The sequence below is a fragment of the Bubalus kerabau genome, chromosome 2 (genome assembly GCF_029407905.1).
Source record: "Bubalus kerabau isolate K-KA32 ecotype Philippines breed swamp buffalo chromosome 2, PCC_UOA_SB_1v2, whole genome shotgun sequence".
NCBI classification, from domain to species: domain Eukaryota; kingdom Metazoa; phylum Chordata; class Mammalia; order Artiodactyla; family Bovidae; genus Bubalus; species Bubalus kerabau.
Window position 1 is genome coordinate 39330839 of NC_073625.1, and position 63729 is coordinate 39394567.

Sequence of the window (63729 nt, forward strand, 5' to 3'; positions counted from 1 at the left end):
TTCACTCAGACTCACGTCCATTGAGTCAGTGATGCCATCCAGCCTCCTCATCCTCTGTAGTCCCCTTCACCTCTTGCCCTCAATCCCTCCCATCATCAGAGTCTTTTCCAATGAGTCAACTCTTCACATGAGGTGACCAAAGTACTGGAGTTTCAGCTTTAGCATTATTCCTTCCAAAGAAATCCCAGGGCTGATCTCCTTCAGAGTGGACTGGTTGGATCTTCTTGCAGTCCAAGGGACTCTCAAGAGTCTTCTCCAACACCACAGTTCAAAAGCATCCATTCTTCGGCACTCAGCCTTCTTCACAGTCCAACTCTCACATCCATACATGACCACAGGAAAAACCATAGCCTTGACTAGACAAACCTTTGTTGGCAAAGTAATGTCTCTGCTTTTGAATATGCTGTCTACGTTGGTCATAACTTTCCTTCCAAGGAGTAAGCGTCTTTTAATTTCATGGCTGCAATCACCATCTGCAGTGATTTTGGAGCCCAAAAAAATAAAGTCTGACACTGTTTCCCCATCTATTTCCCATGAAGTGATGGGACCGGATGCCATGATCTTCGTTTTCTGAATGTTGAGCTTTAAGCCAACTTTTTCACTCTCCACTTTCACTTTCACCAAAAGACTTTTTAGTTCCTCTTCACTTTCTGCCATAAGGGTGGTGTCATCTGTATATCTGAGGTTATTGATATTTCTCCCAGCAATCTTGATTCCAGCTTGTGCTTCTTCCAGCCCAGTGTTTCTCATGATGTGCTCTGCATGTAAGTTAAATAAGCAGGGTGACAATATACAGCCTTGACAAAATCCTTTTCCTATTTGGAACCAGTCTGTTGTTCCATGTCCAGTTCTAACTGTTGCTTCCTGACCTACATACAGAGTTCTCAAGAGGCAGGTCAGGTGGTCTGGTAGTCCCATCTCTTTCAGAATTTTCCACAGTTTTTGTGATCCACACAGTCAAAGGCTTTGGCAGTCAATAAAGCAGAAATAGATGTTTTTATGGAACTCTCTTGCTTTTTCCATGATCCAGCGGATGTTGGCAATTTGATCTCTGGTTCCTCTGCCTTTTCTAAAACCAGCTTGAATATCAGGAAGTTCACGGTTCACGTATTGCTGAAGCCTGCCTTGAAGAATTTTGAGCATTACTTTACTAGTGTGTGAAATGAGTGCAATTGTGCGGTAGTTTGAGCATTCTTTGGCATTGCCTTTCTTTGGGATTGGAATGAAAACTGACCTTTTCCAAACAAATACAAATAAACAAAATCAAACAGAAAAAGACAGATACAGAATACAAACTAGTGGTTGCCATTTAGGAGGGGGAGGTGAGGGGGGCAAGATAGGGGTTGGGAATTAAGAAGAACAAACCTACATGTATAAAATAAATAAGCTACCAGTATATATTGTGGGTGTGAGAGATGGACCTTAAAGAAGGCTGAGTGCTGAAGAAATTAGGCTTTTGAATTGTGGGGCTAGAGAAGACTCTTGAGAGTCCCTTGGACAGCAAGGAGATCAAACCAGTCAAATATACAGGAACTCAAAACTGAATATTCATTGGAAGGACTGAAGCTGAAGCTCCAGTACTTTGGCCACCAATGCAAAAAGCTGACTCACTGGAAAAGACCCTGATGCTTTTCCAATTGAGGAAAAGATTGAGAGCAGGAGAAGGGGACAACAGAGGGTGAGATGGTTAGATAGCATCACTGACTCAATGGACATGAATTTGAGCAAATTTTGGAAGATAGTGGAGGACAGAGGAGCCTGCATGCTACAGTCTATAGGGTCTCAAAGAGTTGGACATGACTTAGCAACTCAACAACAACAACAACATATTGCAAAACATGAGGAATACAGATGATATTTTACAATAACTTTAGTGGAGCATAATCTATAAAATACTGTATCAATGTTCTACATCTGAAGCAAATAAAATATTGTACATCAACTATATTTTAAAAAACTAGACGAAAAGAGAGTGCACATGTTTTAAATCATAACATATATTCTGATGTGCCAGGAGAGAATAGGAAAAAAAACAAATAAATTCCTGAGCTGAGATGAATGTAATTCCTTCCCTGCTATGTAGGAGATGGCATAAGTAATGAATGACCCTACAGGAGTTCTTTAAATCTTGTGGTGGAAAGTGCCTATATCCAAAATGATCTGTTTCATTTAGGAAATAGTTTACACATAATCTGATGAATTTAAGGGAAAAGGATGATTCCATGGAGATTGAATGATAATGATGAAAGTTCAAAATACTCTTTTTTCAAAATTGAAGTATAGTAGATTTAACTTAATACACTAGTTTCAGGCAAACTACTCTTTAATAAATATGGAAGATGGAACTGAAATGCATGAGACAATAAGATCACCAGGCATTGTATGAGGTATAAGCAAAATGTCCTGAGAAACAATGAAATACTCACTGTGTCCTCTGGTTAAATTTTTTCCATTTGGGAACCAGGAATTTTAAGCTTAAAGAGCCATCAGCACACCCATAAGATTTCCACTCAAATATTTAAATCAACTGTACACGACACATGGAGGTGAAATAATTGACAATAGTTCACTATGTAGGAACATTTGTGTTCATTTCCCCACTAATTAACATTGGAGTGTAAAACTCTTCTCATTTTCTTTGCACAGTTAATAGATTCTTAACATGTTCCTGAAAGTACTGTGTAGCCAGTGCTTTAAGAGTCAGGCTCAGCAGACCAGCAATAGATCTTGTGTTGTCACTCAATCACTTATATTTCAAATGTTCATAGTTCTTCATCTTGCATTTTATTTTTAATTCCATGTTTCTCCCAGAGAGTCCCAGCTTCATTTCCCCAGAATCCCAGGGTGTCTGATGCCCTGTTATTTGAAGACATTGAATGGTTCTCAGTACAGCACCATATTGTGATCTCCAATACTCATCAGAAGTATTTATGGATGAAGAAGGAAATGATGGATCTTCTCAATGTCCTTACGTCTTTGCTCTTCAACACTGGGTGTGGGTTATAACTTCAAATTAGTTTAGAAAATCCAATCAAATTGAACAGGGTGTGGCTCATAGACTGCAACCCTATTAAGCTCAAGATCCGATAGGGTGGATCGTAGCCCAGATTGTGTTATAAACTGCTATTCAGGTATAAAAGAAAGTCAGACAGAGGGATCCATTTGTTCAGAGAAGAAGCTGGACTGTTTGGGACCTTGAAGAAAGAGAAATCAGCTGCTTGCTGTGGAGTCCTCAGAATCCACTTGGCTTCACCGGCTCCTCCAATTTGGGGTTTTGGTGAGTCCTCCAAACTGAGATAGGAGTGTTTCATTCCCTTAAATGTTGTAAGTCTTATCTCTTTCTAGACACTGGAGTCAAAGCAGCCTCTTATGGTCTCTGAATCATACTGTGTCAACATTTTCCTTGCCACTCTCATTTCCAAACTTTGACTGTTCATGATTTTTTTCAACTCCAACATTCTTGTCTTGAATCTATTTTATATACCTAAACTAAGATTTTGTGATCTCCAGTACAGTAATGCAGTTAAATTAATGCAGTTAAACAGCTAAACTTCACATCCTTGGTAGTGCCAGCCAGATTTCAGGTATTCTGTGTGTGGCCCTTTCTGTTCACACAATACAGATACAGAGCATGTCCTTCATCTTGAAAGGTTCTGCTGACCATTGATCTACAACTATGCTTTTACGAATTTGTTTTTATTTTTATTTTTTTTTAATTTTATTTTATTTTTAAACTTTACATAACTGTATTAGATTTGCCAAATATCAAAATGAATCCGCCACAGGTATACATGTGTTCCCCATCCTGAACCCTCCTCCCTCCTCCCTCCCCATTCCATCCCTCTGGGTCATCCCAGTGCACCAGCCCCAAGCATCCAGTTTCGTGCATCGAACCTGGACTGGCAACTCATTTCATACATGATATTTTACATGTTTCAATGCCATTCTCCCAAATCTTCCCACCCTCTCCCTCTCCCACAGACTGCATAAGACTGTTCTATACATCAGTGTCTCTTTTGCTGTCTCGTACACAGGGTTATTGTTACCATCTTTCTAAATTCCATATATATGCGTTAGTATACTGTATTGGTGTTTTTCTTTCTGGCTTACTTCACTCTGTATAATAGGCTCCAGTTTCATCCACCTCATTAGAACTGATTCAAATGTATTCTTTTTAATGGCTGAATAATACTCCATTGTGTATATGTACCACAGCTTTCTTATCCATTCATCTGCTGATGGACATCTAGGTTGCTTCCATGTCCTGGCTATTATAAACAGTGCTGCGATGAACATTGGGGTACACGTGTCTCTTTCCCTTCTGGTTTTCTCAGTGTGTATGCCCAGCAGTGGGATTGCTGGATCATAAGGCATGTCTATTTCCAGTTTTTTAAGGAATCTCCACACTGTTCTCCATAGTGGCTGTACTAGTTTGCATTCCCACCAACAGTGTAAGAGGGTTCCCTTTTCTCCACACCCTCTCCAGCATTTATTACTTGTAGACTTTTGGATCGCAGCCATTCTGACTGGTGTGAAATGGTACCTCATAGTGGTTTTGATTTGCATTTCTCTGATAATGAGTGATGTTGAGCATCTTTTCATGTGTTTGTTAGCCATCTGTATGTCTTCTTTGGAGAAATGTCTATTTAGTTCTTTGGCCCATTTTTTGATTGGGTCATTTATTTTTCTGGAGTTGAGCTGTAGGAGTTGCTTGTATATTCGCGAGATTAGTTGTTTGTCAGTTGCTTCATTTGCTATTATCTTCTCCCATTCTGAAGGCTGTCTTTTCACCTTGCTAATAGTTTCCTTTGATGTGCAGAAGCTTTTAAGGTTAATTAGGTCCCATTTGTTTATTTTTGCTTTTATTTCCAATATTCTGGGAGGTGGGTCATAGAGGATCCTGCTGTGATGTATGTCAGAGAGTGTTTTGCCTATGTTCTCCTCTAGGAGTTTTATAGTTTCTGGTCTTACGTTTAGATCTTTAATCCATTTTGAGTTTATTTTTGTGTATGGTGTTAGAAAGTGTTCTAGTTTCATTCTTTTACAAGTGGTTGACCAGAGTTCCCAGCACCACTTGTTAAAGAGATTGTCTTTAATCCATTGTATATTCTTGCCTCCTTTGTCGAAGATAAGGTGTCCATATGTGCGTGGATTTATCTCTGGGCTTTCTATTTTGTTCCATTGATCTATATTTCTGTCTTTGTGCCAGTACCATACTGTCTTGATAACTGTGGCTTTGTAGTAGAGCCTGAAGTCAGGTAGGTTGATTCCTCCAGTTCCATTCTTCTTTCTCAAGATCGCTTTGGCTATTCGAGGTTTTTTGTTTTTCCATACAAATTGTGAAATTATTTGTTCTAGCTCTGTGAAGAATGCTGTTGGTAGCTTGATAGGGATTGCATTGAATCTATAGATTGCTTTGGGTAGTATACTCATTTTCACTACATTGATTCTTCCAATCCATGAACATGGTATATTTCTCCATCTGTTAGTGTCCTCTTTGATTTCTTTCACTAGTGTTTTATAGTTTTCTATATATAGGTTTTTAGATTCTTTAGGTAGATATATTCCTAAGTATTTTATTCTTTCCATTGCAATGGTGAATGGAATTGTTTCCTTAATTTCTTTTTCTGTTTGCTCATTATTAGTGTATAGGAATGCAAGGGATTTCTGTGTGTTGATTTTATATCCTGCAACTTTACTATAGTCATTGATTAGTTCTAGTAATTTTCTGGTGGAGTCTTTAGGGTTTTCTATGTAGAGGATCATGTCATCTGCAAACAGTGAGAGCTTTACTTCTTCTTTTCCAATTTGGATTCCTTTTATTTCTTTTTCTGTTCTGATTGCTGTGGCCAAAACTTCCAAAACTATGTTGAATAGTAATGGTGAAAGTGGGCACCCTTGTCTTGTTCCTGACTTTAGAGGAAATGCTTTCAATTTTTCACCATTGAGGATAATGTTTGCTGTGGGTTTGTCATATATAGCTTTTATTATGTTGAGGTATGTTCCTTCTATTCCTGCTTTCTGGAGAGTTTTTATCATAAATGGATGTTGAATTTTGTCAAAGGTTTTCTCTGCATCTATTGAGATAATCATATGGTTTTTATTTTTCAATTTGTTAATGTGGTGTATTACATTGATTGATTTGCGGATATTGAAGAATCCTTACATCCCTGGGATAAAGCCCACTTGGTCATGGTGTATGATCTTTTTAATGTGTTGTTGGATTCTGATTGCTAGAATTTTGTTAAGGATTTTTGCATCTATGTTCATCAGTGATATTGGCCTGTAGTTTTCTTTTTTTGTGGGATCTTTGTCAGGTTTTGGTATTAGGGTGATGGTGGCCTCATAGAATGAGTTTGGAAGTTTACCATCCTCTGCAATTTTCTGGAAGAGTTTGAGCAGGATAGGTGTTAGCTCTTCTCTAAATTTTTGGTAGAATTCAGCTGTGAAGCCGTCTGGACCTGGGCTTTTGTTTGCTGGAAGATTTTTTATTACAGTTTCAATCTCCGTGCTTGTGATGGGTCTGTTAAGCTTTTCTATTTCTTCCTGATCGAGTTTTGGAAAGTTGTACTTTTCTAAGAATTTGTCCATTTCTTCCTCGTTGTCCATTTTATTGGCATATAATTGTTGATAGTACTCTCTTATGATCCTTTGTATTTCTGTGTTGTCTGTTGTGATCTCTCCATTTTCATTTCTAATTTTATTGATTTGATTTTTCTCCCTTTGTTTCTTGATGAGTCTGGCTAATGGTTTGTCAATTTTATTTATCCTTTCAAAGAACCAGCTTTTGGTTTTGTTGATTTTTGCTATGGTCTCTTTTATTTCTTTTGCATTTATTTCTGCTCTAATTTTTAAGATTTCTTTCCTTCTACTAACCCTGGGGTTCTTCATTTCTTCCTTTTCTAGTTGCTTTAGGTGTAGAGTTAGGTTATTTATTTGACTTTTTTCTTGTTTCTTGAAGTGTGCCTGTATTGCTATGAACTTTCCCCTTAGGACTGCTTTTACCGTGTCCCACAGGTTTTGGGTTGTTGTGTTTTCATTTTCATTTGTTTCTATGCAAATTTTGATTTCTTTTTTGATTTCTTCTGTGATTTGTTGGTTATTCAGCAGCGTGTTGTTCAGCCTCCATATGTTGGACTTTTTAATAGTTTTTCTCCTGTAATTGAGATCTAATCTTACTGCATTGTGGTCAGAAAAGATGCTTGGAATGATTTCTATTTTTTTGAATTTACCAAGGCTAGCTTTATGGCCCAGGATGTGATCTATCCTGGAGAAGGTTCCATGTGCGCTTAAGAAGAAGGTGAAATTCATTGTTTTGGGATGAAATGTCCTATAGATATCAATTAGGTCTAACTGGTCTATTGTATCATTTAAAGTTTGTGTTTCCTTGTTAATTTTCTGTTTAGTTGATCTATCCATAGGTGTGAGTGGGGTATTAAAGTCTCCCACTATTATTGTGTTATTGTTAATTTCTTCTTTCATACTTGTTAGCATTTGTCTTACATACTGCGGTGCTCCCGTGTTGGGTGCATATATATTTATAATTGTTATATCTTCTTCTTGGATTGATCCTTTGATCATTATGTAGTGACCATCTTTGTCTCTTTTCACAGTCTTTGTTTTAAAGTCTATTTTATCTGATATGAGTATTGCTACTCCTGCTTTCTTTTGGTCCCTATTTGTATGGAAAATCTTTTTCCAGCCCTTCACTTTCAGTCTGTATGTGTCCCCTGTTTTGAGGTGGGTCTCTTGTAGACAACATATGCAGGGGTCTTGTTTTTGTATCCATTCAGCCAGTCTTTGTCTTTTGGTTGGGGCATTCAACCCATTTACGTTTAAGGTAATTACTGATAAGTATGACCCCGTTGTCATTTACTTTATTGTTTTGGGTTCGAATTTATACACCATTTTTGTGTTTCCTGTCTAGAGAATATCCTTTAGTATCTGTTGGAGAGCTGGTTTGGTGGTGCAGAATTCTCTCAGCTTTTGCTTGTCTGAAAAGCTTTTGATTTCTCCTTCATACTTGAATGAGATCCTTGCTGGGTACAATAATCTGGGCTGTAGGTTATTTTCTTTCATCATTTTAAGTATGTCTTGCCATTCCCTCCTGGCTTGAAGAGTTTCTATTGAAAGATCAGCTGTTATCCTTATGGGAATTCCCTTGTGTGTTATTTGTTGTTTTTCCCTTGCTGCTTTTAATATTTGTTCTTTGTGTTTGATCTTTGTTAATTTGATTACTATGTGTCTTGGGGTGTTTCGCCTTGGGTTTATCCTGTTTGGGACTCTCTGGGTTTCTTGGACTTGGGTGATTATTTCCTTCCCCATTTTAGGGAAGTTTTCAACTATTATCTCCTCAAGTATTTTCTCATGGTCTTTCTTTTTGTCTTCTTCTTCTGGGATCCCTATGATTCGAATGTTGTAGCGTTTAATATTGTCCTGGAGGTCTCTGAGATTGTCCTCATTTCTTTTAATTCGTTTTTCTTTTATCCTCTCTGATTCATTTATTTCTACCATTCTATCTTCTAATTCACTAATCCTATCTTCTGCCTCTGTTATTCTACTATTTGTTGCCTCCAGAGTGTTTTTAATTTCACTTATTGCATTATTCATTATATATTGACTCTTTTTTATTTCTTCTAAGTCCTTGTTAAACCTTTCTTGCATCTTCTCAATCCTTGCCTCCAGGCTATTTATCTGTGATTCCATTTTAATTTCAAGATTTTGGATCAATTTCACTATCATTATTCGGAATTCTTTATCAGGTAGATTCCCTATCTCTTCCTCTTTTGTTTGGTTTGGTGGGCATTTATCCCGTTCCTTTATCTGCTGGGTATTCCTCTGTCTCTTCATCTTGTTTAAATTGCTGAGTTTGGGGTGTCCTTTCTGTATTCTGGCAGTTTGTGGAGTTCTCTTTATTGTGGCGTTTCCTCGCTGTGTGTGGGTTTGTACAGGTGGCTTGTCAAGGTTTCCTGGTTAGGGAAGCTTGTGTCGATGTTCTGGTGGATGGAGCTGTATTTCTTCTCTCTGGAGTGTAATGAAATGTCCAGTAATGAGTTATGAGATGTCTATGGTTTTGGGGTGACTTTGGGCAGCCTGTATCTTGAAGCTCAGGGCTGTGTTCCTTTGTTGCTGGAGAATTTGCTTGGTATGTCTTGCCCTGGAACTTTTTGGCCCTTGTGTGGTGCTTGGTTTCAGTGTCGGTATGGAGGCGTTTGATGAGCTCCTGTCAATTAATGTTCCTTGGAGTCAGGAGTTCCCTGGAGTCAGGGTTTGGACTTAAGCCTCCTACTTCCAGTTATCGGCCTTAATTTTACAGTAGTTTCAAAACTTCTCCTTCTATACAGCACCACTGATAAAACATCTACGTTAAAGATGAAAAGTTTCTCTACTGTGAGGGTCACTCAGAGAGGTTCACAGCGTTATATGGAGAAGAGAAGAGGGAGGAGGGAGTTAGAGGTGACCCAAATGAGATGAGGTGGAATCAATAGTGGAGAGAGTGGGCTAGCCAGTAGTCACTTCCTTATGTGCACTCCACAACTGGACCGCTCAGAGATGTTCACGGAGTTATACAGGGAAGAGAAGAAGGAGGCAGGAGACAGAGGTGGCCAGAAGGATAAAAGGGGGAAATGAAAAGGAGGGAGACAGATCCAGCCAGTAATCAGTTCCTTAAGTGTTCTCCACTGTCTGGAACACACAGAAATTCACAGAGTTGGGTAGAGTAGAGAGGGGTTAGGGAGGAGATACAGGTGACCTGGTGGAGAAAATGGAGAGTCCAAAGGGAGAGAGAGCAGTCAAGCCAGTAATCTCGTACACTAGTGAAAAATGGGTCCTGAAGATTGGGTTCTTAAAGGTACAAAATTGGTAACAAATACATAAAAACAAAAATTAGAAATCTAGAGTAGAGTTTGGAATTTCAAAAATGCGATGTTAATGAAAAGAAGGAGGAAAAGAAAGAGAGAAAAAACTAACAAAGAAAAACAAACAAGGTCGTGAAAGTAATAAAGAAACTACAGGTACAAAGTTGATAACTAATACCAAAAAGCAAAAATTAAAAATCTAGAGTAGAGTTTGGAATTTCAAAAATACAACGTTAAAAAAAAAAAAAAAGGAAGAAGAAGAAGAAGAAAAATAAAGAGAGAAAACAAACAAACCAACAAAAACAATGTCGCAAAAATTATAAAGAAAATACAGGTACAAAATTGATATCAAATACCAAAAAGCATAAATTAAAAATCTTGAGTAGAGTTTGGAATTGCAGATATACGATGTTATATAAAAGAAGAAGAGAAAGAAACAGAGGAAAAAAAAGTCACAGAAATTATGAAAAAAACTATAGGTACAAAATTGATAACATATATCAAAAGGCTAAAATTAAAAATCTAGAGTAGAGTTTGGAATTTCAAAAATACAATGTTAAAGAAAAGAAGAAAAAGAAAAAAGAAAAAACAAAAAAACCACGGTCAAAAAATTATAAAATATATATATGAAGTTTGCTGAAGAAGAAAAAAAAAAATAGGGTCTTTTTTTTTTTTTTTTGCAAAGTAATAGTTATAAAAGTGAAAATTAAAGGACAATAGAGGACTTAAAAAAAATTTTTTTTAATTAAAAAAAAAAGAAAGAAATATTGATCGTAAAAATAGTAAAAATATATCTAGGTCTTTCTCTGGTTTTGTTGTGAGTATTGTGGGTTCAGTTCATTTTTGGCAGTTCCTTAGTCCGACTTATATTTCTCAAGATCTATAGGCCCCTTCCTATGTAATCCGTAGTAACCACAGGGTTTTAATCTATGGCTTGTAGCTTCCAAGGCATTTCCCTCTGTTATAGTTTCTTCTGTTTGCTGGTCTCTTCAGTGTCTGGTTCCCGCCCTGACACAAAGGGGATGGTTGAGGACACTATTTTTTTTTTTTTTTTTTTAAATTTAGGCTCACTTGTTCAGCCGCGCTGTGGGGAGGGAGGGAGGGATGCTGCAAACAGATAACACTGGCGTGCGCTCGCAGTGCCTCAGCCACACTGGGTCTGCCCCCGCTCAGGGCGCGTGTAGCCTCCCTGCCCACACTGCTCGGGCTCTAGGTTGTTCCGCCGGGAACAATCAGAGGCCGGCCCTGGGCTGAGCTCCCAGGTCCAAGCCGCTCAGGTTCAGGCACTCGGGTAGTCCTCAGAGGCGCAGACTCGGTTGGGCCTGCGTTTTGTGTTCTTCCCAGATCCGAGCAGCTCAGGTGATGAGGTGTTTGGCGGGCGCCAATGCTGCGACTTATCGCCTCCCCGCCACTTGGTTATCTGGGTGTAAAACCGGCGCACCTTCTCAGGCAGATGTTGACCATCCAGACCCTCAAGAAGTTTTAGTTAGCAAAGAAGCCTGCTTACAGCTTTATAGATAGTGTCTCTCTGGGGCTGCGATTGCCCCCTTCCGGCTCTGGCTGCTTGTCACCGGAGGGGGAAGGTCTGCAGCCGGCTATCTCTGTTCAGTCCTTTGTTCTGTGCGCGGGCCTGGCGGTGTCTTAGGTTAGGGCTGGCTTTTCGCGTGGTAGATATCCCACAGTCTGGTTTGCTAGCCCAAATTATTTCGCTCAGATCGCGCTCAGGACATTCGGCCCGATTCTTACTCTAAGGGACACAGCCCGCGTCGCACTTCCCTGCCCAGCCCCCGCTTGCTAATGCCGTGTGCAGGCGTCTGCGCTGCTTCTCTGCTGGGGGAGTTCCCGTAGGGCTCACAATCCGCGATTTTTAATTGTTTATTTTTTTTTCCCCTCCCTTTTATGTTGCCCTCTGTGCTTCCAAAGCTCGGCACAGATTCGGCAGTGAGAGGGTTTCCTGGTGTTTGGAAACTTCTCTCTTTTTAAGACTCCCTTCCCGGGACGGAACTCCGTCCCTCCCTCTTTTGTCTCTTTTTTTGTCTTTTATATTTTTTCCTACCTCCTTTCGAAGAGTTGGGCTGCTTTTCTGGGTGCCTGATGTCCTCTGCCAGCATTCAGAAGTTGTTTTGTGGAATTTACTCGACGTTTAAATGCTCTTTTGATGAATTTGTGGGGGAGAAAGTGTTCTCCCCGTCCTACTCCTCCGCCATCTTGGCTCCTCCTCACGAATTTGTTTTTAAATGCTTCATTTTCTGCCTCACTGAAGTTTCTTTTATGGATTTCATCAAGTGATTGTCTTCGTTTTATTTCTTATGTGTCTTGAGATGGATTTTTGTGTGAAAATAATTATCTCAATATAAAATAAATATTTTCAAATATTTATTTTAATTCTTCCAAATATTTAATATTAACCTCCTTTGATTCCTATGACCTCTAAGCAGGACATCGCCAGGGTTGCTGAGGTTCTGTCTTCTTTCTATAGTAGGAATGCCCTTTCGCATATGCCTGGGGTTTCCCTGGATATCATAGGAATTTACATATTCCTATTATCAATAGAAGAAGAAGTTTAAGAATAAAAAAGAGCATTTCACTTCACGCAGAAATTGAAGTCTAAACCAAAGGCAATCTATGCCCAGTCTTGATTGGTTTTCCTGGACAATCCCTCCCAACTTGGGTTTCACCAGTTTCAGATAATCTAATCACTAATCCAATCACTTTTTCTTGAGTGGATTTTGGGGTTTGTTTATTGTCCTGGGCACTTGATTCCTCTCCACAGTAAGCAGAGGCATGGATCCAGGACTTCATTTCTGATAGGAAATGATGCTTAGGTTTTCACTTTGATGGTGAAAGGAGAACTGGAGAGCAGAAACCGGAGAGCAAATATATTCAGGAAGGTTTCTGTTTCAAGATAAATGAGATGTGATGAGGGGATCGACTGGATATACAGAGAGGTTCCCCCCAGACTGGGCAATAATCATGAAGAGACACGTAACAAGGAGCTGCTTCTGATTGTTAATGTTAGAGTCTGTATTACAGGTAAAATCTGGGTGATCTTTGTTACCCTAAAGGTGTTTAGGGTAACACAAGACACAGACTGAGCAAAATTAAATGACAGCTGCTCCTTCCTCTAGTGTAACCCTGTCACATACTAAAGATTTTGGAACCTCTGGGTGTCCATTGTAAATTGGTAAGTGAAGCAATTTCCTTCTAAACCTCCATATTTCTGACCATCCTCGAGCAGGAGGATTGAGACAGTCTGACAGTAACACTGTGACTCCTGGACTCCTGCTACTTTCTGGTGTGGGGACGTTAAGGACGGGCTGGCAGGGTAGGTGCTGTGATTCCTCCAAATGGAAGAAGTCCTCAGTCTAACTCCATCCTAAAAGAGGTCCTAGGGTAATCGATATCCACATCCATGGAGGACAGAACTAACCTCAAGGCTGAGGGGAGCTGGAAGGCAGTGTGTTTCCAGAGGACTGCCAGGACTCTTCGGAGAAGACAATAGCACCCTACTCCAGTACTCTTGCCTGGAAAATCCAATGGACGGAGGAGCCTTGTACGCTCCAGTCCATGGGGTCGCTAAGAGTTGGGCACGACTGAGTGACTTCACTTTCACTTTTCACTTTCATGCATTGAAGAAGGAAATGGCAACCCACTCCAGTATTCTTGCCTGGAGAGTCCCAGGGACAGAGGAGCCTAGTGGGCTGCTGTCTATGGGGTCGCACAGAGTCGGACTCAACTGAAGCGACTTAGCAGCAGCAGCAGCAGCAGCCAGGGCTGTTGGAGAAGCACTGTGGGCGCATAAGGCAGGAGATGATCTGGGGGCTTCCAGAGTGTTTACCTACAGCAGTAAACCACCATCCACTCTGGCAAGAGTCAGGGTCCCCGAGGGCTGGAATCAGGGAGGACACTGAGTAATTCTGGGTGTGACGGGCTGATGAACACAAAGTCAACGCTTAGCACATTCTTATTTGCAGACTCTCTGAACTTTGACTTTGTGTGTTAGCTACCACAGCTCTAGCTCCTTACATGGGATCTGGGAGAGAAGCTGCACAGTATTCCCTGGATGCACCACTGGTTTCCAAGTGCTGGTCTGGGGCTCCACCCAGGTGAAGGTTGGGGGCTTGAAGTCAGGTGGGTCTGGAAGCACAGGAGTAATTTCTCATGGCTTCTTCTCCATCCTCAGGTTGGCCTGCCTAGTGCTTGATCGGCTGTGAGTGAGATCCCGAGAAAGGCTCCCAGTGACTGGGCTTAAGGATGGAGCCCCTGGTGAGTAGTGACGCTTTCTCCTGAAGCTGCACCCAGTCCCCATCCTTCCTCAGCTCAGCTGCCCACTCTGGACAGTGGTAGGGTTGTTCTGTCTAAACCAGAATATCCCTGACGTTTTAGGAACTGGTGATGTTTGAAGATGTAGCCGTCAACTTCACCCAGGAAGAGTGGAGCCTGCTAGACAAGTCCCAGAAAAACCTGTTTAGAAATGTGATGCTGGAAACTGTCTCCCACCTGGTCTCTGTAGGTGAGTCTGTCAACAGGGATGTGCCTGCACCTGTGTCCATTCTGTTCATTCACTCACTGAACAAGCATTTAGAACAGCTTCCCTGTGTCCCACTCCAGCTGCTTCCTGATTCTCTGATAGCCCTCATAATTACTTAAAGGAAGACATTCCTTTTCATGGCACTTTTCATTACCACACTGAAAGGTCACCTTGGCCAGGTTTCATATCTTTATTGATACTTAGTCTCAACGTTCAGAACAGGACTGGGGATTCAATGGACATTTTAATGCATAAATAAAAGGATCAAATATTTTAAACTAATTCTTCTGTTCCAATCACTCCATGAAGGCTGAGAGCAAAGTCCTGTATATGACATAATTTCAATTCTTCCTATAAGGTGAATCACTACTGGATCCTGTTTGACAGAAATATTCAGCCCACTGTAGAATCTTTTAATCTTTCCCATTTGGAAAAGAATGAGGATTCTGTGGCCTCTCTCTGAACTGGTGCATGGGCATCAGTCCCTAGACAGCTTCACTGTTCTTGCTGCAGCTCTGGGTTTCCTCCTGGTCTGATGAAGGACCTTCACTGTTCTGCCTGTTCAGGATGTTGTTACCTGCACTGACCTTCAGTTGTCTCTTTTATTTTCCCCAGTGCCTTACTCCTGTTTTGAGCACAGCAAAGACTGATTAGCCAGACTCAAAACCCACATCTTTCTTTTTTTTAATCAAACAGGCTATCAGATCAGCGAATCAGAGGTGATTTCCCAGCTGGAACAAGGAAAAGAGCTGTGGACTGAAGCAGCAGGAGGCCTCCAAGGTCAGAGTCCAGGTGAGCGTCAAGGGCCTGGGCTTCGGGGCAAAACAGTTTCAGCTGGTGTGTTAAGTCCTTGGAGACACCAGATGAAAGTCTGATAAAGGCAGGGATATATTCCAAAGTGGAAGTGAGGACACTGGGGCATATTCCTCGAGTTGTTATCATTCTGGGCCCCTATCATCACAATTCATATTCCTGATATTTTCTCTCCTTTAGGGAAAAAGGTGCTTGTGGACTATACCACACTTCAGCTTTCGCATAGTGATTCCTGTCCTCATCCTGCCACTTAAAGTTTTGTCTACCATTTTCTGACCCAATATCTCTTCACCGTATTATGTTTTTATATTTTAAGCCTGGGCTTTTTTCTAATAGATATGACTTTTAAAGTATTTCTACTACATTGAGTATTTCTTTGTTATATACACAGTTTCTCCAAGTACCAATTTTTGAAATATACTCACAGGGACCTTTGTGTTTGTCTACATTTTATTTCCCTATTGCCACTCTAAAATCTATACTTTTCACATTTCTTTAGGCAGCGAAAGACCCCTTAGACAACAAGAAATGATGTTCATGCAAAGTGTCTACAGGAAGCACACATCCCCTACCATGGCAATGGTGAGTTTCAGGGGTGGGAACCCCAGTCATCCAAATGAAAGACCTGCAGTGAGATAAGTTGGTAATTGAGCTCAATTGCCTGTAAGTTGAGACTGAGCTCTTCCTGAGCAAATTTTTGGATACCCTGAAATTGGTTAAGAAGTTAACATGAGCTCAAAACCATAATGTAAGGGAGAAAAAGATAAGTTGCACAAACATTTTTCATCTCCTAGTCTCTAGAACACACTGAAATCTTCAAAATTAATCTGGTATCTTGGATTGGGAACCTATAAAAGAGAATGTTCGTGCTTGCAGGGGAATAACACAACATGTGTTTGCAACTAACACTGGAGACCTTTTAACCAGAGACTATTATGAGCTGATGTTCTAGGGTGAACATGTAGACAAATGAGTGTCTGCCTGGACATGGGCAAACGAGTAACAGCCTCATATCTCCTTTATCCAAACAGGTTTCTCACCCGCAAGGGGATTCTGCTGGATGCACGGATTTGAGAGATGAAGTTCCTTCTAGATATTCCCCTCAACATTCATCAATTCACTTAAGAAGGAAACGTAATGTCAGCAAACAGTGTGGAAAATCACTTAGTCAAGGGTCATCCCTTAACGCACAGGGTCACATTCACAGTAGAGGCAAGTTGTGTGAATGTCCTCTGTGTAGGAAAGTATTTAGCAATTGCTTTAGCCTCAAACAACACAAGACGATTCACACTGGAGAGAAACCATACAAATGCGGTCTCTGTGGAAGTGGCTTTTTTCAAAGTTCTGACCTTAGAAACCACAATCGGGTCCACGCTGGAGAGAAACCATTTAAATGTCATGTGTGTGGCAAACTGTTTAGTCAAAGGTCCTACCTGAAACAACACGAGAAAACTCACACAGGAGAGAAGCCCTACAAATGTCGTCTGTGTGAGAAAAATTTTAATCAAATCTCTTACCTTAGAAAACACGAGAAAATCCACCCCAAAGAAAAGCAGTATGAATGTCACCAGTGTGGGAAAACATTTAGCCAAAACTCTGGCCTTAGTCAGCACAAGAGAATCCACACTGGAGAGAAACCTCACGTGTGTCTTGTGTGTGGGAAGGCCTTCAGTCAGAGTTCTGAATTGACTCGGCACAAAAGGACCCACACAGGAGAGAAACCCTATAAATGTCAGCGGTGTGGGAATGCCTTCAGTCAATATGCAAACCTGAGAAGGCATGAGAGAACACACACGGGTGAGCAACCCTACGAGTGTCAGCTCTGTGGGAAATGCTTTAGTCACTGCTCTTCCCTTAGACGACACGAGGGAACCCAGCACCAGAGAGCAAAGCAGGAAGGCCCTCAGTAGACTTTCTCACCTGAGGTGACACGCTGTTCCTTCCACATTCCACACATGAGGAATGTGAGAGGAACAGCAGCCATAGCATTAACATTTAAACTCACCAAGTTCACACTCACTAAAGTAACTGTCTATAATCAATATGGAGGCTCCTTCAGGCATCACACTCCCCGGTCCAGACAGGAATCACCTGTGGACTTAGGTCCACATGTGCGCGATCTCTGTGGCAAAGCCTTTAGTCACTGGCCTGACCTCAGGTAACTTAGCAGAACTCCCTCTAAATATAATATGGGTGTTTTCAGCAACAGTTCCCAACTCTGAAGCCCCTGAGTACCTAGAGGTCATGAGCAGAGGACAAGCAACCCCTAGTTCTTTCATAATTAATTGTTCAACATGAGCCAACTCCATGAAGGAAAACAGTAGGATTGTAATCACTGTTAACATTCAGCGGAGCCCCAGGCTTGATGTGCTCAAGAAACTCAATGAAAAAAATAAACACTAAAACAAGAGCAAAGATGAAGACTCTTGAGAAATACTAAAGTATGTTGAGCAATACCAGGGCATACTTCTAAATAATTTATCCTAGCAAAGTGATTTCATGGAAGGTTCTGAGAAATTCTTTCTCCATAGATCAACCACTCTGCTCCACACATGCTCAGTCTGTATGACACGCCCTCGGTGTTGTGAAGGAAGAAGGGAAGTCTTTGGGGACTTACTTCTCAGTCAACACAAGATTATCACACTAAGGATGCAGCAATCCTAAAGTCACAGTGGAGCTACAGATAGATTTCATATCAGCAAAAATGACCCTGTGTAGGAAGGGGAGCCTGCAAAAGAAACCTGTAACACACAATCAGGCCTCCCAGGTGGCCGAGTGGTGAAGAATCCACCTGCAGTGCAAGAGATGGATTCAATCCCTGGTCTGGAAGGTTCCCCTGGAGAAAGAAATGGCAACCCACTCCAGTATTCTTGCCTAGAGAACCCCATGGACAAAAAAACCTGGGGGCCTATGATCCATGAGTTCACAACTTAGCGACTAGACCACAACAACCATAACAACAAACACACAATCAGGCAGATTATGATTCAGGGAAATACCTTTCCATGAAAATGTGGCATAAAATGGAGAATGAGGAGACCTAGCAACGTGGAATGTAGAGTTTTGTAAGAAATTAAAATGTGTGTATAGAATAATAGTTGTTAATATTCAAGCAATAAAGTCCATGGCTACAGGAGCTCAGTGTTGCTGTCTGGTTTCTTTGGGCCCCTGTAAACACAGGGACGCAGGTCTGCACTCTGGAAAAGTGGGCAGAGACACACCCCCGCTCACTGAGTCTCCCCTTTCTCCACTGCTCTTTCCTCACAACTCAGCTCCACTCATTCCAACGGCCCCCAACTCCATCCACCCCTTCAGGCCCTGGGGGTGACACAGCCCTGATCTTCAGCTCCACTGGCCAGGTTTCCAAAATGCCATGATCCTGCTCAGGCAAGGTCCTGGGGGGAGTCTCAGAGACATCTGGTCCTACATTATTTGAGCCGCTCAACCTATGTCTGCAGGCAGGTGGCGCTAGTGGTAAAGAACCTGACTGCCAATGCAGGAGACATAAGAGACTCAGGTTCCATCCCTGGGTCGGGAAGATCCCCTGGAGGAGGGCATGGCAACCCATTTCAGTATTCTTGTCTGGAAAATCCCACAAACAAAGGAACCTAGCGTGCTACAGTCCATGGGGTCATAAAGAGTCGGAGACAACTTAAGCGACTTAGCACACTGGCACGCACAACCTGTCTGCAGATGGAAACCACCTGGGGCTCAAGAGACAGACAGCTCTGCCCTTCCAGACCTCAGAAATCTCTTTGTTATTTTGTCCCAAAACCTCTGAACTGAGCCAAGTGGATGAAGAGTTCCTTCCATGATTGTACTTTCTATCTTACTCAGCTGATTCCTGAATTTTGGACCCAGCCGTCTCACTAAACAGGAACCCAGCCTTGTTACCACCACATAAGCTCATGAAATAAATCTGCAAGAATATAAAATGCCTAAAACTATCAGTCATCACACGAGCATGTTTTTAAAATAATTAGCACAATGTCTTTTTCCAAATAAAATGTCACAGGGCGAATCTCCCCTCTTGTCTGCAGGACTTGGAAAGTTATCCTTTGACACATCCATATTGAACCCATATCTCCAGGGAGAGTCCTCCCGGATATCCACTCAGATGATGTGTGTTCCTGCCAAAGCAGCACAATTCCCCAACCAAGGCCTGAGTCCACTCACAGAAACACTCACAAGGATGGTACTGATCCATAATGACTTTTTTTTTAATTAAAAAAATTTTATTTAATTTTGGCTCTGCTGGGTTTTCATCACTGGGAGGGCTTTTTCTCCACTTGTGGCAAACAGAAACTTCTCTCTAATTGCACTGTGTGGGCTTCTCATGGCAGTGGCTTCTCTTGCTGCAGAGCTTGGGCCCTAGGGCTCCTGGACTCAGTAGTTGGTGCTCCTGGGGCTCTAGGGCACAGGCTCAACAGTGGGCATAGGCTCAACAGTGGGCACAGGGGTTTAGTTGTTCGTGAGATCTTCCCAGAGCAGGGATCAAACCTGTGTCTCCCACCTTGGCGGGAGGATTCTTATCCACTGACCTACCAGAGAAACTCCATCACTGGTTTTCAAAATTTCCACAAGGAATTCTGGGGGCGGTCAAGATGGGAAAACAAGTCCTGGGTGAAGGTGATGAGCAACCAATTCTATTGTCTGTCTATTGTGACACGTATCATTCCGTGGGTACAAATGGCTCAACAAGGTCATGTGACCTTGGAGCAGTATGAAGGTCAGTTTGCAAAGACAACTTTACACATGGACACTTCCTCAGCCTCCTTGAAAGCTTTATCTCATCCAATGGAGTTTGCCCAGCACCCATTTTTCTGCAATTCTAGTTACAGATAGGAGGAGTGCAGCTGGATTTCAGGTTGGTTTGAAATAAATGTGGTGTTAGCTAAACCTCCAGAGAAATACGACAGCAGTCAAAATACGTAGTGTTCTGGCTTTAGACAATGGAGTAAAGATTCTTTAATTTGTTTTTTATTTCATCTCTATCTTATACTGAGCTATCATTCAGTTATAATATTAGATGAGTTTTACGTTTACAAGTGGATTTCAGCTCCTGCATACTGTACACCTGCTTAGCACCAGCACGTTATCTTCCCTCCTTTACTCTCCGTGACTGTGTTACCCTTGGGCCCTCCCACCTGCCAATTCCCCTCTGCATCCACCACTCAGTTCCGTGTATCTGTGTATGTGTTCTTGTGTCATTTGTTTAGTTACTTGATTTTTTTTCACTTGTTTTCTCTTTGTTTCTTGGTTTCTTCCTACTTCACACATGAGTAGAGTCAATAGGTGTTTCTCTTCTCTTAATCTGTCTTCAGACACAGAGGGAACAAAGTTGATATATGACTTGGATTAGTCAGGAAAATCTTAACAAGGTCACATATCTTGGAGAAGTAACAAGTCAGCTAAGAAAGGGAAATTCCACCACAGACCCTTAGCTACCTCTGAGGCTGCATGTCCTCCAGTGGACGGTGTCCAGCTCCCACCATTCTGAGCATCTACTGACAGATGGGAGGTACCCAGCTGGATTTCAGGTTGTTTGGTTTTATTTGGTGTTCAGTGTATCCCTCAGAGAAACAAGACATAGACAAAATATGTACACAGGTGGCTTTATGCACTGAGGCATGGATAATTTTTCATGTAATTATTTTTCTGCTCATGGAATTTTCCAGGCAAGAGTACTGGAGTGGGTTGTCATTTCCTTTTCCAGGGGATCTTCCCGACCCAGGGATCGAACCCGGGTCTCCCGCATTGCAGACAGACGCTTTACTGTCTGAGCCATCATGGAAGCCCTTAATTATTTTTCTAGAGTATCATTCATTTGGTTACAATATTATATGTTTTATTTATATAAAATATATTTCAATTTCAGTATACCATAAAATTGACCTGCACCAAAAACTTCAATGTTTTTCACTTTTACCATCCTGTGGACCTATTTCACTCATCAGCCATCCCCCTGCTGGTGCCCTCTGACATCCACGGCTCTGTTCTGGGAATATGTGTTTATTTGCAAGTCATTTGCTGTCTTAATATTTTTTTTTTACTTATTTGTTCTTTTTCCATGTATTTAGTGTTCCATATATGAATCAATTCATCATGTATTTCTGTTTTCTAAAGGTGTCTACAAGACATTATTAGATCAAAGGTGATATATAACCTTGATTGGATTAGGAAAACCTCATCAAGGTCAGGTAACCTTGGGGATGAATCAAAGGCAGCAGGAAGGGGAAGTTACCCCACTGGCCCTCTTCGGTCATCTTCAAAGGTGCAGAGTGCCCAGCACCCAGCATTCTGGGCATCTACTGACAGGTAAGAGGCATGTGACTACGGTTCAGGTTGATTTAAATTTGATGTTCAGTTTGTCCATCAGAGAAATGGGACAGTAGACAAAATAGGTACCAATGTAATCTAGGCCATGAGCATGAATATTTTAATTTTTTAATTTAATTATTTTTGTTGGGTATCATTCAGTGAAAATGTTAGATAAGTTTTACATGTACAAAAATATATTTCAATTCCAGTAGATTATAAAATTGGTGAGCACCAACAACTTGGGTGTTTTTGTGACCATCCTGTGGACCCGTTTCACTCCTCAGCCGTCCCCTTGCCACTATCCTCTGACACACCCTGCTCTGCTCTGTGAGAATGTTCACTTTTGTGTCATTTGCTTTCCTTTCTTTTTGTTTTGACTTATTTGCTTTTGAAATTTGTGTTTAGTGTTCCATATCGAAGTGAATTCACAAGATATTTCCCTTTTCTAAATGGGTCTTCAAGACACTGAGAGATACAGGGTGAGTTTTGCTGTTCAGTCGCTCAGCTGTGTCTGACTCCTTGTGACCCCCTGGACTGTAGCCTACATAACGTTGATTGGTTAAGAAAACCTCATCAAAAAAAAAAAAAGGAAAGAAAAACCTCATCAAGGTCATGTGACCTTAGGGGAGTATCAAGTCATCGGGAAGGGGAAATTTCCCCTCTGACCCTCCTCAGCCACCTTGGAAGCTGCATCTCCTCAGCTCGAGTGTCTAGAACTCATGATTCTGAGCATCTGCTGACAGACTAGAGGCTCACAGCTGAATTTCAGGTTGTGTGGTTTAAAATTGGTGTTTGGCTAGTCCCTCAGGGAAATGGGACAAGAGTAACATCACGTAGTGATGCGGCTTTAGGCAGCTGCGGATCGATTCTGTAATTTCTTTTGAATTTTATTTTACTTGTTTTAAGTTTTGGTATTATCCCATTATAATTTTAGTGAAGTTTTAGGTGCATCGCCATACATTTCAGCTTCTGTGAACCACACACCTTCTCAGCACCAAAATCTGCAGTTTTCCTCTGTTAGTATTTGCTGCCCCATTTTGTTTGAGGCTCCTCTTCTGATTCCCTTTACTCAGGTCTGTGTATCTTTGTATTTGCTATCATGTCCATGTTGTCTTCTTTAAAATTCTATTTCCTTGTTTTCTTTTGTTTGTCTTTTGTATTCCACACATGAGTGAAATTGTGAATTATTTCTTTCTCTTCACATGTCTTCAGATGTGGTTAGACCAAAGGGAATAGATGGTGTCACTTTGCTAAGAAAGTCTCGACAAGCTCATGCGACCTTGGAAGCAGCCTCAGGTCAGCTGGGAAGGGGACATTCCTTCTTGACTGGTCCTCAGCCACCATCAAAGCTGCATCTCCCTCAGTGAGGGCATCCTCCCCCACCTCTCTGATCAACTCCTACAGAGAGGAGGAGCACAGCTGGATTTTAGAATGGTTGGCTTTTTAAAGCTGGTGTTCAGCATATCGCTCAGAAAAAAAGTCCATAGTAAACTTATGTAGTGGTTTGGCCTGGCAATAGGGTAAGGTGTCTTTAAATTTATAATTTTATTTTTTAAATTGAGTAAACATTGATGTTAATATTAGACGTTTCATTTGTACTTTTTTTTTTTTGCATTTACAAAGCTAATTTTAAAACTTTGGGGTGAACCCCACAGGAATAGAAAAGACTAGGAAAGGATAACCCCCTCACCCTCTGGGAGTGGCTGAAAAGGGAGAGAGGCTACCTGAGGGGAAGGAAGCACAAAAGGGACCCGTTGCAGACTCAGGGCAAAGGGAACGCCATCGGTCCTGGCCCCGGGAGCCCTGTGGCAGGAAACCCCAGCGTGGGGGCACTGGCTTCAGGTGCACAGGCCAAGGGCAAGAGGGTTGCATACGAAGCCCCAAAGCTACTTGGCTTCCCCCTTCCCTTTTGCCTTTTTCACCTTCTGCTGCGTGATCTGCGTGTCCCTCTGCTTGGGGGACAATCGCCCCAGCGGCTCAGTGCTTTCCCTTAACCAAGCTGCTCTGCCTTTTCTTATTCTTCTGGCGGGAAAGCTCCTGCTGGTGACCTCGCGTCATGCTGACTGCAGCGACTCTGCCCTTTTGTACATGATCACATTTCAGCTTTTTGAGCCTTATTCATGCTCACCACCCAGATTTTCCTCTCTCACTGCTGCTACACATTTGACCACAGTTACTATCCTGCCTTCTCCCCTGAAGCTTCCTCCTTCAGTTCAGTTCAGTCACTCAGTCATGTATGATTCTTTGCGACCCCATGGACTGCAGCACGGCAGGCTTCCCTGTCCATCACCAACTCCGGGAGCTTACTCAAACTCATGTCCATCGAGTTGGTGATGCCATCAACCATCTCATCCTCTGTCATCCCCTTCTCCTCCCGGCTTCAATCTTTCCCAGCATCAGGATCTTTTCAAGTGCGTCAGTTCTTCACATCAGTGCCCAAAGTATTGGAGTTTCAGCTTCAGCATCAGTCCTTCCAGTGAATATTCAGGACTGAGTTCCTTTAGGATGGACTAGTTGGATCTCCTTGCAGTCCAAGGGACTCTCAAGAGTCTTCTCCAACACCACAGTTCAAAAGCATGAATCCTTCGGCATTTGCCTTTGTTTACAGTCCAACTCTCACATCCATACATGACTACTGGAAAAACCATAGCCTTGACTAGATGGACCTTTGTCAGCAAAGTAATGACTCTGCTTTTTAATATGCTGTCTAAATTGGTCATAGCTTTTCTTCCAAGGAACAAGCGTCTTTTCCTTTCATGGCTGCAGTCACCATCTGCAGTGATTTTAGAACCCTGAAAATAAAGTCTGTCACTGTTCCCCTATCCACTTACCATGATCTTAGTTTTCTGAATGTTATGTTTTAAGCCAACTTTTTCACTCTTTTCTTCAACTTTCATCAAGAGGCTCTTTAGTTCTTCTTCACTTTCTGTGAAAAGAAAGATCTGGGCAGGAGAAGTCAAATTGTCAGAAACCTGGTCCCAATGTCATGATCCCCATTTAGGGTCTATAGGGCAGGGATGTCTCTGTGTCTCTGCATCAATTTGACAGTTTGTTTGTTTTTTTTTTCTTTTCACATAGGTGATCCAAAAATTAAGATTCAGGAGAACCTCCAGTAGGTGTGGAAGATGGCTGGTCATTATGGATGGCTGAAAGCCTGCCAACTCTTTCAAGACCAGAAAGTGAGGAAGCAAAACCCGGGACCTGGGAGGCAGATGGCTCCCCCACCACAGGAGAAAGACTCCATGATGAGTGGAGGCTTGGACCCACAGGGAATCTGTGGGTGGCATGGACTGCAGAGACAGGGTTTAGACCTGGAATATTCTGGGTTCATAACTCACTAGTGCATTCGCATCCAAAGATAGCTGGCTTGACCTCCATCCCCAGCAGATCGGGCCACTCAGAGCCTGGGAGGAACCATCTGGGCTCCTCAGGGTTATGTCTGCCCTGGCTTCATCCAGATCTTTCAATGGGGCTCTTACTGTTCACCTTAGACTGCCAGCCCCTCTTCCTCTGATGCTCCTGATGAGGGCTTTGGGGACCACAATATTGTAACTATCCCGGCACCTGAGGGACCGTGTCCTTTCTCCAGAACCAGCATGCAACGCTCTCCATCCGTCCTTGCATTCCCTTTGGCCTCCTGCCTGTGGCTTCTGATGACTCACTGACCTGGTTCTCCTCCACCCACAGGTGAAGTGTAAGGACTGTGGAGCCTTTGGGCACACAGCAAGGAGCCTCAGGTGCCCCATGAAGCGCTGGCAAGGGGCGCTGGTCCCCCTGCCCTTGGGGTCCAGATTTGGTAAGGAGAACCTGGCGTGGAAACTGCAGGACCCACCGACCCCAGGGACTCCTAACACGGCTGAGAGAGAGGAGGAGGAAAGGCAGAGGTGAGCGGCGGGGAGGTGGGACCCAAGGTCTGGGCTGCAATCCGGAGACGGTTCCTCTCCTTGTTGACACTGTGCTGAGCCATCTCTAGAAAGGACAGGGGAACTGGGGAAAGAGACAGGAGCCATGTCCTCAGAGGCCACACTCGGGGGCTCACACTAGGCCCCGAAGTCACTAAGGAGAGTGGGAAACACACACAACTTTGCAGCTGACTGGCCCCGAAGCCATAGAGATGAAGAGACAGGACTTCCTGGGAGACGCTGGAGGGGTCTCTGGAGTCGGGGAAGGACATGGGGGGTCTGCACAAAGGCAGAAGGGTTCAGGTCCGGTGTCACTTCCAAACTAGAAAAGGGGCTGGGCCACAGCTCCGTTGGCCCCAACTGTGGCAAGGACACTGGGTTTCTGACACTTGACATGTTTGTGTTGCAGGAAAGAGGAGCAGCAGAGGAAGCTCCTGCAGCGATTTCCCAGGAGGCCCCGCAGTCGGCAGCTGCAGAGCTGGAAGGAGGAGCCGGAGCCCAGCCTCTGCCTGAGGGTCAGTCTCTGCTGGGCCCCCTCTTTAATCCACTGGCCTCAGTCCTGTCTGTGGGAGGAAACCGGTCATGTTCTTTCCTGACCAAAGTCATCATTTATTTTTCAGATGCCATTTTTCTTGCTGTCTTTGACTTTGCATTCTTACTTGCATGTCTGGCAAGAAAAAGCTGGCAGGGACATGGAAGTGATTTTATCACTTCCATAGTAGAAGCTTCCATAGTAGAAGTTAAAACAGGAATCTGTGAATTGTGATTCATCCTCCATGACCATGAAAACTCATTTTGCCATCATAGTGCCTGCAAAACACCAAGCTGTGTACAGTCCTAAGAAGAGTGTGTACCAAAAGCTTGTTTCCCCTAACTTAACAAGATATATTTTTATAACATTTCCATTTACCTATTTGATCCATAAATGTATCAAGGTCATACTGTAATTTTCTTTTTTTATGAGCAAACCTGATGTTGAGGATCTTATCATATAAATTAATGCCTGTGAGGTGTTTTACTGGATGGAGAGAAGATTCTCACACCTGGCCTCTCTGTGTGGTCTTCTCTTACAGCACCCAAACATGCCGATGCTTATCCACATATCCAAGAGGAAATCCCTCCAGCATCCAGATCACACAAGAGGGTCACCAACGAGGAGAGATGATGTGAAATCCAGCCTCCCCGCAGTGCCTCTCATCGGCAGGAATATGGCCCCGGCCTCCAAGGGCCGCATCGAGGCTCCAGGCAAGAGATATGCACAGACCCCCACCCTGACATGTGTGAAGCCCCCAAAGAAACCTAGACTCAGCCCCGTCCAGACCCCCCAGCAGAGCACTCCAACAGCAGATCTGGGGGCCTTCCTGAATCTCCCTCCTCCACCCAGCACAGCTGGACGTGGACCGAGAGTGGCCACCCATGTATCCAGGGAGACACCTGTCCACGGGCAACGCTTGGACCTCCAGCCTCCAGCGGACAGATCTCCTTCCAGGAGCGTGCGCGCCGCCTCCGCAGCCCACCCCCTGTCCATCGTCGGCGTCCCGGCCCAGCCTCTCAGGATGCTCTTCCTGAGAGACGGCGAAGGCTGCTGGAGCTGCCGGTACACGGCGGCCCCGTCTCCGTGGCCTGCGGAGCGGCCAGCCCCTCCTGCTCAGAGCCCGTCCGTCGACCAGGAGCCCGAGAGACATGCTGTCCCCGGGCCCCGGAGCGTCCTCTACGATGACCTCCAGGTGTCTTCTTCCTCCGAAGAGAGTGACTGGGAGCAAGACACCAGTGGCAACTGAGACTCGTCCTCCAGGGCCCGGTGTCCTGTCGTGACTGTGACTCTGGCGGGTGGGCTGGGTGTTAGAGGGAGCGGCTGTTCCCGGTGAAGCAGGACTCCCCACCCTGGTGGGCGAGACAGCAGTGGTACCGGACCACCCTGGGGACACACAGCTGCACACACTGCCCTGTCCCATGGCACTCATCCAACAGAATGTCAAGCTGTCAACCTCAATCTATTATCAGGAATTGAGGCAAATATAGGAGTGACTTTTAACCATTGTGTAGATAGGAAGTGATGGGAGTAACGGTAGTTGATGATGGTAGTGTCTGTGTTGGATGGTAGTATCTGTATCTGAACATTTGGAAGCTGCCAAAAGGGCCTGACTCTGCTCTGCAGAAGGTCAGCCGCGCCCTGTCCTGAGGTGAGACTCATGGACTCTGTGGAGTCTTTCACTGTAAATCATGGTGGGGGACCTTCCCATGGCTGTGCTTATTATGTTTTATTAGTGGTAGCTGCTCAGTCATATCTGACTCTTTGCAACCCCATGGACTGTAGCCCACCAGGCTCCACTGTCCATGGGGATTCTCCAGGGAAGAATACTGGAGTGGGTTGCCATGCCCTCCTCCAAGGGATCTTCCTGATTGAGGTATCAAACCTGAGTCTCCTGTAGCAGGAAGATTCTTTACCCTCTGAGCCCCCAGGGGTGTTACTATAAAGCTTTATTTAAATTTTTTCTATATTTATAGAATAAACAAGAAAAACTATACAATCATATCAAGAGATGTAGAAAGAGCATTTTGTGGCAGGCAGGCCCTGAACTCAGCCCTAGAAGGGCCTTCCTGTGCCCTAACGTTCCCGCCTTCCTTTTTAATGATAATTTTTCCAGGATTGATATAATGTCTCTCAAAAATTTTATAAAATTTACCATAGGATAAAAAATTTTCTTTCAATTTTAATAAAGTTCTACCATATAAGACATGTTTTATGTGGTTTTTATCTCTACGCCTTGAAGAGGATCTGAATATTATTTTTACTCAAGATAGATTTTGTAATTGAGGGAAAGAGCTTCGGAAGACCTTATAAAAACACAGAATCAGGCCCTCCCAGATCCCCACATGTGCACATTAACAATGCACCGTGTGAGTCCCGTGTGTAGAGAATATAATAAGCATTTGTACTAGTTTATTCTCACTCTGGCCACACTGGACTCAGTTGGTGAGTTGCAATGTTGTACACGCCCGAATCCTCCTTACAGGTAGAGCTCATTGTCTGTTCTGAGGCCTGGGCACCGGGCTTGCCGCTGCTCTGAGGCCTTCAAACGAGCAGCAGAGTTTGAGAAGCACTGGAGGTGGTGGGCAGAGATCACCCACCTCACCGGCTGCCTCTCTTCTCCAGCAGGAAAAGACCCGAGTAGGTCCAAGAACAGCCACTGAGCCGCGTGGAGAGGACTTCCTTGGAAGAGCAAACTGTGCTCCTTCCTTCCTACAGAGCAACGGCTGGGGGAATGTCCTCGTTCTGCAGAGCCCTGCACCTCAGGGGCAGGGGGGCTGCTGGCTGAAGGTGCAAGGGGATGAAACCATCAGGGAGACGGCTGGCACAGGGGGGCCGTGCCCAGACCCCGCAAAACTTCTGAGACGGTCTTTCTCTGTGACCTGGGTCACAGCCTATTCCTTTTACTCCCTGTCTCAGGACCTAAATCCTCCTCATGACATTCTTAGATTCTCACAAAACAAAACATCATCTGATCTTCAACTTTGTCATTTCAAAGGCTCTGAATGGGCCTGAGAAATGCTCTATTTTATGGGATCCTCTGAGCATCACAGGAGTAGAGAGGAGTCTGTCACAGAAGCCAGGTGAGATTGGAATTATTAGGGATGGGCTGATATTCTTGGGCCTGTGCCTCCAGGGGGCAGGGCTTCAGGACACAGGACGATTTTAGTGAGATGCACAGATCTGGGCTCCATCAGAACACGTGCTGTCAGCTGTGAGAAGAGGGTGGTCCTCCATCCGCCCAGGTGAAGGCACGCAGCTCATTAGCCACACTTGACCCAAAATATTTAGAGTAAGCAAAGAGGGGTTCAACAATCTCCTACTTTCAAAACAAAAATAATCATTTAAATAGCCCAGGGAAGAAAGATAACAAAAAAATGTGTAATGACAATATATTTTGAAAAATTGAAAAAGTGTGAGATAACATCCATGTTTTTAAAAACTTATTTGAATTTATACATCATTTCAAGCTGTGTGAAATAGAACTCATGACAAATGAAGAATGAGAAAGAATGTACATAGGCTGACATTATATAGACATTAGATGCATATAGCATCCTGAAGTCCTTTTCAAGGAATTCTAAGCCCTTCATCCTCACTGACCACATTCTGGTCTCCTGAAACCCCCGAGCAGAGCTCTGTGTTAAGTCTCTGCCTCCTGAGGGAAAGAACAAAAGACATGGAAAATGTGTTCTGAAGTCTTTAATGTGAAATAGCACATTCCCTCCTACTCTAGTCTGGAGTTTCCCATTAGTTTCCATCAAGGTTTCCTGGAGCCAGAATTTCCCAGATCAAGGCACAGATGGGTTTGTTTGTCCCCAAGGCCTGTGTCCACGTACAGCTGACAGGAATCAACCCACTGTGTCCTCACACGGCCTTTCCTCTTGCTCAGACCCCTGGTGTCTTCTCCTGCTTCTAAGGGCACAGATGAGATTGGATTAGGGCCCCACCAGAAGGCCATCACTTTAATCTAATCCTGGCTCTCACCACAGGCTCACCAGGTAAAGTCACCTTCTGATGCACTGAGTGTTCCCGCTTCAACATATGAACTTGGGGGGCAACACAAAGCTCATTATACATACTTGACAGAATATATTAAACCACATAATATTTTCAGAAGAAAAATCATCTGTCAAAACCCTCAAGGAACAAAGGTGATTCCACTCCAGGGTACATATCTGAAGAAAAGGAAAGAACAACAAAAGATATAATGCACTTCCCATATTTGCAGAATTATTACTTATAAGAGCCAAGACAGGGATGCAACCTTAGTGTCCATCTGCAGATGAATGGATAAAGAAGATGTGGTATATATTAGAATGGAATGCTGCTGCTGCTGCTAAGTCGCTTCAGTCATGTCCGACTCTGTGCGACCCCATAGATGGCAGCCCACTAGGCTCCCCCGTCCCTGGGATTCTCCAGGCAAGAATACTGGAGTGGGTTGCCATTTCCTTCTCCAATGCATGAAAGTGAAAGTGAAGTCGCTCAGTCGTGTCCGACTCCTAGGGACCCCATGGGCTGCAGCCTACCAGGCTCCCCCGTCCCTGGGATTCTCCAGGCAAGAATACTGGAGTGGGTTGCCATTTCCTTCTCCAATGCATGAAAGTGAAAGTGAAGTCGCTCAGTCGTGTCCGACTCCTAGGGACCCCATGGGCTGCAGCCTACCAGGCTCCTCCGTCCATGGGATTTTCCAGGCTAGAGTACTGGAGTGGGGTGCCATTGCCTTCTCCAATTAGAATGGAATACTACTTAGCAAAAAAGAAAAGAATGAAATTTGCCGTTAGAAACAATAGGGTGAGCCTAGGCATACAGTCCTTAGTGAAATAAGTCAGAGAAAGACAAATACTGTATGCTATCATATATATGCTAATCTAAAAAAAAAAAAGAAATAACAGAACAGAAACAGATTCACAGGTATACAATACAAACTAGTGATTACCATTGGGAGGGGGAGGTGGGAGGGGCAAGTTAGGGGTTAAGGATTAAGAGATACAAACTGCCATATGTAAAATAAATCACTACAAGGATATAAGGTACAACACAGGGAATACACACAATATTTTATAATAATCTCAAGAGGAGTATAATCTATAAAAAATACTGTATCACTAAGTTGTATATCTGAAACAAATATAATATTGTTCATCAACTATACTTTAAAAATTAAATGAAAATAAAATAAAGTGTATACGTTTTGAGTCAAAACATACATTCTAATGTGCCAGGAAAAAATAGGAAGGAACACAAGTGTAGAAATAAATTCCCAAGCTTAGATGAAAGGCAATTCCTTTCGTTACATTGGGGAGATGGCATAATTAATACATGACCCTACAAGAGTTCTTTAAATCTTGTGGTAGAAAGAGTCCACACTCAAATTATCTATTTCATTTTGGAAACAGTCTATACACAATCTGATGAATGTAAAGGAAAAGGAGGAGTCCATGGAGACTGAATGGTAATGGCATAAGTTTAAAATATTCTTTTTAAAAAATTGAAGTACAGTGGATTTACCTTAATATACTAGTTTCAGGTGAAATATTCTTTAATGAATATGGGAGATGGAATTGAAATGCAAAAGATAATAGGATCACCAGGCATTGTATGAGGTATAAGCAAAATGTCTTCAGATACAGTGAAATACCGTGTCCCTTGGGTAAATTTTTTCCACTTGGGAACCAGGAATTTTAAGCTTAAAAAGCCATCTCCACATCCATAAGATTTCCACTCAAATATTTAAATCAGCTGTGCATACAATGGAAGTAAAATTACTTATGATAGTTTACCATGTAGGAACACTTGTATGGATTTTCCTACTAACCAAGAAGCAAAGTATAAAGTTGTCTTCCCATTTTCTTTACAGTTAATAGGTTTTTAACATGTTCTTGAAGGTACTGTGTTGTCAGTACTTTAAAAGTCACGCTCTGCAGCCCAGCAATAGATTTTATGCTGTCACCTCATTATTTATATTTCAAATGTTCATAGTTCTTCATCTTGCATTTCATTTTTAATTCCAAATTTCTCCCAGGGAACCCCAGCTTCATTTCCACAGAATCCCAGTGTGTCTGATGCCCTGTTATTTGAAGACAGTACAGAGAATGCACTCAAAAGTATTTATGAATGAAGAAGAGAACGATGGATCTTCTCACTGTCCCTGGACAATGTCATTACATCTTTGCTCTTCCAACACTGGGTGTGGGTTACAATTTTGATTAATCTGGAAAATCCAGACTTTCAAACCGGACGGGGCGTGGTTCACAGACTGAAACCCTATTAAGCTCAGGATCTTGATAGGGTGGATCAGGTTGGGTTATAAACTGCTATTCAGGTTTAAAAGGAAGTCAAACAGACAGAGGGAGGCATTTGTTCCGAGAAGCTGGACCATTTAGGAGGTTGGAGGAAGAGGAATCAGCTGCTTGCTATGGAATCCTCAGAATCCATTTGGCTTGACCCGCTCCTCCAATTTAGGATTTTGGTGAGTGCTCCAAACTGTGAGAAAGGACTGTGCTTCCTTCCTTTAATGTTATGTCTTATCTGTCTCTAGACACGTCATGGTCTCTGAATCGTACTGTGTCAACATTTTCTCTGCCACTCTCATTCCAACCTTTGACTGTTCACATCCCTTTTTTCAGCTCCAACATTTCTGTCTTGAATCTATTTATCCACCTAACCTAAGATCCTAATCTTGTGCTTTCAAATACAGTACCATGTGGCTTGAACATTTAAATTAATCCAGTTAAATAGCTAAATTTCAGTCGTTGGTACTGCCAGCCAGACTTCATCCCACATGTGTGACACTTTCTGTATCACACAATGCAGATACAGTGTCCTTCGTCTTAAAAAGTTTTATTGGTCATTGATCTACATCTGATGTTTTTAAATATTTGTCTCTAAATATTTAGGTGATTATCTTCTAAGTATTTCATTTTCTGCTTCTCTGAATTAATTTCCTTTAATGGATTTCATCAGGTGATTTTCCTCACTTTATTTATGTGTCTTGAGATCTATTTTTATGTTGAAATAATTATCTCAAGATGGAATAAATCACTTGAAATACTTATTTTAACTCTTCCAAAAAATAAATATATATTAACCTCCTTTGATTCTTATGACATCTAAGCTGAACAAGCCAAAGTTGCCTAGGTTCCATCTTCTTTCTATTGTAGGCAGCCTGTTCCATATGCCTGGGGTTTCCCTGGATATCATAGTAATTTACCTATTCCTATTACCAGTAGAAGAAATATTCTAAGAGTGAAAAAGAACACTTCACTTCACTTTGGAAATTGTCTTAAGTTGAATCGAAATCAAAGTCAATCCACGGTCAAGTCTTGATTGGTTTTCCTGAACAGTCCCTCCCAGCTTGGGTTTCCCCAGGTGCTCTGCATACTCTAATCACTAATCCAGTCACTTTTTCTTGAGTGGATTTTGGGATTTGTGTTTTGTCCTGGACACTAGATTCCTCTCCACAGTGAGCAGAGGCATGGATCCAGGAATTCATTTCTGATAGGAAATGATCCCTAGGCTTTCATTTTGGTTTCGAAGGGAGGGCCGGAGAGCAGAAGATTGAGAGCAAATATCTCCAGGGAGATTTCTGTTTCAAGATAGAGGGGATGTGGTGAGGGGATTGACTTTGGATATATGGAGAGGTTCCCCCCAAACTAAGCGATAAATACAAAGAGAGAAATAACAGGAGTTTCTTCTGATTATTGTTGTTAGAAGTCATCTTACAGAACCTATTGATCTTTGTTAGGCTAAAGGTATTTGATCACAAGACACAGACTGAGCAAAATTAAATGACAGCTGCTCCTTCCTCTAGTGTAACCCTGTCATATACTAAAGATTTTGGAACCTCTGGGTGTCCATTGTAAATTGGTAAGTGAAGCAATTTCCTTCTAAACCTCCATATTTCTGACCATCCTCGAGCAGGAGGATTGAGACAGTCTGACAGTAACACTGTGACTCCTGGACTCCTGCTACTTTGTGGTGCAGGGGACGTTAAGGACGGGGCTGGCAGGGTGGGTGCTGTGATTCCTCCAAATGGAAGAAGTCCTCAGTCTAACTCCATCCTAAAAGAGGGCCGAAGGTAATTGATATCCATATCCATGGAAGAGAGAACTAACCTCAGGGCTGAGGGAGAGCTGGAAGGCAGTGTGTTTCCAGAGGACTGCCAGGGCTGTTGGAGAAGCACTGTGGGCGCATAAGGCAGGAGATGATCTGGGGGCTTCCAAAGTGTTTACCTACAGCAGTAAACCACCATCCACTCTGGCGAGAGTCAGGGTCCCCGAGGGTGGGAACCCGGGAGGACATGAGCGATTCTGGGTGCCACGGGCTGATGAACACAATGTCAATGCTTAACACGTTATTTGCAGACTCTGACTTTCTGTGTTAGCAACCGCAGCTCTAGCTCTTCACATGGGATCTGGGAGAGAAGAAGCTGCATAGTATTCCCTGGATGCACCACTGGTTTCTGAGTGCTGGGCTGGGGCTACACCCAGGTGAAGGTTGGGGCTTGAATTCAGGTGGGTCTGGAAGCACAGGACTGGGGTCTCATGGCTTCTCCATCCTCAGGTTGGCCTGCCTAGTGCTTGATCGGCTGTGAATGAGATCCCGAGAAAGGCTCCCGGTGACTGAGCTTAAGGATGGAGCCCCTGGTGAGTAGTGATGCTTCCTCCTGAAGCTGCACCCAGTCCCCATCCTTCCTCAGCTCGCCCACTCACTTTGGACAGCGGTAGGGCTGCTCTGTCTAAACCAGAATATCCCTGATGTTTTAGGAATCAGTGACATTTGGAGATGTAGCCATCGACTTCACCCAGGAAGAGTGGAGCCTGCTAGACAAGTCCCAGAAAAACCTGTTTAGAAATGTGATGCTGGAAACTGTCTCCCACCTGGTCTCTGTAGGTGAGTCTGTCAACAGGGATGTGCCTGCATCTGTGTCCATTCTGTTCATTCACTCACTGAACAAGCTATCCTGTGTCCCACTCCAGCTGCTTCCTGATTCTCTGCTAGTCCTCATAACTACATAAAAGGAAGCTGTTCCTTTCCAGGTACTTTTTATTACCACATGGAAGGGTTATCTTGGCCAGGTTTCATATCTTTGTTGCTACTCAGTGTCAACATTCAGAACAGATCTGAGGACTCAATGGATATTGTAATACATAAATAATAGGATAAAGGATGAAATATTTTTTAAAATAATTCTTTTGTTCCTGTCACTGCATGAAGGCTTGAGACCAGAGTACATGTATATGTCATATTCATGTCTGTATATGACATAATTTTGATTCTTCCTGTAAGGTGAATCATTACTGGATCCTGTTTGACAGAAATATTCAGCCCACTGTAGAGTCTTTTGATCTTTCCCATTTGGAAAAGATTCTGTGGCCTCTCTCTGAACTGGTGCACAGGCATCAGCCTTAGACAGCCTCACTGTTCTTGCTGCTGCTCTGGGTTTCCTCCTGGTCCGTTGAACGACCTTCACTCTTCTGTCTGGTAAAGATGTTGCTGCCTGCACTGACCTTCAATTATCTCTATTTTCCTCGGTACCTTACCTGTTTTGAGCACAGCAAAGAGTAATTAGCCTGGACTCAAAATCCACAGCTTTTTTTTTTTAATCAAACAGGCTATCAGATCAGCAAATCAGATGTGGTTTTCCAACTGGAACAAGGGAAAGAGTTGTGGACAGAAGCAGCAGGAGGCCTCCAAGGTCAGAGTTCAGGTGAGCATCCTTGGAGATACCAAACGAAAGTGAAGTGAGGGCCATATCCTAAAACGGAAGTGAGGACATTTGGGCATATTCCTCACATTGTTATCATCCTGTGCATCTATCACCACAATTCATATTACTTCCTTCCAGCCACTTGCTCTTCTTTCAGGGAAAAAGTGCTGTGGGCTTTCTGAACTTAAAACTTCTACATAGTGATTCTTGTCCTGATCCTCCCATTTAATGTTTTTTTTCATCATAATAGACAGTGACTCTTAAAAAAAACAAAGATTTTTTTTAATATGGACCATTTTAAAGTCTTTATTGAATTTGTTAGAATATTTCTCCAGTTTTATGATTTGGTTTTTCAGTCACAAGACATGTGGGATCTCAGCTCCCCTATCAGGGATCAAGCCCACACTCCCTGCACTGGAAGATGAAATCTTAACCACTGCACCACCAGAGAAGCTCCTAGACAATTACCTTTAAAGTATTTCTACAACCTCAGGATTTCTTTGTTATACACAGTTTCTCCATCTAAGTACCAATTTTTGAAACATAGGCACTTGGACCTTGGTGTTTATCTATGTTTTTATTTCTCTAATGCCATTCTAAAATCTATACATTTTTTCCATTTCTTTAGGCAGTGAAAGTCTCTTTAGACAACAAGAAATGACATTAATGCAAAGTGTCTACTGGAAGCACACATCCCCAATAAGGACAATGGTACGTTTCATGGGTGAGAAGCCCAGGCATCAACTGAATGACCTAGTGATGAGATAAGTTGGTAACTGAGCACAATTTCCTGTATGTAAGTTGAAATTGAGCTTTTTCCAGGCAAATTTTTAGATATCTGAAACTAATTAATAAGATAGTATGAGCTCAAAACCATAATATAAGAAAAAAAAGTCAGTTGCAAAAACATTGCTCATCTTATAGTCTTTAAAACACAATGAAATCTTCAAAATTAATCTGATATCTGGGGTCAGGAAACTAGAAAAGAGAATGTTTGTGCCTGCAGGGGAGTAACACAACATGTGTTTGCAACCAACACTGGAGACACTTTAACAGGAGACTATTATCGGCTGATGCTCTAGGGTGAATATGTAGACAATGAGTGTCTACCTGGACATAGGCAAACCAGTAACAGCCTCATATCTCCTCCCCTCAAAGCAGGTTTCTCACCCACAAGGGGATCCTGCTGAATGTGCTGATTTGGGAGATGAAGTTACTCCTACATCTTCACTTCAATATTCAATAGTTCCCTTCAGAAGCAAACATAATGTCAGCAAACAGCATGGAAAATCACTTAGTCAAGGGTCATTCCTCAATGGACAGGGTCACATTCACACTAGACGTAAATCATGTGAATGCGCTCTGTGTGGGAAAGTTTTTAATAGATGCTCTAGCCTTAGCAGACATAAGATGATTCACACTGGAGAGAAACCATTCAAATGTCAACTGTGTGAGAAAATCTTCAATCAAAGATTCTCCCTGAAAGTACATGAGAAAACTCACACAGGAGAGAAGCCCTATGAATGTCATCAGTGTGGAAAAGCCTTTAGTAGATGTGCTAGCCTCAGGAGACACAGCATGATTCACACTGGAGAGAAACCATTCAAATGTCATCTGTGTGGGAAAGTCTTCAATCAAAATTCCTCCTTGAAACAACATGAGAGAACTCACACAGGAGAGAAGAGATATGAATGTCATCAGTGCGGCAAAGCCTTTCTTCAAAGCTCTGGCCTTAGTTCACATAAGAAAGTCCACACTGGAGAGAAGCCACATGTGTGTCTTGAATGTGGGAAGGCCTTTACTCATAGTTCAGGGCTTCATGTGCACAAAAGAATCCACATTAAAGAGAAACCACATGTATGCTCTGTGTGTAGGAAGGCCTTCAATAAATATGCTAAGCTGAGGGAACATGAGAGAACCCACAGCGGAGAGAAGCCCTATGAATGTCAGCTCTGTGGAGAACACTTCACTCGTGCCTCTTCCCTTAGACGACACAAGGGAACCCAGCACAGGAGAGAAAATCAGTAGGACCCTCAGTAGATGTTCTGACCTGAGGTGACATAATCAATGTGGAGGTTCCTCCAGGCATTGTGCTATGCAGTCCAGACAGGCACTGCCTGTGGATGTGGATCCACACGTGTGCTTTCTCTGTGACTAAGCCTTTAATCATTAGCCTGACCTCGTGTAACTTAACAGAACTCACTCTACAAACACAATATGGGTGTTTCCAGCAACAGCCCCCAACTCTAAAGACCTTAGAGGACATGAGCAGAGGATAAGCAACCCCTTCTACTTCTTCAATAATTATTGATCTATGTGAACCAACTCCAAGGAGAAAACCACTAAGACTGTGTTAACTGTTGACAACCATTCAGTTGAGGTGCACAAGAAACCTTGAAAAAAAATAAACACAAGAACAAAGATGAAGACTCTTGAAAGATACCAAAGTAGGTTGAGCAACACCAAGCATACTTGTAAATAATTCATCCTAGAGAAGTTATTTCATGGAAAGGTATGGGAAATTCTTTCTCCATAGAGCAACCCCTCTGGTTCACACATGCTCAGTCTATAGAACACACTCTCAGGGTCATGACAGAAGGGAAGACTTCAGGGATCACTTTCATTTCTCAGTCAACATTAAATTCTCACATGAGGATGTAGCAATCCTAAAACCAAAAGTGAATCTACAGCTAGATTTCATATCAGAAAAAAAAAAAAAAGATACTGTGTGGGAGGGGAGAATCCTATAAGAATCCTGTAACAGTCAGGCAGTTTGTGATTGGGGGAAATACCTCTTCATGAAAATGTGGTATCAAATGGAGAGTGAAGTGACCCAGCGACATGGAATGTAGGTTTTTGTAAAGTTAAAGTCTGTCCAAAAAAGTCATAGTTGAAAATATTCAAACAATAAAGCCTGTGGCTAAAGGAGCTTAGTGTTGCTGTCTGGTTTCGTTGGGCCCCTGCAAACACGGGTGGGCTGGGAGGAGGTACTAGTGGTAAAGAACCCGGCTGCCAGTGCAGGTAGATGTAAGGCACAGGTGTGATACCTGAGTCGGGAAGACCCCCTGGAGGAGGGCACCACAACCCACTCCAGTATTCTTGCCTGAAGAATCCCCATGGACAGAGGAACCTGGTGGCCCACAGTCCACAGGGTTGCAGAGTCGGACATGACAGAAGAGACTTAGCACAGGGGTGCAGGTCTGCACTCTGCAAAAGTGGGCAGACACTCAGCCCCACTCTCTGAGTCCCCCTTTCTCCACTGCTCTTTCCTCACAACTCAGATCTAGTCATTCCAACATACCCCCCATCTACCCCTTCAGGCCCTGGGGTGACACAGCTCTGATCTTCAGCTCCACTGGCCAGGTTTCCCAGAATGTCACAACCTGCTCAGGCAAGGTCCTTGGGGAGCCTCAGAGACATCTGGTCCTACGTTATTTGAAGCCCTTCAACCTATGTCTGCAGATGGAAACCACCCGGGGCTCAAGAGACAGACATCTCTGCCCTCCAAGACCTCAGAAATCTCTGTTATTCTGTACCAAAACCTCAGAACTGTGCCAAGTGGATGGAGGGTTCCTTCCATGATCATACTAATTTACTCAGCTAATTCTTGAATTATGCACACAGTTGTCTCACTAAACAGGACAAGCTCATGGAATAAATCTGCAGGAATATAAAATGTGTAAACTACCAGCCATCACACAAGCAGGTTTTTAAAATAATTAGCGCAATGTGCTTTTCCTCCCCCAAAAAATGTTGTCACAAAGCAGATCTCCCCACCTTGTCTGCAGGACTTGGAAAGTTATCCTTTGACACATATCCATATCCTTTTCCTCACAAAAACCCTCCCATAGCTTCAGGGCTGAAGACATTCACTGTAGCTCCTGTTCAAACTGCTGCTGTCCCAGGAGTAAGACCCTCCTCCAAACCTTTAAATCATTGGATTCTTTTTTAACACATGAAAATAGGATACATATTTTATGTCTCCAATAATACTTAGGAATTCGGAGAAACATTCTTTTTTTCCAAAACTTGAAACACTGAGGAAAGTATGGAATACCACAATGATTCCTTTCCTCCCAATTCCAAATTCTGTAAGTGACTTCAATTTTCTATCTCTTTTCTAGAGGAGAGTCCTGCTCCCAATGTGGACACATTATGACATACTCCTTTTGGACATGTTTCATTTTGGACAACCAGGAAAAGGAGGTTTGGGGGACTGGAAGCCAATAAAAGGGGAGGTAGTAGTCAGCCAAAGGGAGTGGGCCTTTTAACAAGACGGTTTTGGTGAAAATGAAGCTGAACGTATGGCAACTCAGATCTTAAACCTGCTCCTTTGTATTGATATAGAGGGAAAGTGAAAGTGAAGGCACTCAGTCCTGTCCGACTCTTGTGACCCCATGGATCAAACAGTCCATGGAGTTCTCCAGACCAGAATACTGGAGTAGGCAACATTTCCATTCTCCAGGGGATCTTCCCAACCCAGGGATTGAACCCAGGTCTCCCACACTGCAGGCGATTCTTTACCAGCTGAGCCACAAGGGACGCCCTGAGGGAAGCATCACCAAAGGTTTACAGGGGGTGACTCTGAAATGGGGACAGACCTAGAAGATCAGAATTCAAAATTCTGATGAGAAATCCAGAAATGCATTGAAAAGTGAGTGGAAAACTAGGAGGGAAGCCTCTTGGGATAAATAAACGTTGCTGTTCAGTTGCTAAGTCATGTCCAACTGTTTGGACCCTCCTGGACTGTACCCCACCAGGCTCCTCTCTCCTTCGGGATTTTCAGGCAAGAATACTGGAGTGGGTTGCCATTTCCTTCTCCAGGGGATCTTCCACACCCGGGACTGAATCAGCGTCTCCTGTGTCTCCTGCACTGCAAGCATGTTCTTTACCACTAGCCATAAGGGAAGCCAAATACATTACTTTCAATAAAAATAAAGCATTTTTTTTAAGAACTGCATCCAAACCGTAGGGAAGAATCAAAGATGTCTGACTCTGCAGTTTTATTTTGGTAAATGAAAAAATAACTATGTTTTGTAGCTTCACTTGATTTAGAAGGTCACCTGGGTCACCCCCCTCTATTTTTTCCCTTCAAAATATAAGTTCTTCAGCTGGGGCATTTTCTACTGTAGGGCTTTTGTAGGGAAGGAGCGGGTACTCTATCTCATTAAATCAGCGGGTCAGCACAGCAAGGTCTTTTGGAAGTGGCAAATCCTTGAGTTAGGGAGGCACGTGGAAAACTCCCAAATAAAAAAGAGGAATGTGTGTGTGTGTCTGTTACTTAGTCGTGTCCGACTCTGCAACCCCATGGACTATAGCCTGCAGGCTCCTCTGTCCATGGGATTCTCCAGGCAAGAATACTGGAGTGGGTTGCCATTTCCTTCTCTAGAGGATCTTCCCGACCCAAGGATCAAACCTGGGTCTCCCACACTGCAGGCAGATTCTTAAACATCTGAGCTACTAGGGAAGCCCCAAAAGGAGGAATAGTTTGGCTAACTGCCTACTTTGAAAGTTAAACGGCCCACCTGCATCATCAGCATCACCATGCCTAAATATCACTTCTTCCTTAAACTACACCCTAGCTAGATAGATAAGACACACACACAGATAGATGTCTTGGTGAGACAGGCCTGGGACTGGGACACTTTGCTGCAGTGCTGGAATGCTTGCATCCTACAGAATCCAAACAAACTGTAGGAGACTAAAAATAACTGTGTGCATGTGCAGTTGGGGCGATTTCTTCAACCCAAAAGACACACAAAGACAAAAATAAACTCAGCAGTCATTTCTGAAGAGCCAGGAGCAAAAACTGAGTGCAAGAACAAAAGTAGGGTACTGAGCACCCTCTGCACTCAACACCACAAAAAGGTGAGCAAACCACCTGAGCCACGCCTCCAGCCTGAGCCCACCCCAACCCTCACCCCAAATAAGGAAGAAGCTCCCTGCTCCAACCCTAACCCTTCTGGGAGCTAGCAAGGGAACTATTGCTTCACACACACACACACACACACACACATTCTGGAAGCTAGCAAGGGAACTACTGCTTCTCTCTCTCTCTCTCTCTCTCTCTCACACACACACACACACACACACACACACACACTCTTCCGGCCAGAGCAGGAGCCCCAGTAAAGCCTTGCCTGAATCTCTCCTCTGCCCTCTACTCAATTTCTGAAGATTGCGGAAGGCCAAGACTGGTCGTACCACGTGGGGGAAGGTGTCTCCAAAGAGCAGTTTCACTTCTTACATGTGGGAATCTTGATTAACCGTCAAGTCCATGTTGGGGGGGGGGGGGGGGGGAATGTGCGGTCAGAGATCGTGATGGATTTAAGAGTGAGAAACGGGGAAAATGCCAGCTTTCATGCCCTCCAGGGTTTCGAAAAGACTCCTTAACGGTTCCAAGTCAGCTCCTCCCACAGACGCCCGTGTGCTCTCTGACTAGTGATTCACCAGACTGCCGCTCAGCGGCTCGAGGCGGGGGCCGGTTTCCGCGGCCCTAACACTCACCGAGTCCTGTCCCAGGGCCGGTCACAGGGCTGGGGGACCTCCGCTGCGCACATCCAGAGGCCGGGCGTAATCGGTGCTTTACCTGACTTAGCAACCAGACCACTCAAGCTGCCTCTCTTCCCTCCCTCCGCCCCGTCTAGTTACCCGGGAAAAACCCGAGGGAAACCCGGGAAAAAACGTTGAGCCGAAGAGCCCAGCCCAAACGCAACCTGCAGTGGGGTCTCCGGCCGGAAACCTCCCCGTCCCGGGTCGGCCGGAGGGGAAGGGGCGGGGGCGCAGGAGGCGGGCGGGCGGCGCGGAGGATGCACGCGGGGGTTCTGGGCCTGTCCGCCCTGCTGCTGGCGGCCGAGCAGAGCGCGCGTGAGTGCGGGGCAGGCCATGCTCGCCCCTCCGACCCACCCTGACGCCCGGGGACCCTCACCCCCGCCCCGCCACGGCGGTGCCCTGCACCCCAGCACTGCGCGCCAGTGCTAGCCCTGGGCACTCCGCACCCCCGCCCAGCCCCTCGGGGATCCCCGCGAACGCGTGACCTCCCGGGGAGGCGTAAATCCCCCAGAGGATGCATGGACCCCTGCCCCGCTGCATGCAAGGTCTTCCGGGTGCCTGAGACCTCTCCCTTGCGGATGCACAATCCTCTTCCCGACCCCCAGCCCTCGTCCCCAGCGGACGGGCGATCCTCGCCGGGAGTCTGGGAACGTCTGACCCGCCCCCGACACCCCACCCCCCCCCCCCCCCCCCCCCGCCTTCCCTCCAGAAGGCCTCTCGGTGCTGCGGGGCCGGGGCGCTGCACGCGGGCCTGGCGCGCCCTGCTCATCCCTGCCCGCTCCCTCGCCCGCCTGGGCTCCGGGCGGCGCGGGGAGCCGTTTGGGGCCGGGTTGGGGTGGGACCGAGCTCGACGTCCGCGGAGCTCTGGAGGGACAGTTCACATCCTGGCCAGAGGCTGCCGGTTGGGGACCCCCAGGCCGAGTGCTGAGCGCGGGCCCGCAGCCGCGGAGGAGCGAGCGCGGGGAGCGGTTTCGCGCCTTTCCAGTTTGAACGCGTAACTCCTTCAGTGCCGGCGCCAAGGCCTCCGCCCCTCTCTGCCCCGCTCCCTGCAGCCGCTTCTTTCTCCGCGGGGTCCCCCCGGATGGCGGGTGCGAAGTGGATTTGATGGGGCTCCAGCTTCGAGACCCCCAGGGTTCGTCGCCCCTCCCCAGCTCGCACCACTTTTGAGTGCCGGGCCCTGAACTTGACCCCTGGGAGCGCGTTGCCCGCCCCCCGCCCCCGACCTAGTGTTATCAGGGCCCTTATGAACTGCGGTCCGTGCAGTTCCCCTGAGGTTTCTAAGGTGCACAGAGGAGGCGCCAGGCTGACATCTGCCCCTAAACTCCCGCCCGGGGCCAGCGCCCCCGATGAGACAGGACCCCAGTCCCAGTACCCACTCCAGGGGGTCCCCAAGACCAGCCTCCTCCTTCCCTCCCAGCCAGGGCTTGGGCATTCCTCAGGTTGGGGAGGCTGTGACTCCACCTGACGCTTTTTGCCTGGGGGACCCTAGTTTGCTGTGTGTGCCGGGTGATTAGAACAGGGGACCGAACCAAGGAGATCCAACCAGTCCATCCTAAAGGAAATCAGCCCTGAATATTCATCGGAAGGACTGATGCTGAAGCTGGAGCGCCAGTACTTCAGCCATGTGATGTGAACAGCTCACTCATTGAAAAAGACCCTGATGCTGAGAAAGATTGAAAGCTGGAGGAGAAGAGGGCGACAGAGGATGAGATGGTTGGATGGCATCACTGACTCAACGGACATGAGTTTGAGCAGACCCCTGGGAGATAGTGAAGGACAGAGAAGCCTAGTGTCCTGCAGTCCATGGGGTCTCAAAGAGTCAGACAGGACTTAGCGACTTAACAAAACACAGAGCCTGTGAACCAAGGAGGGGCTGCCCAAGCCGGGGCTTCTCAGTCTACCCGGGGCTGCTACCCTCTTGCTGCTGCAATTCACAGCCTCATGCACCCATAAATCCATGTTAAACTCTAACATTGGGAAACCCAAGCAACAGTCGTATCAAACAATTCCTGTGAGTCTGGGCACCCACCTCTAAAGTCATTCATCAGGGAGGGCAGATCTGAATTAGATCCGAATCAGCTCCTTCCACCACCTGACCCTTGTTGCTGTTTAGTCGCTAAGTCATGTCCAACCCTTCTTCCACACGAGGGACTGTAGCCTGCCAGGCCCCTCTGTCCGTGGGGTTTCCCAGGCAAGAATACTGGAGTGGGCTGCCATGTCCTCCTCCAGGGGATCTTCCCAACTCAGGGATCAAACCCATGTCTGCTGCATTGTGGGCAGATTCTTTACCACTGAGCCACCTGGGAAACCCAACCCTGTCTTAGGATCTTCTGTCCCCAGAGGGAAGGTTTTACATTTTTGAGCACGTGCTAAGTACCCAGTGTTTTGTGCATGCTGCCGTATGCGAACCAGCAGTCCCCTTCTCGGACCATGATGTCTGATCCTTTGGGTAGCTCTGGCCCTTCCATTCAACCTCCTTCCCCTCTAGGCTGCTTGTGGGCTCTGCCGGCTCCCAGGCTGGGTCTAGCAGGCAGCCCGGCCAACTCTGGGGATGCAGTGTTGCCCAGGCCCGCCCCCCCCCCCCCAGCCTCCCACTAACCCTCTGGTCCTTCCTCTTTGGCCCCAGGCCTCTGCGCTGTGGTTTACTACTTCACCACAGGCCGGCTCTTCTGGGCCTGGCTGGTCCTCTCGGTGCTACTGCCCGGCTTCTTGGTCCAGGGCCTGAGCTATCTCTGGTTCCGAGAAGATGGACGTCAAGGTGGCTGCTTGCTGGTGGTCCTGCACCTCCTCCAGCTCGGCGTGTGGAAGCGGTAAGAACAGACAGCCCCTTTCACCCCGCTGGGTGACTTTACACCTGAGATAGGAGAGTCACTCTACACATAGAAACCCATAGAAAGTGAGTCGGTTCGGGGCAGCCCATGTGAACCCCACCCCTTCACCCCACGAGGGTGGCACAGATTGAAGCAGTGCAGTAGGCTGTATGGTGACATTTGCATTAAGTTTTTATTGCAAGAAGAAACCATTTGAGTTCCAGGGCCAAAGTTTTCCATAAAAGGCAGCCTGGACAGGCGAGTGCTCAGCGGGCTGGCCTGTGGGAGACCAGACCAGTGCAGCCCCTTAGCTCAGGGTACAGGAAGGCGCCCAGGGTGGGAAGGCTGTCCAAGGAGTGGTTGTCTAGTCTCAGATCTCAGGCTGTGCTGGTGGGTATTTTATGCCCTCAAGCTGTAGCCCAAGGCTTTCTTTAGAGGAACTGAAGTGAGCTTTATGGTGTCTCAGCAGACTCTGAGGAGGGAGTGCATCTCAAGCTGGAGACAGAGGGTGCTTCTTTTTTTTTTTTTTTTTTTGGCCTTGCAGCCAGGCATGTGGGATCTTAGTTCCCTGACCAAGGATCGAACCCTGGGGCCTCTGCAGTGAAAGCCCAGAGTCCTAACCATTGGACTGCCAGGGAATACCCCAGAGGGTGCTTCTTATAAAGATATCATGCAGCTAGCCAAATTTCACTGGGATTCTCTGAGCTGGATCCCTCCATCTCTAAAAGCCCCAAAAGCATTTTCAGCCACACCAATTTAGCCTAATGGTGGACCGTTGTGTTCAAGCTGTGTGGTTTCTCTGAAAAGATGAGATTCTGACCAGTGGGGAGAGAGCAGAGGCAGCTTTTCCTTCTGGCTCAGGGGGGCTTGGAGCCTGTCATGGGCACTACTCACGTGTGCAGATGCTTCTCTCAGCCCAGCTTGGTCTGAAAACCATTAAGGGCTTGAGTCCTTCTGGGGACCACCTGGTACGTTATAGCCAACAAGCATGTGACCTCAAAGACAGACCACCTCTTGAAAAAATGAATCAGCTTTCCCCTAAGCAAACATGTCATAGCTCAGAAGAAGAGTAAAGTCCATGCCAGTCACTTGAGAGAAGCTTCCTGAATAACTGTCAGATAAGTTTGCCTTCTGGGGTCCTGTGGGGACCCTCCGGCTCATCCGATCCAGTACCTTTTTCAGAAGTGGGGCAGGGTCAGGCTCACATGTCTACTTTCATGCTGGTGTCCAACGCTGACCCCCTACTCTTCCCCAAGTCTCTCCAATGATGTCATGAATACTAAATACATTTTTTTAAATGGAAATAAGTGAAGAGACATGAAGATTAGAAATTAGGAAGAACAACTAGTCATCTATATCTCTTCTTATTTTAAAAAATCAGTTAAGGTGACTAAAATATATATATATAATTTAAAAGGACAAAAAAAAAAAGGCAAGAAGAAAGAAAAGAAGTGAGAACATTCAGGAAGCAGAAGGGAGTGCTGGAAAAGAAGGTAATGGCAAAATACAGTTACTTGAGGTGAACAGTACAGTTACTTGAGGTGAACAGTACAGTTACTTGAGGTGAACAGTACAGTTACTTGAGGTGAACAGCCAATTTGGGTCTGAGTTTAGCTGGTAGTTCAGATGGTAAAGCGCCTGTCTACATATACGGGAGACCTGGGTTCAATCCCTGGGTCAGGAAGATCTCCTGGACAGGAAATGGCAATCCACTCCAGTACCATTACCTGGAAAATCCCATGGACAGAGGAGCCTGATAGGCTACAGTCCATGGGGTCGCAAAGAGTCAGACACGAATGAGTGACTTCACTTTTGTTAACATAAGAAGCTCCATGGTTTCTGTGTTTAAAAAAAAACAAACAAACAAAAAAAACGAACAAATTGAAATCTACTTCCTTAGAAGAAAGCTTTGAAAGTTAAAGTAGAAAACAAATCTATTTCTCATCCTGCAAGCAGCATATCTGGCTTTCACAAAGAAGACACTGGATAATGAATTGTCTTTAAGTAAATCCACCCGGAATTTTGTAATGGACTCCCAATCAGGGTTAGTCAAGAAGCCTCTCAGCAAACTGCAGTTCAGTAAAAGCGCCTCTAGGTGGAGCCAAAGCAACTCTGTTTGCGCAATCCTCTATCAGTTCAGTTCAGTTCAGTCGCTCAGTAGGGTCCGACTCTGCAACCCCATGGACTGCTGCACGCCAGGCCTCCCTGTCCATCACCAACTCCCGGAGTTTACTCAAACTCATGTCCTTTGAGTAGGTGATGCCATCCAATTATCTCATCTTCTGTCATCCCCTTCTTCTGCCTTCAATCTTTCGCAGCATCAGGGTCTTTTCAAATGAGTCAGCTCTTAGTATCAGGTGGCCAAAATATTGGAGTTTCAGCTTTAGCATCAGTCCTTCCAATGAATATTCCGAACTGATTTCCTTTAGGATGGACTGGTTGGATCTCCTTGCAGTCCAAGAGACTCTCAAGAGTCTTCTCCAACACCACAGTTCAAAAGCATCAATTCTTTGGCACTCTTATCCATACATGACTACTGGAAAAACCATAGCTTTGACTAGACGGACCTTTTCAAAAAGGGATCCTGGCCTGGATGGTAAAGAATCCACCTGCAATGCAGGAGACCCAGTTTGATCACTGGGTCTGGAAGGTCCCCTGGAAGAAATGGCAACCCACTCCATTTCGTGCCTGGAGAATCCCATGAACAGAGAAACCTGATGGGCTACAGTCCATGGGGTCACAAAGAGTCAGACATGACTGAATGACCTAGCACACATGCAGCTCGATACAATGCAGAAGACTGTACTAACTACAGAGAAACCAATTAAACAAAAACCTCCTGACGTAAAGTAGCTTATAAAAAGTTCAAGGAGTTAAAACATAAATGTTTTCCTTTTTTTTCTTTTTTCCGGCCACATGTCATGGGATCTTAGTTCCCCCATCAGGTACAGGGTTTGAATCTGTGTCCCCTGCATTGGAAGTGCAGAGTCTTAACCATTGGACTGCCAGGGAAGTCCCATGTATTGTTTTTTTTAATTCCAAATAATACAGATAATGTTAAGTCTGACTGTTCAAAAGAACTTGACATTAGTAACTACTTGTTTAAACAAAGTCAGTTACATTTTTCTATTTTGTTTTTATATTTCTACTCTAATGCTATATGTTACCAACGAGTAAAAAAATTTTAAGGCTGTAAATGCATTTGTAAACTCAGCATGAGATCATAGAAGAATACCTAATCCATCTCATCCTGAGCCTGTGTTTTGGGTTAAAAATATTTGTTTAGTGGAAGGGAAAAATTATTACAAAGAAAGTTGAGATGAGCTTTAAAGATATATAAGGCAAGCTTAATATCGATGGGTATAAAATTTAGCATTTAAAAGTTTGTAATATACATTCCCATCAATAAGCTCATGAAAAGATGCTCAATTTCACTAACCATTAGGGAAATGCAAATCAAACCACAATGAGATACCACTTCACACCCATTAGGATAGCTACTATCCCCCACCACCACAAAAAAAAAAAAAAAAAAAGGGAAATAACATGTTAGCAGGGATGTGGAGAAATTAGAACCCTTGTGTACTGTTGGTGGCCATCTGAAATAGTGTAGGCACTGTGGAAAGCAGTATGCTGCCAAGTCGCTTCAGTCATGTTCGACTCTGTACAACTCCATAGACGGCAGCCCACCAGGCTCCCCCGTCCCTGGGATTCTCCAGGCAAGAACACTGGAGTGGGTTGCCATTTCCTTCTCCAATGTATGAAAGTGAAAAGTGAAAGGGAAGTCGCTCAATCGTGTCCGACTGTTATCGACCCCATGGTCTGCAGCCCACCAGGCTCCTCTGTCCATGGGATTTTCCAGGCAAGAGTACTGGAGTGGGGTGCCATTGCCTGCTCCGGAAAGCAGTATAGTAGTTCCTCAATTACTTAAACACAGAATTACCGTATAATCCAGCAATTCCACTTCTCGGTAAATATCCAAACAGGTTGAAAGCAGTGTCCTGAAGAGATCTTTATACACCTACGTTCATAGCAGCATCATTCAAAATAGCCAAAACATGAGGCAACCCAAGTGTCCATTAACGGATGAACGGATAAGTAAGGTGTGGTCTATACATGCAATGGAAAACAGAAGCAAATTCTGTAACATGCTACAGTACGGATGAGTCTCGAGGACATGATGCAGTAAGATACATGTTGTATAATTCCACTTACATGAGGTGCCTAGAATGGCCGAAACCATAGAGACAGAGGTTAGAATGGTGGTTGCCAGGGCCTGGGGGAGAAGGGTCCATGACCATGCCACTGGGCATTTTATGCCCACCTTGTCCTCTCTCCCAGGACCCCTCTCACCCCTCTCATTTTGGCACGTCTTTCTTCCTGCTTAAAACTTGGCGTGTGTGTGTGGCATTCTTTCCATAACTCAGTCTTGGGCTTCTAGAGAAGGTCTTCAGTTTCTTTTGCGGCCTCTGCAGTCTCCAGCAGGTGGGGGCAGCCCATAAAGATGCCTGCTGAATGAACAGGGGCAGCTGGGAGGGTAGGAAGGGGGCTGGGATGTCCCCAGAACTGAGGATTCAGGACCCGAAGGGCAGCTACAGGTTTGGCTTCATCTGCTTTTTCTTAACATTCTGTTTGGGTCAGAGATCACAGCTTCAAAGACTCAGTGAGAAATCACTTCACTCTGGGATCCAAGTCATGAAAAAGGAAAGCTGTTTTCTCTTGAGCCCCTTTCCTGGGCTCTCGGTACCCTGATTAAGAACATTTCAAAGAGGACCCCCTCCTGTTCTGGCCGAAGAAACGTTGGCCAGAGATCAGAGAGAGAGGGCGTTTGGGGTGACTTGAAAGGCACACCCAGCTCTGGTTCAGAAATCAGTAAATTTAAATGATTTCCAGTTTTTCTTAACTTGGATAGGACTGAAGTTTGCGATCGCCCGTGGACTTGGCAGGCACGCCTGCCCCTGCTGCAGGCAGGTGTAGGGATCACCTTATTCCTGCCCCTGGGAGGGTGAGGGGGAAATTGCTATGAAAACCTGAAGTCCTCAGAGCCTGCAGTGACATTTTTATACATGCATGACTATCCAGGTGGCACAGGATGGTGGTCCATGGCACCTCCGGTCGTCTTGCATGAGGCTGAAGCATCAGGAAAGGTTTCGAGGGTGGGCTTATTGGAAGTAGAATGAAACAGGAACACTTACTGACTTTTTTTTTTTTTCCTCTTGTGTTGACTCCTTTTCCTGGATGTGAGGAATACTCCTCCCCCTGGAGGTGCCAGTGTGTTCCTGTGCCCGGGCCAGCCTGGTCTTGCAGACCCTCCAGTAGCCCCCTGCCCTCCCTGCCGTCCAACGGGACTGCATTAATTCCCATCGTGAGAGGCTCTGGAGAAGGGCATGGCAACCCACTCCCATATTCTTGCCTGGAGAATCCCATGGACAGAGGAGCCTGGCGAGCTACAATCCAGGGGGTCACACAGAGCGACTGACACTGGCAGCCCCGGGGTCGGGGAGGGGGCTCAGGCTTAGCTCGGGATTCGCAGGGCTCAGAGAGAGCCCCAGCAAACCTGTCTGCTCCCAGCTCCCAACCCAGCAGCCCTTCCATGTGTGGGCAGAGTGAGGTCCACTGGGCAGGATTCCTACACTGGGAACAAGAGCGCCACCCTCAGCCTAGAGTCAGGGCTCAGGGACCTGGGATGCAGGCGTGGCGGGCTAGGCCCTAGAAGGCTCTCGGTCTCTAGGTGATACCCCAGGAGAGGGGTCCAACTGAGCCCTTGCAGTGCGGTTCTGAGTCCTGGCCCTCCTCCGCCCCAGGCATTGGGACGCTGTGTCCGCCACCCTCTGGAAGGAAGGGCAGGCCGCCCCCCAGGCCCGGCTGCTGCTGTGGGAGGCAGACCTGGCGGCCCTGCACCTCCTCGAAGCCCTGCTTCAGGTCGGGCCCCACCTGCTGGTCCAAACATATGTTTTCCTCGCCTCTGACTTCACTGCTCCCGTGCCAGGTGAGTGACTTCCACCCCCGACCGCAGACTGCCTGACTTCTCATGGGGGACAGAAGCTAACTCCTTGTTTAGCAAACCCTGGCAACCTAAGATATCCCCTGTTAGGCAGAGTTAGGGCAGCCCAAGCTCACTACAGTGCACAAAAGTGAAAAAGTGAAAGTGTGAATCACTGTCGTGTCCGACTCTTTGCGACCCCATGGACTGTAGCCCTCCAGGCTCTTCAGTCCATGGGATTCTCCAGGCAAGAACACTGGAGTGGGTCGCCATTTCCTCCCCCAGGGGATCTTCCCAACCCAGGGATCAAATCTAGGTCTCCTGTATTGCTGTCAGATTCTTTTACCATCTGAGCCGCCAGGGATGTTACCTACGATGCTCAAGGTGATGGTTAAAACTGGCTTTTGTCTGGGGCGGTGAGTTCCCAGGGGGTGGACTTCCTTCGTGGGGGTTGGTCCATGAGAGGAAAGTTGCAGGTGGTGAGAGGACCCTGAAAGCACCTTGGGGAGGCCTGTGCTGCCCCTTGTGAGATCAGTATGTTTGTTTCTCCTGGGACTAACTCTGTGCAGCCTGAGCCTAACCCCTTGAGAGCAGTGGGATCAACACCTCGGGAGCCGGCAGAGGCTCTGGCACTCAGGCCAGGGCTCAGGGTGTCTCCTCCGGGCCTGGCACCCCCTACTGTTCTGGTTTTGTTTATCTGGTTACATCTCCTTTGTATGGACTGAGGGCTTCCCGATTGGCACAAGTGGTAAAGAATCCACCTGCCCGTGCAGGAGATAGAAGAGACGTGAGTTTGATCCCTGAGTCAGGAAGATTCCCCTGGAGGAGGACATGGCCACCCATGCCAGTATTCTTGCCTGGAGAATCCCACAGAGGAGCCTTTCAAGCTATGGCTCACCAGGGGTTGCAGAGTTGGACACAACATACATGCATGCGTATGGATTGAACTGCAAAGTACAACTGAGATGAAATACCATGTTCAGAGCTGTTAAGAGCTACTTTGTCATAAACCAGAGGTGCTCGAGGGAAAGTGGCTGGGCTGCTTTTTTTTAATAATTTTATTTATTTATTTATTGACTGCCCTGGGTGTTCATTTTGCTGTGTGGGCTTTCCTCTGGTTGCTTTGAGTGGGGGCTACCCTCTAGTGGTGGGGTGTGGGCTTCTCGTTGCAGGGCACAGGGTCCAGGTGAAGGGGCTTCAGTAGTTGTGGCAGGTGGGCCCGGTAGGTGCAGCTCCCGGGCTCGCAAGCACAGGCTCAGTGGTCATGGTGCTCAGGCTGAGTTGGTCCCTAGCACATGGGATCTTCTTCCCAGACCAGGGATCAAACCCATGTCTCCTGCATTGGCAGATGGCTTCTTTACCACTGAGCCACCAGGGAAGCCCTTGAGCCTTTTTTCTTAAGTGTGAACCCACGGAGAGCCCAGCCTACCTTGGTGGGGAGGAGTACCCAAGTCCTCGTTTCTTCTGCATGGAGACAGGCCTGCATGTTTGCATGGAGGTGACAATGCCCTCTGTGAAGGCAGGTTTTGTCGGTTAGCGGTCCTAGGGTCCCGCTTGCCTTCCAGGAGTGAGTGCCCTGTGCTCCTTGACCACGCTCTCCTGGGCCCTGGTGTGCTATGCCCGATCCCTGCGCTCCGTGAAGCCGGACCACCCCTCTGCACCCTGGATGGCCCTTGGCTGCCAGCAGCTCTGGAGGATGGGCATGGTCGGGGCTCGTGTCCTCAGCCTGGTTCTCTTCTTCTGGGCTTACCGCGTCTGGGTGCTGGTTGTCGCAGGTAAGCTGAGCTTCTGTCCCTACAGTCTACTGCTGCACAACAAGCAACCCCAGAGCTTAATGCCTGAAAAGAACCATTGGTGAGCAACAACCCAGCCTCTGAGGGCCGACCGGGGTTCTCTGGGGCTTCCTGCCTGCAGGGTCTTCGCACCATCCCTGTAGGCTTGCAGGTATCTGGACCCACAGAGGGGCTTCCCTGGGCTGGCTGTTCAGATATCCTGCACCCGGGGCCCCTCCACCCTGTCCATGCAGGAGAGCCAGCTGGCTTCAGACACGGCAGCTGAGAATTCCAAGAGCAAGGGGATGAGAGCGGCCAGTCCTCTTAAATCTAGCCCAGACCTGGATCAGCATGACTTCGGCTGAATTTTGCCCGGCAAAGCGGTCTTGGCCACCCCAGGTTCAGGCATGTGGAGGGATGCCCTGAGTGTCCCTGAGTGTCCAGGGAGAGAGGAGTGCACGAAGGCTCACGTGACATTAAACGTGCGAATGTTTTGTGTCCCTCGGATCTCTCCTGGGTTTTCATCCGTCTCCTTGTATGCCGAGTCACATGCCGTCAGAACAGAGAGGAGGGTTACCGCCCCGGATTCTAAGTCCCTGCCCCACCCCTCCTGCTTCCCCCAGCCCTCTCCCCTCTCTGGGCCCTGACTCCCGGGGCTGCTCTCTCCAGGTGCCCACTGGCTGGTGATGACCTTCTGGCTCGTGGCTCAGCAGAGTGACATCGTGGACAGCACCTGCCGCTGGAGGCTCTTCAACCTGCTCATGGGTGCCGTGTTCATCCTCTGCTACCTCAACCTCTGGGACGGCCCCTCCAGAAACAGGATGGTCACATTCTACACGGCAAGTGATCCTAACTTTACTGTATATGTGGAACATGGGCATGTATGTGTGTGCATGTGTGCAATTGTGCATGCATATCTATTATGAAGGAATAGCTTGATTTTAGGAAAAATTCTAAAAGGAATTATAGTCTTGAGCAGAGATGATGGTCTCTGAAAGGAGCAACCGGATGTCTGTTTCCACGTAGTTACCATAGCGAGGATTGTGGTGTATTTGGTGATGCTTTTCAGCGACTCTCTACATCAGCCCATCTGATAAATATAATCACAGTTCTATTCTTTGTCATATGCATGACATCCTTGTCAATCAGCTCAATTTATAGCTGAGTTATAGCTGTGGTCATAGATAGTGTGAAAAACACAAAGGTGACATAATGCTTATCTGTAGGCAGCTTCTAGTCCATTAGAGGAAATAAGCTTGTACCCAAATAATAACAAATAACCTCTGGGACGGCCCCGCCAGAAACAGGATGGCCACGTTCTACATGGCAAGTGATCCTAACTTTATTGTATATGTGGAATGTGGGCATGCATGCGTGTATATTATTTGTACCCAAATAATAATAGAGAGGCAGAATGTGGATCAATGCCAGCAGAGAAAGCAGTGTCTGAATCTCATAGGATTATCACTTCCTGCTCGGATGACCAGGGACACTTTTGACGAGAGGCAGGAAGTTGAACTGTATTGCAGAAGTCAAAGGAGAGCCTGGATCAGCCACAGGCTTCAGAGCTGAGGCTTTGGAACCAGATGGCTTCCATGGGACCCTGGCTCTGTCATTAACCGTTACCAACTGTGACTGAGAATTTAGACTCTCTGGACCTATTTTTTCATCAGCGCTTCAGAAACTCACCTCTTGGTGTCGCTGAGAGAATAATGTTAAGACCTACCTACTTTTCAGGGTCCCTGTGAAGAGTAAATAAAATAATAAACTCGGGCTGAAATAAGAAACCAAGAGTGGCCTTTACCAAAAATAGAAGTTGAGACTTTCAGAGGTGCCGGTGCTTCAGGACGGAGACCAGAGTGAAGGGAAAAGCCGGGGAGGCAGGTCCGGTCCAGGGCAGGTGATGGCGTGGTCATCTCCAGGTTTAGGAGAGCCCCGTAGAGCTCGCTGACCCCTGAGGCCACAGGCCCACAGAGGACCCATGATACTGGGTGAGTCACGCCAAGCCTCAGTCTCCACATCTGGAAATTGGGAGTAACCAGGCCCCTCACACCGTGTGGGCTGAGGGCTGGGTGTGTGGTCCAGCCCAGCCCACAGGCACTGTGAATAAAAGAGGGTGAATTTCATTGTCCGTTTGTGGGAGCATCACGCTGACGTGCTGATGTCCAGAGGCGCCCTGAGAAGCAGAACTAAATGAGATGTTTCACATTGGCTGCTTCTGCTGGCTTTTGTCACATTCACACCCTCGTCAGCAGATCGTGTCCCGGTAGTTTTAGGGGCCATTATACAAGGAAGGGGTACTTCCCAGGTGGCTCGCTGGGTAAAGAATCTGCCTGCCATGAAGGAGAAGCAAGAGACTCAGATTCAACCCCTGGGTCCCAAAGATCCCCTGGGGGGGTGCATGGCAACGCACTCCAGTGTTCTTGTCAGGAGAATGCCATGGACAGAGGGCCTGGCGGGCCCCAGTGCAGGGGTTGCCCAGAGCCAGCCATGACTGAAGTGACTGAGCGCACGTGCATCATACAAGGAAGGGGGAAAAGTGCTTCCTGCTTTCCAGCCGTCTTAGGCACTGGACCACTGAGCTCAGAGCAATCAAGCAGGAGAGGCAGAAATTAGACAGTGCGGAAGTTTCAAATGGGGAGAAGCCGCAGAAGCACAATAAAGGCTGTGGAACCGGGGGCGCCCAAGGGAGAGCACATGTGGATGGTGCTGAGATAATACATCCAGACACGGAGGAAAGGCAAGGGACACAGATGCTGATAACTCAACTGCAACAAGGAGAGGCGTCCTGCATGGACTGACCCCTCACCTCCATTTATGTGGAGGCGACTGCACATTTTAAAGGGGGAACGGGGTGGAGGGAACAGTGTGGTCTCCGCCAAAGTCGGGGAGTGACTGCACACCATCTGCACACCATCGTTCACACAATTCCCACGTATTCATGACGGGAGGCAGCGTTAACACACTTTAGAGCTGGGTTTCCCTGGTGACTCAGATGGTAAAGAATTTGCCTGCAGTGTGGGAGAACCGGGTTCAATCCTTGGGTCGGGAAGCTCCCCTGGAGAAGGAACTGGCACCCCATTTCAGTATTTTTGCCTGGAAAATCCCATGGACAGAGGAGCCTGGCGGGCTATAATCCATGGGGTCACAAAGAGTCGGACATGACTGAGCAACTAACACATATACAGAGCTGGGAGAGTCATCCCCTGGGATGTTTGTGTTTCCAAGGGCTGGTTCTCAGGTCCTGGAGAAGACAGCTCTGGGCGGTCAAAGACTGACATTTCAGAGGAGCAGAGAAAATATGTATAATTGCAGGCTTTCTAAAGTAGCTCCCCTGCGTGGAGGGGTCTGGGCCGCTCTTGCCTTATGACCAGGTTTTTTCCAGAACAAACAGTAAGTGCTCCGGGTAGCACCGAGCTTTCTCAGGCAGGAACTTCTTTGGGGCTGGGTCACCACGCTGGGGATGCAGGCTTGAGCTATTAGAAAGTACGTTAGTGTTGGTTTCAAACAGTTGTTTCTGCTTCAGGTCTGCAGTTGTTATAGGCCAAGAAGAGTGCTCAGAGGAGCCCGTCTGAGTCAAGTTTGGTCCAGAAGAGCATCTTTGTCAGTGGAAAGTGGTTGCATTCACCTCCTGTTGGTTCTGTTTTTCTGGAGGGCCCTGACAAACGCAACCACTAGAAACAGAACCAGTGAGATATGTCTAGATTCATAATTGATTTGGTACAGGGATTTTCTCATGCAATTACAGCGCCACCAAGTCCCACAGTCACCCTCCGCAAGCTGGAGAACCAGGAAGCTGGTGATTATTCAGTCCAGGCCCAAAAGACCAAGAACCATGACTCCGGTGTCCAGGGCTGGGTGGAGATGCGTGTCTTGGGCAAATATTTGGGGAAAAAAAAAAAATTCTGAAATTGTTATGAACGTTTGTGACTCACTGGAATCCAGTGTCACTGTGAGCTCTGCAGTTACTTTTAATTATCTCATGATAAAACTAACATGTATACAGTTAACATGAGACTATGCAACAGATAAAGCAGCAAACGGAATTCTCTGTCAGCCCCACCCGACTCACCAAAGGGACCCCTGCAGCCTTGTGAACCATGCCCTTCCGTTTTCTGTGCGTTTCTGCCTCTGCAGACACTTAGCGAGCTACAGTGAGAACAGGAGGGCCCCCTTGGCGGGAGAGGCTCGCTCGGCCCTGCCCTGCTGCTAGGGGGCCCGGTCAGCAGTGGGAGCCCCCAGCCCTGAAGGGGGCTGCAGGAGATCACGGAACTAGAGCGTGCCCAGGCTGCGTGCACTGCCCAGGCGTGCTGACTCTGCTGTTCTCACAGGTGATGCTGCTCGAAAACATCATCCTCGTGCTGCTGGCGACGGACTTTCTCCAGGGGGCCTCGTGGACCAGCCTGGGGGCCGTCGCAGGCATCTTGTCTGGATTTCTGATTGGTGAGCCTCAAGGTCGCCTTCGTTGTCCTTCCGTCCCCCACCCGCCTCCCACAACTTGCTTCTTTGCGGTCAGCTCACCCCAGGGGTAGGAACTGGGGCTCGGAAGCGGCTGGGTGGAGACCAGGGCCAGGCCCTGTGCTGAGGATGGCCAGGCCACCTCCCCAGGCATGAGGGCCTGGATCGGCCTTTGTCTCCTTAGCTCGGCCGTGCTCAGAGCCGCAAGCCAAGCAGGGGCCACCCCAGAGGTGGCCTGTTGGTGAGGCTGGAGGGGCTCAGGCAGAGCCAGGCCGGCTGGCCCTTACCCCCAGCTTCCAGGGGCAGGGGAACCCCCGACTGTCCAGTGCCCTGGACTAGAGTCTTCAGTGGGGAGGTGGAGCCCAGGCTATAAAGCAGCAGCTCCAGCTTCCACCTTGAGCTGCCTGGATAAACATTTGTTGAGTGCCTATTGCATGCCAGCCTGGGGCTGCCACCAAGAAACCAGTTAAACAGCAGGCTTTTGAGGAAAGTCTGTCTTCATCGAACAGACACAGCCCTGCAACTGGCAGGATGGGGTGCAGACGGGGTCAGCTCCCCTTTCTTGGTCTCGGGGGGCTCCTCATAGCAGAAGGGGGACAATCCCTCCTGCCCACTGACCATGAGGACTTAGGACACTGGGTGGAAATGGCCTGAGCTGTGCCCCCTGCAGAGACAACACTGGGTCACCCTCCATTAGGAGCTCTGACCCCATTCCCCCAGAGATGCTGAGAGCAGGCGAGGGGACGTGTGTTGGGTTCCTTCTAGCTGCATCCTTGCTGCGTTTCCTGGCCCTGCCGAAGCTCACACCACCCCCCAACCCCCGCCCCCGTATCAGGCTTCATGCTGTTTATTACGAGCTCCCTGAAACCCGGCGCTTGGTCCAGTACAACAGGAAACTGGAAATAACGTGGGAGGATTACTGGAATGCTCTGCTAAATAAATTATTGCCGCAGTCAACACTTCTGATCAAAATAAATGAAGCTGACAACAATGTGATTCAGATGTTTGTGCACAAAGGAAGTTTTGTTGCTGCTCGTGGAAATTCCTTGATATGGGGGTTTTGATGGGTATGTTTAACCTCTGCTTGGGTCTTGTTTTTGAAATGATTATCTCTCTCTCCCTTCACTTTGGAATCCATCAATCAGTATGTGGATGGTTGTGTTCTGAGTATTTGACCCGGTTTTCTGAAAGTTAAATTACCTTTTCTATCAAACCTCTCTCTCTGTCTCACATACATGCACGCATACACCTAGAGGACTCGGCTGGAGCCTCCTTCAAGGAAGAAGTCATAAAATCTCTAAGATTTAAACGCTGTTCTTAAATTTTTTTAAGGGTAGAAACATTTGCAGTTTATTGGAACTGTGTATGTGTGTATGTGTGTGTATGGATGCACACTCAGTCACTCAGTTGTGTCTGACTCTTTTGCGACCCCATGGACTGTAGCCCATCAGTCTCCTCTGTCCATGGAATTCTCCAGACAATACTGGAGTGGGTTGCCATTTCCTTCTCCAGGGGATCTTCCCAACCCAGGGATCAAACCTGTGTCTCTTGCATCTCCTGCATTGGCAGGTGGATCCTTTACCGCTAGCACCACCTGGGAAGCCCTATTGGAGCTGGAACATACGTAAATTCCCCCAAATACCCACCTCTGATGCTCCAACAAGAGTCCTGTTTTGGATCCCAAATGATATTACTCTACTCAAAACTGGAGAACCCGGAATTCTGCAAACCACAGGGAGGATGCAGGACTTCAAAGAACGTAACCTTGTGCGTTTTTTCCCCCGCCCTGTTTTGCAGGCAGTGTCTCGCTGGTCCTTTACTACAGCCTGCTGCATCCGAAATCCACAGACATCTGGCGGGGCTGTGTACACACATCCTGTGGCCCCACAGAGGGTGATAAAGCAGAAGGAGACTCTTCTCCACAAGCCCTGGGCCCAGCTGGGGAGGGACTGGACAGCCTGGGGCCCTGCCCAGAGGAAACCAGTGAGCTCCCAAGCCTGGAGAAACCCCCGAGCCCACAGTGGGCGCCCCCAGAGGCTGGGCTGGAAAGCCAGACAGCGGGGGAGGCCTCTTTGCTCAGCCGCCACCACTGGCTGCTGGTGAAGCTCGCTCTGAAGACTGGGAACGTGTCAAAGATCAATGCAGCCTTTGGAGAAGACGGCCTGGCCCGCTTTTGCTCCCCTGAGTGGGGGTTGAGCGAACACCACAGCGAGGGGAGGACGCCCCCACCCCCGCAGCAGGAGCCCCCTTCATCACCCCAGGATCCTCTAACCTCAGAGGAAGGCTTTGAGTTTCCAGTGGTCCCCAAAGCAGAGGCTGACGAGACTTCAAGTTACCTGTCTTTTGACAGCCAGAGTCCTGACCGAGCTCCAGCCCAGCTGCCGTCTTCAGCTGCAGGGCGGGAGAGCTGCTCAGAGGAGGGATCCCGGGCCGCCCCTGGGGCGAGAGGTGTAGGGGGGCGCCCGGGGGGCGAGGGCGGGCAGGGCGGCTCCACGCTGTACTTCAGCGCCACCGCCGAAGAGGCGCTACCCTCCCCCGGGGAGCTGACGCCCCTCTCCGGGAGGGGGCTGGGGTTGGGCAGCTCCGCCCAGCCAGCCACCGAGCGCTTTCCCCTCAGCGTGGCCGACATCAGCCCCATCTTAGGCCCCGGAGGACGCTTGCAGCCCAGCAGCCGGACCTGGGGCGGCGCGGGGCTCCGGGGGCAGCGGGAGTCCCCGCGTCGCCCCGTCGCAGCTGGCACCCAGAGGCCGCTATCCGAGGTGCACCCGAGGCCCGCGGACGCACCCTGCCTCACGTCCACCCCGGTGCACGGCCAGCGCCGGGGGCTGCGGCCGCAGGGCGAGGCTGACGGCCGAGGTTTTCTCCGCTGAGCACGGTCAGTAGGTGACCCACAGGCCGGCCCGTCAGGCTGGTCGCTGGGGTAGGGACTTCCGACACCTCCACCCTTGAGTATGTCACAGCCCCTCCGGACGTCTGTCCGCTCCGCCTGAAAACGGGGGAACCGGATTAGATTTGTTTCTAAGGTCCCCGGCAAGCACCACACGCCACACTTCTCATAGGAGTCCTTCTCTAACACCGTGAGGGAGTCAACGACGATAAAGCTTCCTTCCAATCGCCTGCTTCTGGGTCGCCATTCCCTCCTCTTGGGGATCTTCCCTGACCCAGGGATTGAACCTGACTCTCCTGCATTGCAGGCAGATTCCTTACCATCTGAGCCATCAGGGAAGCCCCTGACAAACTCTATGATTCTTCTGTGGCTTCCCCAGTAAACTCAAGGGTAAAACCTAGAGCCCTATTTTATTCTGTTAATAACACTTAAGTGGTTATTAGTCACTCTTCTTTTAAATGTATTTTAGCTGCATTATTTTATGAAATCCATTGTAAGCCTCAGGACACCTCGGGCCTCTGTCCTGTAGAAGGAGAGTCAGAGAAAAGCCAGAGCTGGACAGAGTTGAAGTGGTGAAAACAGATTTTATTCAGGAGCTGTTGCAATAGGGGAAGAGGCCTCCTTGTAAAACTAGCTCAACTCTGAACTCAGTGTGGACAAGTGGGGTTTACAGCCGAGGAGCAGGTGGGGCTTAGTGGGTGGAAAATTATAAAGAGGAAACATCGGGGTTAGGGGGCTTCTGGCTAAACCAGTGTAGCAGGATGCTTGCTGAAGGCAGGCCAGTGAGGTCAGACATCCTGGGTCGGAGGATCGGGTGAATGAGGAACCCGATCGGGTATGGAAGGTGATCGGATACTGAGGGTGGGGGCTTCTGGCTAAGTTGACTTAGCAGGATTCATGCTAAAACTGGACAAAGCAGAGAGGAACATGGAAGAGGACTTGGCTGAAAAGTTCAGGGTAGCCTGAGCAGGGTTTGGTCAAAGAGAATCTTTGTCAGGAGGACGTGGAGAACAGCATCAGTGGCTCCACCCGGGGCTTCTGGCCTTTCCCCTCCACATCAAAAGCTCAGCAAGAACTGGATGCTCTGTGTGACCTTGAGAACGGTCACTGGAGGGAGCTTTCTACTCGACTCCTCCTCGTCTGGATCTCCGTGGTCAGGATGCGCGCACCTTGAGCGTGACGTTTGGAGATGGCACTGCACATGTCCTCAGGGGAGGACCACCAGGAGCCACCTGAGCTCGAACCAGCAGGTTCAGGACTCATCACGGTGACGGGGAATGAGCGCCACAGGGCATCTCAGGACGAGTCTGAGGAGGGACCGAGGCTGGGGCCGCGGTGCGGGAATTGGGAAGGACCTTGGGGAGCAGGTGTCCGCTCTGATTCGGGTGCAGTTCTGTGACCTGGCCCCTGCACCTGCAGAGGCTAGACCAGACTGGGAAAGAAGCCACGCTTGAAAACCCGGCCAGCCGTTGCCCCTTTGGGTAGAAGGGGTGGATCTTGCGGGGCGTGCAGTGATGTTGCTTTTTCTCTGTCGCCGTCTCCAGGTGGCCTCTTCTGAAGCTGATAACCTGTGAGACCCTGTGAATGGCAGAACACATGGCCCAGCTGGGAGCATCCAATGAGCTCCCAGATTCAGGGGCTGCTCTCTGCTCCCTCGGAATATCGGTAGTCCCTGCACAGCTGTTTGTTAGGCTAAGTCTCACATATTGGATATATTCTGTTGATGTTCCTGCTTCAGTGAGTGGCCGTCATCCAGAACCTTGAAAGTACAGGCTGCCCCCGGATATTTGCTTGAGGACATTTATCTCATATCTGCTGTCGCACCTGCTTTTCTTGTTTCTTTAAGCCTACCTCACTCCCTTCTCCCTTGAAGCTGCATAGGAAGCAACGCAAGGACTTGCAGAATCGGCTGCTACCGACTGCCCGCATGTCCCACACAAAGGAGGGAAAGCGGGCTCTCCAGAAGCTGAGGAAATCAGGGTTGGTCTCCATGAATGTTTCTCTGATGGTTCGCTCCTTGGGACAGGCTGTTTTCTTCAGCTGTTTGCCTGGTGAGGCCTGGCTGACAGACAGCTTACAGCAAGCAGAGAACACCCCTATGTGGAATTAAATTCTAGATTTTTCTGAAAGACTAGAGATTGCGCCGGTCATAAGCAAAGCCTCTGAATAACTGTCTGGGTTTTTGTAAAAAACAGTTGCACACGCCTGCCTTTATTGCTGAGCTCCCTGCTCTCCTAGAGCACAAGTGGCTCTTACGTTCACAGGCTGGTCGACAGTCTGACCAGGGCTGGTGTGCAGCGTTCTGGCTGGAGTCCCGGGAACCAGAGCACCCTAGCTTGCAGGAGGAGGGGGTTGCACCAGCCCCAGGAGGGTCCTCTTGCTGCAGTGGAGCCCTGGGTGTGCTGTGCTGTTGGTGCTGGTAAGGACCAATGCCAACCCACACGAGCAGGCCACAGGAGGCCAAGGAGTGAATGTCCCGGGCCCGCTGTCCACCACCACTGCCAGAAAGGGAAGGCAGAGGACACGAACTCCCCAAAAGTGGGCGCCCCGAGCCCAGTAGCTTGGGAGACCAGCCTGGGGTTACTGAAAGTAACTGCCCAGTTCCCCCCAGCAGTGCTCTCAGCTTCTTTCACAAACTATAGCGCGCTTGCCTCTAAACCGGTTGCCCCCAAGCAGGGACGTGGCCGTTTTAAGTGTGCCCTGCTTCTCTGTCTCGATGCTCAACCTCAGAGCTATAGAATCTGCAACAGCAGAGATAACACACATCCACCAAAGGCTCTGAGCTTATAGAAACAGCTTCTATTCCTACCCCGAAATCTCAGCATTTATAACCCCAAAAACTGGTTTAATATTTGTGTCCCAAGCTGCCTGGTTTTAGAAGTCACAAGGAGGTTTGACACGTGTGTCTTCTCACCCCTGTGCAAAGGTCCCTCATGTTTTGGGATCTTGTGTTGGTCATTTTCTTTAAGATTTTTTTTTATGTGGATGACTTTTAAAGTCTTTATTGAATTTGTTACAATATTGCTTCTGTCTTATGTTTTGGTGTTTTGGCCCCAAAGCATGTGGGGTCTTAGTTCCCTGACCAGGGATCGAACCTGCATCCACCCTGCATTGGAAGGCAAAGTCTTAACCACTGGACCGCCAGGGAAGTCCCTGGTGTTGGCCATTTTGGCTTAGGCTTTGATTCCTTACTCTTCCATTTCTTCCTACCCCAGTCAGCCTCCCAGTCCCTAAAAGGCGGAGGCTTCCGCAGTCCTTGGAAAAGGCCATCAGAGCGAACTGAGAGAGACCCAAAAGGCCACCTCCAGGCCCAGGGCACTGAGTCGGGGCCCAGAGGGGGTGCCCCGGCTCCCACGCCAGCCCTGACGCCTTCGCCCCTGCATCCTTCCCTCTGCGGGCCCCGGCAGCATCTCCTGGGACAGCCAGCACACCTCGAGCCGCCTTGTCCTGCTCACGCCTCCAGAGTGGGATCGGTCAGCGTAAGAAATCTTTACACAGCGTGGTGGCGTCTTGGGTTTTTCATACTATATTGTGCCGAGCCAAGCGTGAGATTGAGACTTATTCCTTCTGAGACCCCGCTCCCATGCCCCCAATTCAGT

General features: G+C 46.8%; 3 protein-coding genes across 23 annotated transcripts; all 3 read left to right on the plus strand.

The window, feature by feature from the left end:
* Positions 1–3105: 3105 nt before the first annotated feature.
* Positions 3106–40931, plus strand: LOC129643249 (zinc finger protein ZFP2-like). Of its 19 annotated transcripts, XM_055567532.1 has the most exons (8): positions 32274–32428; positions 33704–33825; positions 34323–34448; positions 34522–34604; positions 34725–34851; positions 35573–35668; positions 36297–36379; positions 36827–38596. In XM_055567532.1, exons 4-8 carry the CDS (start codon positions 34593–34595, stop codon positions 37694–37696), a joined length of 1188 nt encoding a protein of 395 aa, XP_055423507.1. In that variant the 5' UTR covers positions 32274–32428; positions 33704–33825; positions 34323–34448; positions 34522–34592; the 3' UTR covers positions 37697–38596. The 19 variants fall into 19 exon arrangements, with proteins under 19 accessions (XP_055423521.1, XP_055423501.1, XP_055423504.1 ...); XM_055567546.1 differs by lacking the exons at positions 32274–32428; positions 33704–33825; positions 34323–34448; ... (3 more) ...; positions 36297–36379; positions 36827–38596 and adding exons at positions 3106–3277; positions 14041–14123; positions 14244–14370; ... (2 more) ...; positions 15701–15783; positions 16233–18337; XM_055567528.1 differs by lacking the exons at positions 32274–32428; positions 33704–33825; positions 34323–34448; ... (3 more) ...; positions 36297–36379; positions 36827–38596 and adding exons at positions 12766–12890; positions 12986–13041; positions 14041–14123; ... (2 more) ...; positions 15701–15783; positions 16233–18337.
* On the plus strand, positions 20505–28162 carry LOC129643250 (putative protein FAM90A24P). Of its 3 annotated transcripts, XM_055567548.1 has the most exons (7): positions 20505–20741; positions 21328–21519; positions 21928–22291; positions 22735–22818; positions 24601–25406; positions 25834–25939; positions 26498–28162. In XM_055567548.1, the coding sequence occupies exons 5-7, from the start codon at positions 25267–25269 to the stop codon at positions 27203–27205; spliced, it is 954 nt and encodes a 317-aa protein (XP_055423523.1). In that variant the 5' UTR covers positions 20505–20741; positions 21328–21519; positions 21928–22291; positions 22735–22818; positions 24601–25266; the 3' UTR covers positions 27206–28162. The 3 variants fall into 3 exon arrangements, with proteins under 3 accessions (XP_055423523.1, XP_055423522.1, XP_055423524.1); XM_055567549.1 differs by lacking the exons at positions 20505–20741; positions 21328–21519; positions 21928–22291 and adding an exon at positions 22308–22595; XM_055567547.1 differs by lacking the exons at positions 20505–20741; positions 21328–21519; positions 22735–22818 and having other exon boundaries at positions 21526–22291.
* Positions 40932–42477: 1546 nt separating the features above from the next.
* Positions 42478–60113, plus strand: XKR5 (XK related 5). The gene is made up of 7 exons (XM_055570052.1): positions 42478–42535; positions 44847–45030; positions 50835–51019; positions 52579–52788; positions 53455–53624; positions 57117–57228; positions 59041–60113. The coding sequence occupies exons 1-7, from the start codon at positions 42478–42480 to the stop codon at positions 60111–60113; spliced, it is 1992 nt and encodes a 663-aa protein (XP_055426027.1).
* The last annotated feature ends 3616 nt before the right edge of the window (positions 60114–63729 follow it).

Coding starts and splice junctions, on each gene's coding strand:
- LOC129643249 (XM_055567526.1), top strand. Junction 14,371..15,084: donor CTCCCACCTGGTCTCTGTAG/GTGAGTCTGTCA, acceptor TTAATCAAACAG/GCTATCAGATCAGCGAATCA. Junction 15,181..15,700: donor CCTCCAAGGTCAGAGTCCAG/GTGAGCGTCAAG, acceptor ACATTTCTTTAG/GCAGCGAAAGACCCCTTAGA.
- LOC129643250 (XM_055567548.1), top strand. CDS start 25,267: ATGAAGCGCTGGCAAGGGGCGCTGGTCCCCCTGCCCTTGGGGTCCAGA. Junction 25,407..25,833: donor GAGGAGGAGGAAAGGCAGAG/GTGAGCGGCGGG, acceptor TTTGTGTTGCAG/GAAAGAGGAGCAGCAGAGGA. Junction 25,940..26,497: donor AGCCCAGCCTCTGCCTGAGG/GTCAGTCTCTGC, acceptor CTTCTCTTACAG/CACCCAAACATGCCGATGCT.
- XKR5 (XM_055570052.1), top strand. CDS start 42,478: ATGCACGCGGGGGTTCTGGGCCTGTCCGCCCTGCTGCTGGCGGCCGAG. Junction 45,031..50,834: donor CAGCTCGGCGTGTGGAAGCG/GTAAGAACAGAC, acceptor CCTCCGCCCCAG/GCATTGGGACGCTGTGTCCG. Junction 53,625..57,116: donor GGATGGTCACATTCTACACG/GCAAGTGATCCT, acceptor CTGTTCTCACAG/GTGATGCTGCTCGAAAACAT.